The sequence below is a fragment of the Fringilla coelebs genome (assembly GCF_963513975.1).
Source record: "Fringilla coelebs genome assembly, chromosome: 2".
In the NCBI taxonomy this organism is placed as follows: Eukaryota; Metazoa; Chordata; class Aves; order Passeriformes; family Fringillidae; genus Fringilla; species Fringilla coelebs.
The window spans coordinates 63,310,150-63,370,476 of record NC_140029.1 but is presented as its reverse complement, the minus strand read 5'-3'; the positions used below and the strand labels follow the sequence as shown (position 1 = coordinate 63,370,476).

Below are 60,327 nucleotides of genomic sequence, written 5' to 3'. Positions count from 1 at the left end.
GCTTCATCAGTTTCAGACCCTCAGGATTCCCGTCGCCCTTTCTTCCCCACCTCCCACCTTGCTGTTTGCATTTTTAATCGGTGATGTCTGCCAAAGGCTGGTGGTTACCTCTATTTGCTGCCAGAAAAGCCTATTTTTTGTCTTTTCAAAGAGCTTAGAAAATGCTCAGAGGAAAATGGGAAGGTTTCAGTGCCTCTTTTTACTACCAGCAGACAATCCTGTAGAGTCAAATGCAGGCATCAAGGGGCACTTAGGAGTAAGACATCACCACAACAGCCTTTCAGTCTCTGTTGAATTTACCTTGATGCACAATTCTCTGTTTTGTGCCATGTGAAACACAAGACCAAAACACCAGCAAACTCAACTAGGACAATTTTTTTTTGGCATGACAATGCAGCATGGAGCCTTATATGTTGTGCCTCTAGAACTCATGTCCAAAATGGCCAACAGATGTGTTGGAGCCTTGCCTGCTAGAGACAAAAAATTACCACCTGCAACAAGCTGGAGGTAGATCAACCAGCTTATGTCACCTGCAAAGATTTGAAGACGTGATTTTGTCCTCCTCACCATGCACATAGGTCATGGAATTAATTATATGGTTCAGTGCTGTTTAAATACTCTCACAACTGTGATTGCTTAGGCCACATCGTCGCTGCAGCTCTGTTTTATAGCACGTAGTAGTTCTACATTAATGCAGCTAAAACAGTTGGAAGGATTCTTTTATTGAGACTTTCCTATTAATGTCTGATTCTGTTTCTTTGGGACTGTTTGGGGTCTCTATTCCAGCTGCTGCCTTCTATGAAGTGCAGCGAATAACAGCACCTGGAGCAGCTGGACAATTAATTCCTTAACAATTGTAAAATGATCTGGTATGAACAGAGGGGGGTTTTGCTGTGTATTTCTAGGCTGAGAATTCTGTTCCTTGAAAGCAGCTGATTTCTGAATAGAAACAGAAATGGAAAATAGAAATAAAAATGTTGTATCCTATCCCTCCCCTTCCCCCATTCATCTCATAATGAAGCAGGGACCACTTGGAAATATTTTATTTTTAACTCTAGATCACAGAATCTTGGATACACATTTTATAGGTCTTTCCAGTAATGGGTTGAGCAGCGTTGGACAAAGACCATCACTGCCACATGGGACCTGGTCCTGCTGTGAGCTGCCACAGGTGCTTTCATTTGCCCTGAACACAGCTGAGTGTGGGGAGACCTTTGGTCACCAACCTGCCTTTGCCCAGAGGTGCCCATGGTCACCAACCAATGCATGAGGAGTGGTCCTGTACAGTTTCAAAAGTCTGAGAGACAGGGTTTTGTCTTGGCTGTTCAGGCCACCATGAGGATATTTAGTGGCTGACTGGCCATGGCGACATATTTCCAAGCATCTTGAAGTCATGTTTGATTTCTTTATATTTAAACATAATGCAAGGAAAATGAGGGACCATTTCCATGAAATAATTCTTTGATAAAAATGATGAATGGAGAAAGAAAGAACCATTACAAGAAATGCATAAATTAATATACACACATCCTCAAACTGCATTACACCATCAAATCCCAGCTTGCTTCCATGGCTTGAAGATTATTATACCTGGAGATGCTACACTAAAACCAATTAGTTGCTTGGCCATTTGATGTCCTGAGCTTACACTGCTCCCAATTAGCCATTCCTTTCAGTGCTTTCCTGCGTTCCCAGCCATTGAACATGTTATCCATGCTGAAAGAGGAGCAGCATGGGGCACATCCAAGCTCCCCATGTGAGGATCATCCCATCTGGATAGATGTATCGGGGCTGAGAGCTGCAGAATGAAGAAAACTTCTGTTCCTTGCACACACCTCTGTTAAAATTCTTAGATATTAAAAAGCATCCTTGCTGAACCTCTGGACACACAAGTGCAGGGGATGAGTGGAACACGGTGACAGTGGGACAAGCTGCAGCCAGAGATGAGAGTCCAAGAGATGTGGCCAAAACTGCTCCATGATGGGAGTTTTGCTCAGAGATCCTCCTGGTGGGTTTTGGTGGTGAGGAGCTGGGTGTTTCACAGAGCGTGCCAGCTGCAGCTCTGCTCCTTGTAGGGGTGCCTGGAGGCTGGAATCCCCCGTGACAAACCGGCTGGCAGCCGTGAGAGGGAGGAGTCCATGCGAGGGTCAGGTTTGCTCCGGAGCTTGCCTCCTCTCTGCCAGCTCCGTGATGGGCTGCTCCTGGGACAGGGAGCTCTGCCCTAAGCCCCGCAGCAGCATTCCCAGGATGGCCAGCACTTCTTGCAGGCCCTGGCCAGTGTGGGCACTGCACCCCCGGAGCATCCAGCGGTGCCTCGCCAGCCCGCCCAGCCGCAGCATCTCCCCCAGCTCGGCGGGAGCCAGCGCTCCCGGCACGTCCTGCTTGTTGGCCAGGAGGAGCACAGGGATGCCAGCCATGCCGGGGTGGCTCAGGGCCTCCTCCAGTGCTGCCATCGCTTCGGCCAGCCGGGCCGTGTCTGTGCTGTCAAGCACGAAGATGAGGGTGTTGATGTCCTCCAGGTAGTTAGGCCAGCTGGCCCGCAGGCTGTCTTGTCCGCCAACATCCCAGAGGGTGAAGGATATGCCACAGGGTGTTCTCAGGGACTCCACGTTGAATCCCACCGTGGGGCAGGTCTCCACAGCCTGGCCGCTCTTCAGTTTGTACAGAAGGGTGGATTTGCCAGCAAAGTCGAGCCCCAGCATGATAACTCGAGCATCTCTTTTCCTCCAGCCTTTGGAGATCAGCTTCCCCATCAAGATACTGCCGGTGTGGGGGGAAATGCAGCCAAAAAAAACCCCAGCAAGCAAACGGATTTCCTCGATGCGGTCAGTCATTAACAGAGGGCTCGGTCCTGCCTCTCCGAAAGAGCACACCGCAGGTTTGCTGAAGTAAGATGTGGGCAGCCGCCTCTTGCTTCTCTCCGCAGCTCTAATGAGGTGAGAGCGATTCTTTATGAGGTGTGCAGCAGAGCCAGGGAGCGATGTTCACGAGAGCAGCTTCTGCACCCCGGCTCCGCTGCCGCTCCTTTTCATTCAGGACCCGAAGTCATTGGTGCGAAAGAGAGCGAACATTTTGCAGGAAGAGGTGGGGAGAGCGTGGAGTAAGTTTCCTCCTCACCACATACATAAATAAATGAGCTTCTGTTCATTGGTTCGTCCAGGAGAAATCCACCCCCGGCAGAACAGGACAAGGAGGAACCCGGGCTTCAGACCAGGGTTACTCCCGGAATTTGCTGAATCACAGCTCAAGGGTGGGGATTTCAAGCCTCTTGAGCAACGAGACGATTTTTCTGCCAGTCTTATGTTAAAAAGTAGAAAACAAATCACTGTATCATCAGCTTTTACTACCTTTTGTGCAAATGGTAACAACAGCAATTTTAAAAATGCGCACAAGCATGTTTTTTAAAAGTCTTACTGAAATACAATGAGTCAAAATGCCATTCGTGGGGCAGAAATCCATAATATTCTTTACATCAAAGTATTTACAACATTTTAACTTTTTCAAGTGGAGCAAAGCCATGTGGCTGAGGGGGTACAAAAATCCCCTGAAAGAACAGAAAACTGTTTAACAGGACAGCACTCCTTGCACTTTACATGCCAGAGGCAAAAATGTGCTGCCGCAACAACTCCCAGCCTCGCTTGGGCAAGAGCAGCTGATGGCAGCCAGCAGAGTCCCGGCAAAGCCAGTATTTATTTCCCTTCTTTATTGGTTGGTTTGGCTCCTAAGAGGCTGCTCAGAGGTCTGCAGAGCTCACCTCACAGCAGTAAGGCAGAGCTGCTCTCTAGCCGCCTTTATTTGAGAAAGAAATGGGATTCACTCCTGCTTCTCTGGGCCCACAGGGGAATTTTTAACACATCTGTGGGAGATGCAGTTTCCTCAGCAATAATCTCCACATGACAGCTCCACGTCACAAGCATTGCTGGGGACGAAGTTCAGCACATCATGTGGAAGGGACTGTCTGGTCAGCTGCTCACTGAAAGGCATATTTCTTCCTCTGGGGGCAAGATACTTCAGTTTTCCCTCTTTTACAGAAAGGAAGATGCATGAGAGAAAAAAGAATACAAGGAGTCCAACCCACTTAGGCTGCATGAGATTGCAAGGGGTGCAAAACAGAACACGTTTTGCAAGATGGCTCTGTGATAAATGTCTCTCCCATTGTTAACCCACAGAGCTGGTTGGCACCAGAGCCTCCACAAGATTTATGCAGCTTGTGGATGTGTAAGATGGGTTTTAACAACTGTGGAATACCAAGTTGGAAGGACCTCGAGGATTATCTGGTCCAACCAACCCTTCAAGGCAAAAGCATGGTCTAAAAGAAGCTCAGCACCCTCTCCAGTCAAATCTTAAGTGTCCCCAGGTGCTGGGGAATACACTACTTCCCTGGGGAGATTATTCCAATGGTGGATTGTTTTTATTGTGAAAAGTTATCCTCTTGAGTGCAATCAGAATCTCCCCAGGAGTAAATTGTACCCATAAGTGCTAATTTTTTTCCATAGACACCTTGTAAAAAGGGATTCTCTATCTTCTTTGTAACCACCTTTTGAACAGTGGAACACAGCGATCAGAACATTCATAAGCCTTTTTTCTCGAGATTCAACAAGAAAATTGTGCAGTTCACATGTGATCTTTTCTGAAACCAGTCTGTAAGTGCAAAATTGGCAGAAAGCCCCCTAGACGTGGATAAGGAAAGAGAACTGTAATGCACAGTGGAGTCTGGCCCTTCAGGGAACTGCATGCACACCCTGAAGTGTGTGTTGCTGCCTGAGCGTTATCCTTTTGTCCATGTTCTTCACTTTTTAAAATAAATCCTTCATCTGCTTCTTCACCATTTTGGAATAACCTTCCCATATTTCATTGTCCTTTAAGGTCAGTATGGTTGGCATTTTTAGACATAACAGTGGGTCAAGTGAATTGTGTCTTGATCTTTTCATGTTTGTCCTGTCTTTGCTGCTGCTCATCCTCTCTGAGACTTGGCAGGCAGTGGTGACACACATCTCTTTCGCCACCTGACCAGACTTTCATAGTACCATAATTTCTTTCAAGTAAATTAAAATACTGGAAGAAGGTACTGGAAGAAGCAGGGGTGGCGATTCTACCATTCAGTGAATAATGGAGCATTTGAAATATGATGTGATGGAGTCTTTGATTGCATCACTCCTTCACACGCTACAGAAGAAGGCTGCTTCCAAAAAAAAAAAAAAAAAAAAAGGAAAGGGAAAGGAGAAAAAGAAGAGATAAAGCCAGAATAAAGGATGCCACTAAGCACAGTTTTACTGATGATTCAGTAAAATTCTAAAAACTCTTCAGGTTTTCTATGGCACAGAATACAGTAATTCATGGACAAATAGAGGAAACTCTATGTTATTTTTCTTTTTTTCTTTACATGCTTATACCCTGTGTATTGAACCTATTTTCTTTCTTCCTGACAATCATTCCAAATACAGGGTGCAAGCTGTGCCTACAGAGCCTGTTCCACCCACAGCTATGTTACAAAAGCATAGTATTTCCAATAAATAATACATAGGAGCAATTACAAGTCTGTTTAAGAAAGAATGAAAGGAAAGAAAGTAAAAGGAGACAAGATGAGTTCTGAGTGCATCTATTGCTGGAACAGAAAGGCCAGGTACTAAATAATTCAGACATTGTGTTCAGAGACAAGGACAGCCCCTATTCAAGCTGTGTCTTCTGTGGACAGAATAAATGTCCTTGTCTTGTGTGTCATGTCCTTGAATTCTCAGAGGCAATGCTAATTCCATTTATAGTTTCACAGAATTTCAGTCTATTTATTTGTTTACTGTTTTTTAGGCATGCATTTCTCTGCTTCCTAAATATTCATCCCAAAACCCACAATAATCATTACTAGCAATACAGGAGAGAATCCCCACTCCTTCCCATGCTCCAGATATTCCAATCACAGGGATTTTGTCCTGATCACTATATTAACTCACATTTGTTCCAACCTGTGCCACCTCTTTGGAAGGCAGCTCCAGGGAGACAACCCTTCACAGAGCCAGGAATAGCAGCTGTAGTTCTGGTCCTTGTTGTGAGTGTGCATCCAAATGGCATCTGCTTGGAACAAGAAGCACATCTCAGTCCAGCAAAGGCAGAGTGTGCTTCCCCATCCAGACGTGCTTGTGTCCCTGAGAAAGGCCACCAAAGCCACCGTGCCCCAGCCCTGCCTGCGTTTCCTGCAGGATCTCCTCACTAGACCATACATGGAAGGACCACCCATGGAGGGCATGTTGAGAGCAGCAGCTGGTGAGAAAGCCTGCTGGGAGCTGAAGGAGGCCCTGGACACAGGTGGATGTCTTGACCTGCAGAGCCCACCTGTCCACTGCTGCCACTCACCTTGAAGGGGACTTCTCTGTGTTTGGTCTGTGAGAGTTCCTTGTGGAGCTGCTGGGATCACTGGATTTGAGCTAGCCAGGGCCCCAGGCTAAAACCACAGCAAAGCCAAATGCGACAGTTCAGACAGAGAAGTTTGGCCTTTTTCTTTCCTGCATCCTGCTCCATTCCTCTTGCTGTGCCCCTGATTTCTGGCGTGCCCGCAGGAAACTCACTCCTGCTAACAGACTCGTGCCAGTTCACTTGGCACGTGCCCAGGAAGCTGCCTGTTCCATCAGGGTCAGTGGGTAGCTGTGAGAGCTGGCAGCTGAAGGCAAGCTGCTTCCTCCCGAGACAAATTCCCAGAGGCTTGAAACATGGCTTAGCATAGTCTGAAAGTTACACAAGAGAGCCACAGGCTACAACATGCCCTAGAAAAGCCTGCCTGCAGTGATGTCTCTTGACAAGACCTGATTGCTTGAAGTTGAATCAACACCCTGAAGTTCAGAATGACAAGACTCGCACAACAAAAGACACAGCAGATGTTAAGCACTTGTCCTTTGGGTCCATCAAGGACTCTGAGAGGTGTTGGTATCTCCAGGGCCTTCCTGCTGGGGTTGGAAATAGGGCATTGTTGTCACGTCCAACACATCTTGTGGTCCCTGTTTTCCCCTCGTTTCCTGGGACAAACATTTGGTGAAGGAAAATGGCTTTTGGTAGCATAACTGGCAGCAGATAGGCTATCAGCTTTGTGCTTTCCAGTTAACTCTTTCTAGCAGGAAATGACTCTAGCTGCAAAGCACAAAAACTCACCTGCTACACCCTCGCTGATGCCATGTCACAGCTCCCAGGAGGGCCTCTTGGTCTCTTCTCAGTCCCCACCTGTCTCTGGCCTGCTGGGACTCACCCCTGTCCTGGAGGATGGCAGCCACTAGGACGCAAACAAGCCCACAGGTGTGAGATCCCACTCAACACAGATGTCTGATGGCCAGGGCTGGTGGTGCCCCTGCATGTTCCCCAATCCTGTCTGCTCCCTGGCTGAGGACAGTGGGACAGGTCCTGACCATCAGACCCTGCCTTAACTACCTGCATTGCACCCTGACAAGGTGAATGGGGAGAAATATGGCACAGAGCAAAGACTTTTTTCCCTCATGTTCTCATCCCTTAGCTGGCAGGTGCTTCAACAGCAGGACGATGTGGAAAGGAAAATTATTTGCCTTGCTTTGATTTCTGTTTGAATTACTATGTCCTTTGTATATGTCTGTAAAATATTTTTCATAAATATTATTACTCTAGTCTCTGAAATCATAATTTCCAAAGCTGTTTGGAATTTTATCAGGATGTAGAATTTTATCAATCCTGAGAGAACTCTCTAGCCATACTTATTCAAGTGCTACCCAAACTGCTTAAATTTTTCCCACATAAATTGGCAGTGCTCTGTATTCTTTTATGTCACTGAAACTCTCATTCCAGGTCCTTCTTTGTAGGTCTGAAATTCACAGATCTCTTCCTCCTTGACCCCTAACATCTTAGCTTTGTCTCCTCAGGACAACTTAAAACTAAGCTTCTTTGGCACCCTTACCTACAGTATGTGCCACATACTGCATACAAGCCATTTTCACCTTAGAAACTAATTAAACTACAGCTCTGACTATTATGAGAAGCCTTTAGCTCAATTATTTGTTATTATTAATGTTTCAAGTTGAAGAGAAAAAAAAAAGAGAAAAAAAATATGTATGCTTACAAAAACATTGGTGTTACATGTGCCAAAAAAAGAGGCTCGCACATCCTAGTATTTGCTTCTCCATCTGTTGAATGTAAAAGCCAGGAAACAAGGACTGGTTTTTTGGGGGCTTTTTTTTTAGTATTCCTTTGTTTTCTATTGAGAAGAAGCCCCAAAGAGACTATCTAGTGATGCTTAACCCTACTCCCTACCTGTACTAAATATAATATTGGTAATATCATACCTGTTACTTCTATGGGAAGTAAAAATTTATACTTTGGAGGTATGCTTTCCAGATTAGTCTGGAGGAAATCCTTCTTTGCAATACACAAATTCAGTTCCCTTTTAGGTGGCCTTCCCTTGTTCCAGTTCCAGAGGAAGAAAATGGGATTAAAATGACAGTGCAGGCATGGACCTGAAAATGTACTCTGTGCAACTTGACAGTCTCCAGAGCAACAGCAGTCTCACTGTCAGTGCTCCTAGATTCAGGGAGTCTGGATGCAAAGTTTTGTTTAATTGTTTGTTTTTAATATTTGTCTTAGCTTGCCTGTTTATGCCATTTTATACCAAAAAACAAAATTCACTGAAAAGATACTGGAAATTATCAACAAGGAAAAAAACCCTACAAACTGTTCTTTACTACATTTCTGTTTGGTAAAATGGAAGAAAGTGACAAAACCCCGTGAAATTTCACAAGTTGCATTTTATCTGTCTGGCCACAGAGTGTCAATGTTTTCCCACGCATTTCTCAATGGAGAGCCTCCCTCCAGCGGAATCAGCTGCTGCCAAACAGCAGATGTCAGAGTTCCTGCTTTGATTTAGAGGGAGGCTCGACACCCTTTTGCAGGTGGATCACTTTGAAACGGGTTTCGCTGAGCAGCAGCTGTAGGTTTGTTTTGTGTGCCACAGGAAGCTGATGGTGAGCACTGCAGAACAGAACTGGAGGGAGATGCCAGCTCCAGGCAGGTCACATTTAGCTCCAGATTGTTTTCACATCAGATTTAGCTGGCATCATATCCTAGGACTCCGCAGTCTGAGTGAAAACAGTTAACTTACTTATGGCAAAAAATGATGCTTAATGACGAGAAAAACAAGAAACACTTTGAAGAGTTTTCTTCCTTTAATATCCTTTAACAGGTCACTGACAGTTGCCATCACAACTCTTCACTGTTAGTGGTCACTTACAGAGCTGCAGATACAGAACAAGCATTTAAATCCACAACTAACAAGAGCATAAATTCCTGTAAACTTGGGTTTATCTATGACTCTGCACACCTTTCTGATCTCCAGGTTTGACAACACATCATTAGGAATGGAGCTACAGAATCAGGTTGCTTTAGGGCTTGGGGTATAATTCCATGCCAAGCTATTACCCATTCTGAATTTCTAGTGTCCCCACTTTGGTCACTTGAGGAAAGCCCTTCACAGTCACCTGCTACTGCTACCACGAGATGCAAACTGAGGCTGTTGGTGTAAGAGAGAGAGAGAGCAGCACCTGAGCTGACCCACCAAGGCCAGCAACAGACATTATCTGTGTGGTGTCTTGGGAAACAATTCCTTTTGTTCTACAAAACTTGTCTCTGAATAGCATTGCTTTGCCTGGTTGGCCTATTTAATGCTTTCATAACACTTCCAGTCGGTCATAACTTTTCCAAGACAGATATCAGGTTTCATAACACTTTTCCTCGTAGAAAAAGAAATGTTAGAGGAAGGGTGCTTTTTGTTATTGCTGGCTTTTGCAAAAAGCCACACTGAGAGACAAAGAACTGAAACTAGTTGTTTGCAAGATAATAAAATTATTGCTGCTCCACACAGAGCAGTTTTGTAGCTGTTCCAGCTGCTCGTAGAGCTCAGACACAATATAAACTGCCTGCAACTGCTGTTTAAAAACTTATTGAATTATATAATTAGTGTGAAAACTGACTAGTGATAACTAACAAGAAGAAAAATAAACCCATGTGAATAAAAAAAACCCTGACTTGGAGCTTGTGTGCTGGTGCTTGTTAAAACAACTGGGTTTCTGCATATGGTAACTAAGCAGGGCTGTCCTGCAGAACTAAAATCACAGTTTTGCTTATGCAGCTCCACCTTTGCACCATTTCCCAGCAATGTCAGGAAAGGCAGCTGTTCTTGACAGGCAATTCCTTTGCGAAGCCACAAGCACAACCTGAAAACAAATGTTGTGTATGTTCCCTTTCTGGTTCTTCTGGGCCTCCCATGGAGGCACTGATGACACTCCTCCATGTATCTTATTTATGCCTTTTCTTTCTGTTGCTCCAGAATTCCCACAATGTATTCAGCAGTACTTTCCTGATGCTGGCAGCGCAGTAAGCAGCAACTTGGCAGGAAAATTCTCTTTCTACCTGGGACCTACCACTGCGCTTTCCTTGCCTCATATTCCAGAGCAGAATTTCTTCAGCGTCACTGCTTCCCTTTTAGAGCAACCCATCCACGCATGATCCCTGGGTTACTGAAATTGAGTTTTCTTTTCTTTTCTTTTTTTAATTATAATTTCTTCTTTGAATTTAGCTTTTTCCTTAATTGACCACCCTCAAAAAGAGACTGCTACCTCCAGTGGGGTTGACCTTACTGCTTTATGTTTCAGGTCCATCAGCTCTCCACTCCCTGCAACCCCAGCTGCCTTCTGACCCACTGTCAGGAAAAAAAAAGTAAATTTTGAGAAAGGAGGAAACCATTTCCTGGTAGCAACTTTGTGTTAACAAAAGACTTCTCTTGGGAATGTAGGTTTCCACTCTTCCCTTTCCTGGATTGTCCCTACTTGATGTGCAGGTGTTGGAACAGTGAAGGGACAAGACTGTGCACACGCTAAGGTCCAGCAGGGGTTTATAGGCTGCCTAAATACTTTTGAATGAAGAGAAGTCGCTGAGTGACTGTGTCAGAAGACCCTTAGCCCTGTCTCTGGGATCCACCTGGACTTACAGGCACCAGCCTGCAGCAGAACCAGCAGCGATCCAGCCACAGACGGGCTCTGCTCCCCGGCCGGGGCAGGGAGCCTGGGCCGAGCCGCTGAGGATGCGGGGGGAAACAGGGCCATCGGCCCAGGAAGGGCAGCACTCTGAGGGGCTGCAGTGGCTCCAGAGAAGGGCAACAGGGTTGGGGAAGGGTTTGGAGCAAAGCCTTACCAAGAGCGTCTGAGGGAGTTTGGTGTTGAGGGGATCGCTCAGCCTGGAGAAGAGGCGGCTCAGGGGGAACCTCGTCGATCCCTGCGGCTCCCTGACAGGAGGGTGCAGCCAGGTGGGGATCGGCCTCTTCTCCCAGGTAATTCAGCGGCAGGACAAAGCCTCAAGCTGTGCCAGGGAATTCCTTCTCAGAAAGTGACTGGGCATTGGAATGGAGCCCTGGGAGGTGGCAGAGTCAGTGTCCCCGGAGGTGCGCGAGGAAAGGCTGCACGTGGCACTCAGTGCCATGGCCCGGTTGACACGGTAGCGTTTGGCCGGAGGGTGGGCTCGGGACGCTGCCGGGGTCGCTGCCGGCCGCCCTATCCCCGCCATCCGCGCCGGGCCGGGCGGGGGCGAATAGCGGACAAGGGGACGCGTCACGCGCCCCGCACACCCGCGGCGCCCAATAGGGAGCGAGGAGCCGCGCACGTGACGGAGCGCGCGCGAACGGTCAAGAGGGAGGGGGGGCTCCCCCCCCGCCCCGCGTCCCTCCGGCGAGTCACGTGATGCGGCGCAACTCTGCCCCCCCCGCTCCCCTCCCGCCCTGGTCACGTGCGCTGGCGCCGGCGGCGCGCGCGGCCCCGACGGCCGTGAGGGGCAGCGCGAGCGGCGGCGGCGGGCGGGGCGCGCGGGGGCTGCGCCGGGCGGAGCGGGCGCGGGGAGCCCGCCGGGAGCCCGCAGGGAGCCGCCGCGGGCACCGGGTGAGGAGCGGCGCCCGCCCCGCGCCATCCCGTTAGCGCGCCGCGGGCAGCGGGCGGGTACCGCGGCTGTGCGGGGCTGCGAGGGTGGCGGTGCCCGTGCGGAGCGGGAGAGAGGAGGAGGAGGGAGGGAGCGGGTCCTCGTCGCCGCAGCAGGCTTGGGTGGGGATCCTCACCCGCGCTGTGTCTCGCCGCCAGCCAGTTTCCCCCACAGCCCTCTGGAAGGCTCCTACTGCGCGTCCTCAACACTGTGTGCTCTTACTGATTTTTTTCTCTTTTATTTTCCTGGTTCGTGGTGTTGCGGTTTATCCTTCCCTTTTGTCGCCGGCTTCCTGGAGCCTGATTGAGGTACCCGGCTGGTCGGAAAAAAAAAAACAAACCAAAAAAAACAGAGGCAGGAAAACTCAACGCTCTTTGTTTTTCCTCGCCCGGCTTTCTATGAATATTTACAGCGTTTTTTTGGGTATTTAATGCGCTTCTTCTAAGCTGAAGGGATATTTGTTTTGTTTCGTTTTTAAAGGAACTTGCAGAGTTCCAGTTTAGAAAACTCTTGTAAATTAACGCTAAAGGAATATTTACCTGTTTTATAAGGAACTTGCAGGGTTCTGATTTAGAAAGTTCAAGTGACCCGTTTGTGCTGTCCTCTACTGACGGAAGGTAAAATGGGCTTAAATCGTTCCGACGAGGGGTGGGGATTAAGAGAAAGGGGTACAAGGTATCATAAATGGAAATATGCTTGGCACAGAGTATTATAGGAAAAACTTTAGAAGCTGTTTGGAAAGATGCGTTCATTCTTTAGTGCCTTGATATGAATGTTTCCCCTTGAATGCTTATCTCGCTATACGTCAGATTGGAGGACAGGCATTGCTTTAGAAAATGTCTTGTCCTCAGTGAATGGATTTGCTAAGTTGCACTAATGGTTTAGCCTAGGGGAAAAAAAAAGAAAATAAGGCAAAGCGTGGTTGTAATTACAGTTTTGTAATTGGAGGTTTGTTATGGTGGGTGAATGACAGCCATCCTCATAAAGGTGGTTTCTTGTGGCTAAACCAGTCGTGTTCAGTAGCGTTCACGTGTATGATGGTGCTTTTTGCTTGCTTATCTCTCAGCTGGTTGCTCAAAGTAAACACGAGGTCTGGTTGTCAGCCCTTGGATCACTAGTTCTTTCCTCCCCTGTGTGGCTCGTTAAGGGCATCTGAAAATAAATTGTGTAGTGGTTTGGAACACGAGTTTTGCCATAGAAATTTTGCTTCATGTAAGGTCCAAGGAAAGTAAGTTAAGGCACACTTTTTCAGGGAGTGCAAATCTCTTCATTGGCAAGGAGAATGCCTCAGTAACATCCCTTGGTTCATACATCTACTTAACATCAATAGTATTGTTATTATAATGATACCATATGGTTTCTCTATTCCTTCTTAGTGCCAAGATATTAAATCAAAAAAGCAGATGTAGACTGGGGGAAGATCGGCGTGACGTGAAGGATTTGATTCTTCCTTGGTTAAGGTGTACTTCAAATTAAAAAGGGATTAAGTGTGCCAGTCACTCTGTGTTGTTCTAAAGCCAGATATCCCAGCTATTGTGTTCTCACTGCTGTTCATAATTCCCAAAGACAGTTAGGAGAAATGAAGGCCTGAGCCTGCAGTTTTTCTGTGCAGGAGTAGGTCTGTCTAGCTGGAATAAGCTGCAGCATTGGAGCCTAAGGAGGGAATGAAACAAACAAACGTGCGATTGTGTTCCAACAGCCTTGCAAGTAAGGGGATAATCTTTGAGGAGTTAACTGTAGTTTTTATGTTGCGAGGACAATTGGTACTGTTTTCCCGGTAGGATGTTGTGTTAGGCTATTGTTCTATCCAGAGAGGATTTATTTAGCTCAACTATAAACTCTGTAGAACAGTGTCTAAAATAATTTTGACAAAGCATTTTATAAACGCTGCCTTTTTTTTTTTTTTTTAAGGCAGAATTCATGTTTGCCTTTCATGTGCCACTGTGAATCGGCTTCCAGGCTTTTTATTTAGTAAGCAAATTACTGAGGAGATGAATGTGTAGGCAGCAGATTAACACAGAATTTTTGAGGTGCCTATGACTCCAAAAGTGTGTGGCTTTTTAAAATTGTGAGCAGATGTAGATACTTTTCCCCTAATGTTGGTGCCTACCCTGAGGTCAATTTCTTTCATCACAATATGTGGCCAGTTCAGTTTCCTTTCTTTTGCAAGTCGTCTTTTCTTGCTTATTTTTAGCCTAAGTGAAATTCAAGGAGTGATCTCTGTTTCTGTTTCAGTTTGGATACTGAGGTTGTTGGATCATTTTGGAGATGTCAGAGCTGTGAGAAGAGGTGTTGTTGATGTAAACTCCCTCTGCTGGTTCATTTTGCAGCAGAAGTAAAGCTTTGTGTTGGATAATTGTTTATCTCTGCATCATGCAGCAGAAATTAACAGTTGAGAGGTAGCATGTGGTGTTTCTAAAAGCAACTCGGGCAACCAATTTAAGCTCAGAGGTTTTGTACTCATAGGGTTTTTAATTGCAATTAACTTAAGATCTGGGTGTTGATGTATGACGGATACTCCTCAGAGCTGCTGCTGCCTCGTTGCAAACAGAATTTGAGCAATAGCCAGAAGCTGATATATTGAGAGAGCTCTTAGCATGTGGATTAAAATACCTTGACTGCTTGGGGCTCCATCTGGTACATTTGCTCCTTCAAACTTCTCAGCTGAGGTGCAGCCCTTGCACAGTGTGTGATGTAGCAGAGTCCGATCAAGAGAAGCAAATCACCTTAGGTGTGTGGGACTGACACACTGCAGGAAGGGTGAGGGAAGGACTCTGGGTTTCTTTGTGCTCCTGCTTGCGGTGCCATGTCTAGAGTCTCCTGGATCATCAGCCTTTCATGGCTAGGATTTGCCCAGAAGAAACTTCCCACGCCACTGTCCCCCCCAGATTCAGGCAGATGTTGCTCAGGGATGAAGCATGAGTGTGGTTAGTGTGAGCAGTCAGTCATAGTACCGTGAGATACAGAGAGCATCTGCTCTTTTGGGAAGTGTGAGTATGTCTCACAGGACCCTAGAATCAATTTGGTTTCAATTTTGATAACACTGAGTAACTTTACTGATAGCTCTATTTACAGTCCTACATTTAAAAAATAGATTTCTCATATACTTTTGTCCTCAGTTGTAGATTTTTTTTTTCCTTCCTGTGACTGCCAGAACTTTTATTGGACAACTAGGAAATTGGTTGGGGTTGTTAAGGAATCTAAGAGAGAAAAAGGTGGTGCTTCTTCCTAGGTGGAGCATTTGTTTTCTGTGGAAAATGAAGAATAAATAGTTAAATCAGCTTTCTATGCACAATTACAGTTAAGAAACAGTAGTCAGTGTATAAGGCCCAGAGCTTTTAGGTTTGTATGTAATTTCTCTCTCTTAGACAAAATGATAAAGGAAAACAGCTGCTGTTGCTGCCATAGAAATGTTGAAAGCCAGTGATGATAGGTACTCCAGCAAATAGCAGAATCTAAGGACAGTAGTTATTATTTGAAGAGTAGGGAGAACTGCGTCTTTGAGGAGAAGCAGTACATATTACATAAAAGGCAAGAGAATGTTTTTTTGTTTAAGGATTTTTGTAAACCTTCATTTGTTGCTAAATCCTGGATAGAGTTTAGGATTGAGATTTATTAAAGAAACAAACTTGCCAGTGGCAGATGAGTTGTCCTTAAGAACCTTTTGAGGAAAACCCCTAAAATAACTGTAGAATTGTAGTAACAGTTGAAATGGCTGAAAATGTACAGCGTGGTTTTGTGAAAAGCAATGTTAATACCTGTTAACAATTATAAGGATCTTCACCTGTGGATGGAGTTAATTGCGTCTATCTCCAATTGGGGAAGTCTTGTGTGCTTGAAAGCTTTTATCTATCAGTATCAGTTTGACAAGATGTCAGCTTGAGCTGTGAGGTGTGGGAAGTGCAGCATAACTTGCATAAGTTTTGGAAGTTCTTGGAAAGGTTTTGTCAAAGAGCAGTGATTAACTGAGTCATACAGAGCCGAAGAGAAAGAAGTCAAATGGATTAGAGACCTAGTGCACAGATCAGGAAGGGAGAGAAAAGGCAGCGCATATTACACTTACTACTTTTAGAGTAGAATAGGTTCTCTGGGTGCTGTAAAGCTTGTCAATTGGCTAGGATATTCTCTGGCAAAATAACACGTTGTCTTCCTGTCTTCACGGTTATGTTGAAAATTACTTCAGCGAAGAAAATAGTTTCCTTAAAATCCAGGTTGACACGTTTGTGCTTTGGCAGTTGTATATTACACGAGGCAAGTTAAATAGGTGAAGTCAGAAGGGACACTTCCTTGTTCTGCTCAAAAGAACAAGTAATTGCTGCCTTGTTTTAATTGATTGATAGTGTCATACGTTAAAAGACTTGCCAAGGTGAGGTGACAAATATTACTAGCTAACTAGCCTGTGCTTGTAACTGGACTAGAAATTAAGAAGGCTTAAATGCATCCAAACCTGTTTAGCTGTGTAGAATGTGCTATGCCTTGGCATCCGCTAGACTTCCAAAAAAAAACCCAAAAACTATTCTACAAATAAATCTATTATGCATTTGCTCTCTGGAGATTTCAGGTGTTTTCAAGACCTGTTTCAAATGTGAAATGGAGAGTCAAGTCAGGCTCTTAGTGAGAGAGGTGCCTGTAGAGCAGAGAGGGGTTTATTGGATCAAAGTTAGGAAATCTGATAAGGAAGCAACACTGCCTGGGTTTTGTGTTAGGTTTTTTTTTTTTAAATGGACATAATTCAACAATGACCTCTGTATTTTTCAAACTTCATTTTTTAATTATTATTATTTCTACTCTTTTTAAACTCCCTTCTTCCAAGAAACATCTGCACTGAATAACAGTTGACTGCTGTTGTTAAATGGCTTTCTGAAGCCAGGTCTTGGTTGTCAGCACAGTTTTGAGAACCAGGCATCAGAAGAAGAGCGAAGAGGCTGTCTTGTGTTCTCGCTGTTATCCATATCTGGTACCCAGGCACCATCAAGAGGTAGCCTGACTTGAAAGCAGCACAGCAAAGAATAGGGGGATTGGGTTGCACTGAAACAAACAAATGAAAAGGAAAGAACTAAGTGTTGATGTGAGGATGGCATCTGGGTAGAGACTGCAAATCTTACCCATGGAATGATTCCCTGCCTTCTTGGTTTTGACTGTTTTATGGTGATTTGTCTTGTCACTGACATTCTGTGGAGTTCTTCACCTAATGCTCTCCACGTTTCACAAACTTGCTGATAGCCCTGAGCATGGATCATAGATTGTAAGAGGCAGAGTCCCTTCAGGGTGTGAGCGATGTTATGTGCAGGGTTGAATGCCTCAATAAGCTCTGGATGTTTGTGCTGTCAGCTTTGCTCCTGAGCTGCTGCAGTCGTCCTGAGGAAACTGGGAAGTGGGAGCACTGGAGAAGAATGGGTTTTATACATTTGTGTTCATTGGCAAACATCTCTATACCCTGTCATGTTTCCAGCTGTTAATGGGATCCACCTGGTTTCTAAGTAACAGATTATGGCAATTTTACTTAATTGCTGTTCTCAGATATGTTTCACTGCCTAATTGCACAAGCTCATGCTTTCCTGCTCTCACAAATATTTTTTGACCATAACAGCTTTTGATTACACAAGAGATGGCAGATTTGGGTCATGTTCACAACAGCTCCAGCCTTATTTTTATTTGCATGTTTCACATATATATCAACTGCTTGCTTACATGGCATTTGTAACTTGTAAGATTACCAAAAAAAATCAGAAGTGAAAATTTTATAAGTTGGAATTGCAGCTGAAATCCCCTTTGAAAATTCCCCCAGAATTCCACTCTGCCACCAGTGGATATTTGCTAAATCACAAATTTTTAATAAGTTTGCTTGTTAAAGAGCAGATGTTTAGCTGCATTGAATATAGTTTACTTAAATACCCTGTTAAAGAAACAATTTATTTTTCCAGTGAAAATAGCTTTTTGTTCACCTAAATACATGGAAATACAATTACGTATTTCATATAGAATAGAAGATTTACTTTCAGAGCTATGTGTGTTTTCTCCACGTAAAGGAATTTACCTTATTGTCTGTTAATGAAAGTGCAAAATTCTCTTTTTAATAAGCTTTTTTTTTGTTTTTTGTTTTTTTTGTGGCAGCAATGTCCTCTTGCTTGTAGAGGCGTCATGACACACAGCAGCATCATGGTGGACGTAGGCAAGTGGCCAATATTTACCTTACTTTCCCCCCAAGAAATTGCTTCCATTCGGAAAGCGTGCGTGTTCGGGACGTCGGCCAATGAAGCCATTTACATCACGCACAACGACGAGGTGAGCTGCCATCAAGCTGGGCTGCTGCCCCACAATTAGCTGGTTTCAGAATGGTTGTAGATTAATAGCTCAAAAGCAGTATGTGAAATCTAAAATCTGGATATAACATTTGATTTTTTTTTTTATTTTAAAGTTTTGCGTGGGGACGATATAAATGGGCTGTTTAGAAAACTTTCACGTGTAAAGGCCAGGATGGATTATATACACTTTGGAAGACAGGCAGAATTTAAAAGAAGGTGTGGTAGCTTGAAGTTAAGTGCGAACAGGTATGAAGATAGAGAATGAGATTATGGCTTGCTAAGTAAAAAATACTGTGAAAGATTATCTGTAGATTTTAATGATTCCGAAACTCATTGTGAGTTAGCATAGTGCTGCTGAAAGAAAACGAGACAGATGTTCTGGAATGTATTAATGGGAAGGTTTCTTATAAGACTGGGTAGAAAGGATTTTTTTCCTCAAAGTCCTATCAATAGTGCCTGTAGGATGAGCCTCCCATGGTATAGCTCCTTACATGCTTATGCTTTATTTGCTATTTACAAACTGCTTTTAAAAGAAGGTGGTGTCTTCCACTTTTCACAATTTCAGACTTCTTATGGTGTAGTTCCTGAAAATAAAAAGCCTAAATTCCAGGACTGTACGAATCTGAATAATTCAGTTAATATCCAGAGTGCCCTTGTGCAGCCTCTTGAGGTTGTTAATTTCCATGTGGGGTACCTCTGGCCCCTGGAGGTCCAAGAGGAAGCACTGTCCCCAGTTTATGAAAACCTGAGTATTACACATCTGTGCATACCTGAGTATAAGACATTTGAAGTGAGCATTCTTTTGTGTTTCAGGTATTTGTTTTTGGACTGAATTGCAGTAATTGTTTGGGAACTGGAGATAATCAGAGCACAATAGTACCAAAGAAGTTGGAAGCCTTATGTGGAAAGAAGATCTCCAGTCTCAGTTATGGAAGTGGACCCCATGTTGTTCTTTGTACTGAAGGTAGAAAATTAACATTTAGTATGAAACATAAGTTAGAGATTTTAAGATAAACTTGCATTTAACAGGAATGGATTATAGTGTAATTGTATTAACTTGTTAACTGGCTAACATACACTAAGAGGTTCTTGTTGGTCTTAAGTGGAAGTAAATGGATTTTGTAATTGCTAAAGTTTCCATTTCCACTATGTTGAGGTTTTAGCACTTTACACTGTCACTTATGATGTACTTTGTCTTACCTGTGCACTTCCATGTATTTCCACAATCTAGAGGTTATGCTGTGACAGATAAATATAAAACAAAGTATATAATTTTCTAGCATACAGATGATTCTTATAGTAGTTTCATTTTTGTTAATATCCTTTCAATTTCCTGTTGGTATTTGCTAATTTCTTAAAATTCTGTCTTAACCTCCCTGGAATTTTTAGTGGTTTTCATTGCAAATATTTTTGCAGATGGTGAAGTGTATGCTTGGGGACATAATGGTTACAGCCAACTTGGAAATGGCACAACCAATCAGGGCATTACTCCTGTTCAAGTTTGCACAAATCTCTTAATAAAGAAAGTGGTGGAAGTAGCTTGTGGCTCTCATCATTCCATGGCGCTCTCATTGGATGGGGATGTAAGTTGAAACCTGTTCAAATCTCTTAATCTCCTTGTTGAAGTGAATAGTGGAGGTGACCTTGCAGTTTGAACTTCTGTCTGTTTCTACAGTGTAATTACAAATATAACCTTTTATCTTGCTATCTCAAAATAGGGTTTCCCTTTCTTCAGAGCAGACTTGAAAACAACAACAACAACAACAAAACAAAACAAAAAAAAAAAAAAAAAAAAAAAAACACACAAAAAAAAAAAAACCCCAAAAAAACCCAAGCCCCCTGCCGAAAAAAAAAAGGCAACCCCAGAACCTTGTTCCCAGAACAAGGGAAATACGACTTAAACTTAGTAAACTTTGGTGTCTCCCACAGGGGTGAGACTAGAAAGATGTGCCCCTCAGAGGTGAAATAATGGCTTGTGAGGTGCAAAATATAATTTATTTGCTTGCAGTTCTCTCAGGGAGTATGTTGAATTTGTATTTGCTGGGTTAGAATTTAGTTTTTTTTCTTGTAGAAATGTCTTGCACTGGTACTGCAGACAAATGTTGCTCTGCACACCTCTGAATACCTTGTTGTGTGGCTAATGAAAGAGCACTTGGTTTATATCCAAGTCTGCTTCATGCTGTTGTTTCAGGCTTCAGGCTATGTGTTGTGGGAAACACATCCAATTAGTTTCCAGTTATGCAGATTTGACCAATGTATGCACAGTGGAAAATCTGGTTTCAGCTGTGCACTAACAAAAGAAAAGCTCTAATTTTAAAACCTTTTGACAGTGAAAAGGGAAACTACAGCTCTTCTTATCCTGGTAATCTGAGCATGTCTGTTTTGTGGCCCAGTATGGATTAATCATGCAACAGTAATACCAAGTATTTTAAGGGTAGGAAAGAGACATTGGGTTAAGTGGTCTGTGTTTTATCTGAAAGAAGAGCCTACACTTAGGAAAGATTTCTGGAAAAGAAGGAAAGTGCTGTTAAGTTTGACTTGGTTAAACTGTAGAACTTGGTGAGCATGCAGGAAGGAGAGGACATTCATGCAGTACTTACACTAGAGGTACCAACTGCTGTGTGGTAGCTGCCTGTGCAGGCCATGCTGTTTCTTGTCATAAATGTGACATGCTAGAAATCTCAGTGGAAGCAGGGAAATTTCTTTATGTTGACCATGGAGTTGGTGTTTGCAGCTGGCTTGCCAGTGTGGCTTTTTAATGTACTTTAAATCCATCCCTGGTGTACCTTGCAGTACTTGGTTTGTGCTCTGAGCTTTTACCAGAACTCAGTGCAGTGAAAGCAGCAAAATGTGTTAAGCGGCTTTATAGAAAGATTTGGCTGCCAGCCCCCTTGTGTCCTAATAAACCTGAAGCCTTAGGGAGACATTGAAGTTGGAAGTATTTGTGGAAATACCTGACATAATTGGTTGGTATGGTTCAGTGCAGTTTTGATGCAGTGTAAATTTAAAAAAAGAAGTGTTTTAATGATAGAATTAAAGGAATGCAGACATTCATGCTTCTCTGGCATGTCCTTTGGCATTTTAATCTACCTTCTGAGATTTTGTACCTAAATACTTGCTGTTATTGAAATTAAAGTATTTTATAAGGCATGCTCAAATATTCAGTAGGAATCAAAGATCCAGCATTTAGAAGTAACAAAAAGCAAAGGACTGATTCTTTCTTTTGTTCCTGTTATTCATTGTAAATGTGTTGTGTTGGTGGGGGGTCTTTTGTTCTTGTCTTTGGTGGGTTGGGGGTTTTTTTGGTGCTGATGGAGGTGTTAGTTTTTAATGACTTTTAATGACTCTTGGTGTTGCAGTAGCTTCTGGCACCAAAGGATGTGTAGGCTTCTCACGAGGGTACCTGTCAGTGTGCTTGTAGTGCCAAGCCTGTCTGTGGAAGGTGTTTCCCAGAGGCCAAACTTTTGAACTGGATGAGACACCAGAGAATGAACCCTCAGAAACAGTTTTACTCCATGCCGTGGGCATGTATACATGTAATAAAAATTGGAGGCACCAAAACCACAGAGTTATAATTTTTTTATCCCAAACTACTTCCCTGTCTTCCTGACTTTCAGATAAAAGGAACTCATATTTTGCTGGTATTAGTACTAGTTTGCCACAAGAAACTTTAAACTGACAGAAATTGTGGATTTTTTTTTGTTAATGCTACTATGAAACACGAACTGACAAAACCCTGTTCTTTCACAGCTCTTGAAAGATGCAGGAGAGGTATGATGAGTGTCGAGCAATAAACCGGTTTAGAGTTCTTTGAAGAAAACTACTTAGCTCTAAACTGGGGACTTAAAGTGTGCCTGGGAAACAAATTATGTTCTGGCTTGCATTCCTTTTTCAACATAATGAAATTATAAAGACAATCACTATGCTCTTTGGCTTACAGTCTGACTTGTATTTAATACGGAAAGATGTTCCTTTTGTTTTCTGTTTTAGTCAGATGCTATCATTCTTTTGCAATAAGCTGGAAAAAGTGCTATATTCCTATTTGGTAAATGAGTCCTGATGCTGTTTATAATTTTCATTCATGAAAATGAACTTAAAGCATTTTAGCTTGTTAAGTAGGATAGTTTACCCAATCTGGTGCTGCCTGTGGGAAGATTATCTATTGCTATCATTACTATTGTTAAGCTTTAAACTGTGTGGCTTTGTTTGTTTTTATGGACAGCTGTACGCTTGGGGCTACAATAACTGTGGTCAAGTTGGATCTGGATCTACAGCCAACCAGCCAACTCCTCGCAGAGTTTCCAACTGCTTGCAGGGTAAAATTGTAGTTGGCATCGCTTGTGGCCAGACCTCCTCCATGGCTGTAGTAAACAATGGTGAGGTAAGTGCTGCTGCTGCATTCCCTCCTCCTCTGTCACTTGAATCCACCAAGCTGGTGTCTGAATATGGAGAAATGCTGACAGGGAGTGCTCAGGTTAGGGCTGTTGTTGACAGAGTTATCCTGACAACGTCTGTGAGTCAGCTGCAGGAAAACACTGCAAGTAACTGGAGATGCAGTCTTTCAATATTCCTTCTTATGGCAAAGACTGCATTGGAACAGTTCTTACTGGGTCTGCAACTGCAAGAATTTGAACAGTTGTAGTAACCGTGTCTGTCTTCATGTTGCAAGAGATTACTTAACATAAATTATGTTAAATTCTTTTAATTCATTAAAGCATGCACAATTAAACAGTTAATTTTTCTGCAAGGATACATTGGCTGATCCTGTTTTTTAAACACATTGCTTAATTACCAGCAACAAACCCAAAGCATTATTTTGAACATTGCCCTCCCACTGTGCAACTGTTCCATTTGACATAAGTTTATGGTGTTGTCTTGCTTTTAGGTATGAACTGTGACCTCTGTTTTACCTCATTTCACCAAACAGAGGGTAGTATCTCCTTGTGAATGGAAGGACTGCAAAGTCCCTGAGGCTGAGATAGATTTTCATTGTCCTTCTGTATGTCATGGTGTGTCCACTGTAACAAAATGAAAGGAAAAATTAGAGATAAACTGGGGACTTCCATATAAACTGATTAGTTCAGCAGAATAACGAATCTAATGTTCTCCTTAGGGAAAAAAAAAAGGGAAAGGATGGCGTAAAAGTCAGTGTTGATGCTAAGGCAGAGATTTTGGTGTAGTGTAAGTTTATTGCCAATTCCTAGTACTTCAAGGGCATGTTTTTTAGCTTTTTGAAAAGGTAAATGCAGGGTGGAGAAGTTGAGTGCAGTAAGTCATTGCAGTTTACTTAATATCTTTCAACCTTCTCTGTATTGCCCTTCAAATAGCCCGCAGTTTTTTAGTAATAAGTACTTTTCTTGGCTTGTGCTTGATACTAAGTATTAAGTGCTCCGTACTCCTGGGGAAGAGTGGCTTAATTTTGTTTTCCTTGTGCACTCAGGTTTATGGCTGGGGTTACAATGGTAATGGGCAGCTTGGCCTGGGGAACAACGGGAACCAGCTGACACCGTGCAGAGTGGCGGCGCTGCACAGCGTCTGTGTGCTCCAGGTATGCCCAACGTGGAAGTGAAAGTGCATTCCTGCTGCTAGCTTCTGCTGGAAGCCTCTCTTTGGAGTATTACACCTGCTTCTAGATTTCATTACTTGCAATGCTAAATTTTTTTAAGCTACAATAAATTATATTTTGCTTGTACAACATGCAAGTAAGCCTTGAAATACTTGCTTTGGCAAATGCTTGGAAATGTTTAAAGTTAGCTACTGTAAATTATGCAGAAGATACAAGTTGCATATTTGTTACAAAGTGAAATGAAATGTGCCAGTCAAAGACAAGGCGAATCAGATGTTCAAATTTATTCGAAGTATTTTATTTAGAAGCAAGGGGAGAAGAAGGACTAGACATGGGAGTGGATTTGACTGTTTGGTGATTGGGTTTCATTTAGTTTGTTTGGATTTGGGTTGGATTTTTTTCCTAGCTAGAGAATCAAACTAGAATTTGGGATTTCCTGAGTTTTTGGGGGGGGGGTTCTGTAGAGTTGAATGTGATAAGTTGAGTTGAAGGGTTGTTGGCTGTTGAACTGCAGCTCTCCTCATTACAGAATACTCATACTGTATGGTATTCAGAATAATCCAGCTCTGAAATATTTTCAGAGCATTGCAAGATGTGATGAAGAAGTTCTGAGTTCCTCATGTGAAAAGAAAGCAGGTAGCATCTAGGGAGACTTGTCTAGTGTGCAGTAAGTTACTTTGGAGCAGCCAATGAAATTAATGAAGCTGCGACTTTTGCACTAGCTGCGGCCAGCATACCTTGTGTTAGCTGCAAGTAGTGAGAAGTATCACATTGTGGTGCTGAGTGCAGAGTGCCTGAGATACTTAGTAAGAGCTAGCCGAAGGGAATGTGTGCGATATTTTGTTTCTCATCTGTGTCTGGTTCAGGAGTAACGCTGTATACATTTACTTACAGATTGCCTGTGGCTATGCGCACACTCTAGCACTAACCGATGAGGGCTTGCTCTATGCCTGGGGAGCTAACACTTACGGGCAGCTGGGGACTGGCAATAAAAGTAACCAGCTCAGCCCCGTGCAGATCATGATGGAAAAAGAAAGGTAATCTTGCTCAAGCTGTTTCTGGATTGATAAAGTCTGAGCATGTGTTATGCAGTCTCTAGCAATGGAATCATGCATGTGTAGGGCTTGGTGGATTGTTTTTCTGTTGCTGATGTTAAAAATATGGGAAAGGATGGTAACTTATTGTTTACAATGAGCACTGAGTGCTTTTTGCTATCTGTAATGGTTATTGAACACAAACACACTTTGCATTTATCTGATACTGAAAGATAATGAATGAATAAGTGTTATGCTATTCTATATATATTCTGTATATCCTTTACTTAAAACTGGAGCTGTGAAATCAATAAGCCAAGCCATGAATTGAGGCCTACATTAAAAAAGAAAAAGTGAGGAGAAAGGAAACACCACCTTTGCAAGAAGTGACATGTGAAAAAACCCAATTTTTGAAAGGTTAAAAATGGTCCACCATGAAAACAGAGCTCAATTTGCAAGGTTGCTCGAGCTAAGGGGACAGTTAGCACCCATTTTTATTACTTGTACCGGTCAGTAGTTTGTAGTTTTTTAGTTTCCTGGACTCAGAAAAGAATTAAATTAACCTTTGTCAATCCTCTTTCATCACCCTTTCATCATCCTCATGTTTGCGGATAGCTCATTTGCTGCTCACCTACAAATGTGGACCTCAGTCCCGTTCTCTGGGCCCTTGTGTGTTCTCTGGGCACATTAATGTACCTTGTCTTGGTCTATAGATCTCTTAATTTGCAGTCTCCTCTCAACTAGGAAACACTTCTGCTTTGTTTTTCTCCTCCATTTGGGAAGTCATTCCTATTTTTTGTTGTTTCTCCCACTTAGCACTAAATTTAAAGCTTCACAGTATTGAGAATGTTTAGGAGCTTAAAAAATGGGGGTCAGAGAAAGAAGAAAGGAACTATCACAATAAAAACCACTGATGTGGAGCTGGTTTGTCTGCAAAGGAACTGACTCTAGTGAAGGAAAATGAAATATTCTTTAAAAAGCAGTGAAAGAAATGTGTACATTTGCAGATAGATCAACTTTGTTTTGTTAGTGATTTATTTAATGAGTAAACTAAGGGGAACTATTGCATTTAGAACTGTATGTGAACTCGAGCATGGGGTTATAATAAAGCTGGCATTTGTTCAATGGATGAAGGAGGGGAAAAATACTGTAGAACTTCTGCTTGGGATCTAAGGGAGAGATTAGTCATTTGAACTTACTCATCGTGCTTGACTTGGCTCCCTTGGAAACAGTGCTGAAAGTGGGTGAGCTGTCATTTCCCATGAAGTACATTACTGCTACTCCTGATCTTTAAATTTATGTAATTCTTTTGTCATTTATATTTAATGCTGGCAGCAGTTACTTAGGAGGTTTCATTTGGTGCTGTCTTGAAAAATATTGTGCATACAGCTTGTAAGGAATATTTAGATTTCATTTTGTGTTAGCTCAGAGGAACAGCTGTGAAGGTCATCTTCCTGAATTTTGGCGTTAAATGCATGTTTAACATGTTACCCTGTACACATATTCTAAGTATGTGTACCGTAGGTGTGCTATAGTACATGTTCTGCTGTACTGCTGAAGTGTAGTATAGTCTGTATAAAGAAGAATCTATTCTGCTAAGAAAAGAAGGTTTGGAGGGGGAAGTAGTTTAGCTTGATAGCTGTGGTAAAAAGTAAGTTGTCCCAAAAGAAATACTCTATGATGTATCTTGCAGAGATGTTGCATAGAGGTTCATAAGTTGGCAGTAGTGTAAAACAGCCAATCAATTTTCTTTCTGCCAGAAATTATTGATATGTATACTGAAAGTGATGTAGCTTCTTTGCGTTTCGTCTTGAAATAATTTTTGCAATTAAAATATGAATGTTGCGCTAAATTTTGTTTTTGCCTAGAAATCTAACTCTTCAGGGGCATTGTTCTGTAAAAGAACACACATTTTTGTGTGTGTATTCTTAGATTGCTTGGAAAGATATTTGTTTGTCCTGATTGATGCGTTTCTGGCACAAAAGCATGAAATCCTCTGATGTGTTTTTTACCACAGAGAAAAAACAGGAAAGCGTAGCTTTTATTTTGAACTTGGGAACCCTCCCTGTTTTACTTATCACATGCACAGAAACTCTGGCAATGTCTTTGTGGTGTTTTAATTGGAATTGTGTTCCTTCTCAGTTCTTGCAACGTTTCAGATAAGAATCTAGGGATTGTCTGAGCAATGAGAGAACAGGATAGATAAGTGAGCATCAGCAGCTGTAGTATTTTAAAAAACTGTGAGGTGGGTGAAAAGACTATGTAGACTTTATTTAAAAACAACCATAGCTCTTAAAGAATTCATTCCCCTCAAATGAAGCACTGTGTTTCATGTTGAGTTCGGTGTTGAGGAAAGTAAGCTTAACAGCAAAATAAGAAGTCTGAAGTACAGGCAGTGGGTCGGATCTCTGTCAACCTACAAAAATCAAATTAAAAGGAGGTAAAGAAATTTCTTCATGAGAATAAATTTCTGATGTGTGTTGGTTTTAAGGGGGAAAAACAAAACTTGTTTCTTCTTCATCCCCTTTTCCATGGTTATGAAAAAATAGGAGGAAAGTCGGTTGATAAGAATGACATAGTTAAAGCAGTATCTGATTACAATAAAATATACAAGCAATCTGAAAATGTAATTGTGGGATTTTTTTAATACCCGTTCAAGCAGTATCACATTTCTGCAGAACAAAAACCCAAGTACAGGAATGTTGCTGCACAGTTTGATTGGCCGTGTTTTTGGTGAGGCCTTTGGGAAGCCTCTGCATTCCGTACCTGCGAGTGCCTCACGGTGTTCCTTGTGCCCGCAGGGTGGTGGAGATCGCCGCCTGCCACTCGGCGCACACGTCGGCGGCCAAGACGCAGAGCGGCCAGGTGTACATGTGGGGGCAGTGCCGGGGGCAGTCCGTCACCTTCCCCCACCTCACCCACTTCGCCTGCACGGACGACGTGTTCGCCTGCTTCGCCACGCCCGCGGTCATGTGGCGCCTGCTCTCCGTAGGTGAGCTCCAGCTCCCGCAGTCCCTGTGTCCCTTCGTGATTGGGACAGCATACTGCTTCCCTGGCAGGCTCCTGTTTCCAGGAGGGAAGCTTGGCAACTCTGTGGCTAGTTGTTTCTTCCTTCTGCTTCCTTCTGCCATTTCAGCAGCTGGGGATCCAGGGTAAGGGTAACAAGATTGTTTGCCAGTGTACCTCCAAAGCCAGCCCTGTTTTACCATTGCGTGATGAATATTGTGTATTTCTTACATTTGTGTTGCTTGAACTCCAGTTCAGGTCCAGGAAGGAATCCTGAGTCATTAACAAAACTCTGGGAATTTTTTCCTCCTAAAACTATTCCTGCTTGGAAGACTACTGCTGAGGCTTGTTTTTTTGATATCTAACAACTTTGGAATTTATGTGTTGTCTGTAGCTTTCCCCTCATTAGTATTTGCCCTTCTAGGAGCAAATATCTCCCCTGTGTTTTCTTGTTTTGAAAGTAACAGAATTCCAAGTTTTCATGAGATGGTTTGTTTTGAGTATATTTAGTTTGACTATCCTTAAAGATGGTCAGACTTGTAAATAATAGTCCCTGTGAAACATGACTCATATAATTGCTTTTTCTGTTGGAACTCTCTTCTTTTACTGCCTTGGATTACTCTGTGGGCTTCCGTCTCTTGTGTCCAACAAATAAGCTCAAACCTTTTTTAAAAAATTTTCTTCCATCCACATGCTGCTAATTCTTATTTGACCCCAATTAGGATATAAAGGGCTTATCTTGCACTTCCTGGCAAACTTGAATGTGTTTTCATGTTCAAAAAAAATAAGGATGTTTCATGTTACATCTGCTGCCTCAGTTCTCAAGATCTCTTAGGACATCTAATCTATTTTCATATTGACGACCGACCCTAATTTTGTTAGTCCCTGTATGGAATTGTTAAGTCTCTCAGACTTTACTGTTGCATTTGGCTTGTCCTAACCCAGCTTCTCTGTGGTAACTTCTCATTTAGCACGTTACCACATTTGTAGAGGTCCAGGTAACAGCAGTAACCTGTAGGGGAGAACTGAGTAGAGTTAATAAAGAGAGAGAAGATTACCTTTGAGCAGTCTGCTCCTGAGTAAATCTAAGTCTGCTTTTATCCCATTTGTCACTTTCTCCATTCTCTAATCCTCTGCAACATGTGCTGGTCTTGCTCTCTCTTACCTCCACGCTTGGGGAGGTCTCATGGTTGTCCAGTCTGTTGCCTTTTCCTAATAGTGAGAGCTATTTAAATGGCATCTCTCCCTGGTTTCAAGTCTCTTGTTTTTATGAGGTATTCCCCGACTGAGTATAGCCAGGTGTCTGACCTCTATTACCTGCACTTTAATTCCTCTTTGGGGATTTTTCCCCACTTACTCTGGCAATCTCACTGAATATTTAAATCAAAATAATTAATTCTGTGAGCATTTTTAAATCTCCATTTCCCATATGTGTTTTCCTTTCCCACCTGTTTTAATCACATAGGAGTAAACCCTTCTTTTTTATTTTTTTTTTGTTTGTTTGTTCGGGCTTTTTGGTGTCGTTTTGTTTTCTTAGGGAGAGCTAACACTGTGCAAAGGTTATTGTTCTACTTACAGTTACAGTGTCCCTGCCAAAAAATGAATCAGCCGCTCAGGATTGGCTGTGGTGAAATACAAATTTGCAGGACTGAAAGTATTTGGAGTGAAAGTTGATCTGCATAGCTTAAGCTAAGCTCATGACCTAGCAAAAAAAGGTCACATGAGCAAATGGAGAGGGATTGGAGCATGGTTTAGTTAGGCCAGAGGAGATGCAGTTTCTGTGGGTGAATTATGTAAGTCAGAGGAGTGCAAGGTCTTCTGTGGCACAGGCATGGCTTGCCAGTTCTGAGTAGTTTGTTTCTGCAGTATTTCTTCTTAAATGCATAATAATTTAGTGTCCCTAATGGTGAAGAGTGGTGTGCAGATTGTATGTGGATGAGCACTATACAGTCCTGTGGGGACACAGGAAACAGATTGCATTCCATTTAGTAGAAATCCATTTGTTTTTCTTTTCCATGCTTCACTTCTTAGAAGCCATGTGCTTTGAAACACACTTCTAAGATGCATCAAAATAATGGGTTAAATTAGGTTTTCTGAAATTTCAGAGGCCTTGCTTTACCAAAAGCCTCAGACAACTTGTGCTGCAACCTCCTGTATGATTTCTAGAGACACACAGAGTGGGACCTCTGTGGGACCAGTGCCACGGGCCTCAATAGAGGAAACTCTGGTATCTCTGCTTTAATCCCCTTCCAGAGTTGCTGAGGTTCTGTGTCCTTGGTTGTACCTTCAGCAGCACTGCTGCTGGATTTTGTATTGTTATAACTGACTAATAAACTGAGTAATTGGTGTCAGTGATAGTTCATGTTAATGAGCCCTGGCAAAGACCTCATCAGCCTGCAGGCTATATCCAATCTGCCAGCACAGAAAGGTGACCATGTGGTGACCTGTTTTCTTTTTAGGCCCAGCCCACACCGTGTCAGTGTGGCTGGAGTGCTGCAGGTCCCTTCCCCAGGAATTTGAGGGGTGTTTCAGACTCCCATTAGCAGCACTCTGCAGGTCAGGGGGTAGAGCTGAGCCAGCACCAGCACTGAGCTGCCTGGAGGCTGGGAATCTTGTGGGTAGTGCCCACATGGAGACAGAGTTCTCCAGGTACTTCCCTTAGTGCTGCGCTGCCTCTCTGTAATGGGATGAAATGGGAATTGCTGACCACTGTTGCCTGTAGCTGTTGTGGAGCAGCCCTTCCCAACAGGAAATGCTATTGGATTAATTAGTCCTTCCCATTTTGTTGCTTAAGCCAGTGGATTCCTGACACAGATCTGTTTTCGTTGGTAACTCTTAGTTGAGTTGCTAGCTTTAGTTAGTGATGTGTATGTTCCATTTAAGATGCTCTTAACATCTCGTTTTGTTTGTTTGTTTTGAAATTGTTTCTGTAGAACATGAAGACTTTTTAACAGTAGCAGAATCTCTGAAGAAAGAATTTGACAGCCCGGAAACCTCAGACCTGAAGTTCCGTGTGGATGGAAAGTACATCCATGTCCACAAAGCTGTTCTGAAAATCAGGTAGTGGCTGTGTTTTACAGCTCTTATTTGTACAGAACAAACTTAGGATATCACCAAAGGGGCAAAAAAAGTAAGAGGGAAGGAGGGACCCAAAAACTTGTAGTAGGTAGTATTCATGTATCAATAATAGCTTTAAATGAAGTGATTGTAAAATGGAGGTCCACATTAATTTTTCACTGAGCCTGCTTTTCCTGGGATAATAAATTCTGTTAAGTAGGTCTGATTGCAGTGTTTACACAGATGTTTCTGTAGCATGGGCAAAATGAGAGTTTTAATCAAATGCATAATGAAGTCTACAGTGTTAGGAACCAAAATGTGGACTGCTGGCCCTGATGGGGCATGGTATAATATTTGTGAGTATTGCAGAGTGCCCCAAATATGTGTTTCAAGGGGGGCTGTAATGTAACATTTGTGTGTATGTGTATAATAGTGTTCCAGATGATGTCTCTGTCTCCTAGGTGTGAACACTTCAGAACCATGTTCCAGTCATACTGGAACGAGGATATGAAGGAGGTGATAGAAATAGACCAGTTTTCCTACCCTGTGTATCGTGCCTTCCTCGAGTACTTGTACACGGACAGTGTTGACCTCCCGCCTGAAGATGCAATAGGTACTGCTGATGGCTCAGAAAGCCACATCCAGAAAAACTGGGGCAGGGCTTGCAGTATAAGTGACTAAAACCAGGCTTCTAGTCTAGCCTAGAATGTGTTTTACTGGTGATTAATTAAGCTGTCTTTAAAATGCTGTTGTAGCAAACTTAACTACAGCAAAAGTGGTGAGTATTTAGAAATAAACTATAAGCAGTTTGGTCAAGGTTGGGAGGGAAACTATTTCTCTGGGTGAAAACACTTGCATGTTTTACTAATTTGAGTCAGTTACTGTTTGGCATACTATCAAAGAATCTCAGTAGATCTAATGGGGAGGAAACTTGGACAGCAGAGCAATTACAGCAAGCTGTAATTCAAGCCCATTTATTGATAATAGCAGTTTTTTGTTCATGTTGTGGTGCCTGCCACTAGATATGCAAGTTAGTAGGACAGCCTTCGTATTTACAGAGTGCAGAATGAGGTAATAAAAAGCCCTTCTTTGCCTTTGAGCTGCATTTTCTGAAAAGTAAGCTTCTTGGAAAAAGCACATTATAGAGATACAGAGCTTTGCAGGAGCAGAAACAGATGTTGAAAGAGCAGAGATAATTTTACAACTGACTGATACGATGATGTTTTCATTGCAGGGCTCTTGGATTTGGCTACTTCATACTGTGAAAACAGACTGAAAAAACTGTGTCAGCACATTATCAAGAGAGGAATTACTGTGGAAAATGCTTTTTCATTGCTCTCTGCTGCTGTCAGATATGATGCAGAGGTAAACTTCTAAAGTTCAATCTCTTAAATGGGTGGCTGCTTCCTGACTTAAACTACGGAGAAAAGCAGCTGGTTACATTTTCATATAAGCTCTCTCTTAGTTTCATTTCATTCTATTTGCCATTTTCAGAATTTAAGAATGTTGGACTTACATCTCATGGCAAATACAGTTTTTCTATCTAATTTTTTTATTTTAGTTTTTCCCCATAAACCAGTACTGGGAAGGTGAACTAGTACACAGATATTTCTGAGGATGGAAACACTGACTCTGAAACAAGGGGAGGGTTTAAACAAAATGAAGTAATGAAAAGCAGGCCTTTAAGCCTTAAGTTACTTATTTGTAAGGCTGTGTATTGTGTGTGATGACATGGTGGTAGGTTGGCGATTGAGTGCATTTGGGATTTTTTTTTTGGTTGGTGGGGTGGGGTATTTTTGGCTTTTTTGGTTTTGTTTGGTACAAATACACTTCCAGTTTTCAGAGTATGCTAATGAAGTGTCAGGATAGGAACTGCTTCAGGGGCCTTATAAACATTGAAGACAGAGCAACAGTATGTGAAGAGGGGAGTGAAACCTCCTCACTGTGGAATGTCTGATTTCACTACTAGATCCCTAACATGCTGCTTTAGGAACTAATCAGGAAGTATTCCTGGGCTTGCATTGGCTGCTTGTGTTCAATAGTGTCTGTGCATTGTGTTGGCAACTTTACAAATGGTTGGTTTTGAACTTGCTGCTTATGCTTAGAGAGCAGGTTTTTGGTACTCAGTAAATCAACTTATTGCTTTTTCTTGTACTTAATTTCCAGCAGCTGGCATGCAGGTTGCCCTAACTTATTTCAGAGCCTTGAGGTGTGATGCTTGTTTCATAGACCTTACCCAAAGGCTGTGTTAGTCAGTCATGGCTTCTGATCTACTGTGAATAGTGATGTCTTTGATAGAAGTTCATCAAAAATAGGAAGATTCCCATATTTTAGCCTCCAGAGATGGTTTGCAGGATGGGTCTTTGGTGTGTGATAGATTCTGCTTGTAAGGGCTGTAAGAAATCCAAGTTCTCTGCCACTCCTGTAGCTCCCTAGCTAAGTAAAGTTAGAACTATAAGCTTCAGTGCTGCTTCCAGGAGATAATGGGTGATGCTGAGGGGTTGGGCTTTAACAAAAATTGGGTTTACGTGCTGCAGTGCTGGCAGGGGCCTTGGAATTGCTTGGCTGATGTAGTTCTTTAGGGGGGTGTGTGCCTGGAAGACAACACTTTGATGAAGCTGCTTCACTAATTTAAAATACCTCCATGACATGAAACTCCTGCAGTTTCTTTTGGTGACTGACTGAAGTGGCTAAAATTAGGTCAGGGCTAGCTTCTCATTGTAGCTTTTAAAATAACCCTTAGCTGTACCTTGTGCCTTTATTCACCCAAGTCTGTATTAAGTACAGTTTGCTGGGAGCTCATCCATCTGCAAATGAAACTCAGCCTTTCTTTTTACACAGAACTTCAGATTTTCCAGAGTTACTAATACTACAATAATTCTGTTTATTGTATGCTTCTGTTGCATTGACTTGGAATATGAAGTTTTTAATAAAGCAGTGCAAAATATTGTAATGCGTATGATGTAATTTTCTTTAAAATGCTAGTTAATTCTGTTATTTAAAAATATCACAACTGTCAGTGTTCAGTTCTAATAAGCTTGTCTTTTTTTGTTGCACAGATGCCACACAAGTCAAGATCTGCAGCTTCAGAATGCCTGGTTTTAGGCCAGGATATATTTTTATATTACTGTTGTGTCAAGAACTGGCACTGGCACACACAGTTGCTCTAGTTTCAGTATTGACCTTAAGAGAAAACATGAATATTATTCAGTCTTTCCTACCTCATGGGGCTTAGAGAGTTTGTTATGCTTTCCTGCAGCGCCCAGTCTGCTGAGCAGCCAAGGAAGGGTGTGTTCTCACATGCAGACAGTCCTACAAACATCTAATAAAGAAACTAGAGCAGTGTGAGCAGTTGTCCTTTTGTCAGGGCTGCAGCATCCTCCTTAGAGCAGCTTAGATCTGCACCACAGAGTAGATTTCCTCCTCAAAGGAGGAGTTGGAAATAATCTGAGTGGGAAGTGTTCTGTGGGGAGCTTTACACTGACAAGGATTGTGCCCTTTTTTTGGTGCTCTTTAAGGCATTCTCTCTGTCTGACATCACCTGCGTGCAGTGAGGGTTGTGAGGCTTTTCTAATTATTACATGGGAGGCACTTCAAGTAAAGTCAAATATCCGGAGCCCACTTTCTGCTAGGATTGCTGTCTGCAGTGTGCTCCAGTGCTGCATTTGAATCACATTCAGGAGCCCTGTGAAGTACTTTGTAGCAGAGTCTGTTTCTAATGCACATTAAGACCTTCTCCCTAATCTTTGCTGTACAAACTATCCAGTCAGGATACACTGAGCCTGGGGACATGGAACTTGAAGGCTCTAGCTAAGCCCTTCAAGAAGCAGGAAGGAAGTCAAGCAACCTTACAAATAGATTTGTTCATGTTGTTAAAGGAAAGAGCTGAATTTTCTTTATCCAGTCTTGGTTATACATCACTACCCGAAGATCTCCTATTTACACTGGAATTTCAAAGTTGTCAGAGAATGCAGATGAAACAGTGTGAGAACTTAAAATATATATTGCTCAGAACGGCTGTTTTTTGTGACTGTTTCTCACTATATAGCATCAAATTTTGGTTACTTCCCCTTGTAACTGCATTTACATAGTGACATATGTGGGTAGAATCATTATTTTCTGTTGCATTTACATAGTGACTGTTGGGGGGGAAACACTGAGAGCCACTGGGTGTGTTTGTCCAATTCGCTGCAAAAACAAAGCATAAACAGGCATTTGTGCCTCAATGATATTTTCTGTGATTGAAAGCAAAGATAACATTTTTTCTTTTTGTTTTTTTCCCACCTCTTTAGGACTTAGAGGAATTCTGCTTTAAGTTTTGTGTCAATCATTTGACAGAAGTGACACAAACTACAGCATTTTGGCAAATGGATGGTCCCCTGCTAAAGGAATTTATTGCTAAAGCCAGTAAATGTGGAGCCTTTAAGAACTGAAAAAATGAGGCCGTAAGTCACGGTGTCTGTGGGGGTTCTTTTTCCAGCTACAATGTAACTGTGTGGGTCCAGGCAAGTGTTATGTGGTCTCTTCTACCACAGAACCTGAAAGGCCACGGTGAAAACAAATGTTTTCAGTGCTCAAGAGAGAACTGTTGTAAAAATGTCAAGCAAAATACTCACTTGCATTTAACAAACCTGGATGGTGGATGCAGCTCAAGATTTCAGGCAGAGAGGAGACGCTGCAGTGTGCAAAGGATTCCGGCTGGTGTTCCGGACTTGCCTTGCCAGCCTAGGAAATCTCTGTTCTAGCACCGCCTGCTCGTATCTCAAATTTACTGTTTGGGGTTGGAAAAGAGTCTGACCTGAGCCACTGAATGATGTCGCTTAAATCATTAACTCCCTGGGATTATAGAGAAGCAAATGGCATGGTTATCTCTTGCTGCATTTGCATGATTGTGAATGAATTGGCCATTTGCTGTGTGTAATTAACCAAGTGTATCCAGTGCTTCAAGTGTGCAAAAATAACGTATCTTCAAAGCCTACGCAAGTGACTTCGAAGAAAGGAGTTGCTAGGAAAACTAATTTGAAGTAAATCTCTATATTTGGGTATATTTTAATATAAGTTGTAATGTGTACTTTGTGGAATCTGTTCAAGCAATATTTATAATGCTTAATGGAAATAATTCCACTCTTCAGTGACTTCAGATTATGTTGGTTCCCTCAGCGGGGCAAGGGAAAGCTGGGTGGGATTTTGCTTTTAATTATTGTCTAAATTTAAACGACATGTAATAAAATTACTTTTTTGTACCTCTTCAGTAGCAAACTTTGGATTTTGAAGAACATTGCAAGCTTTTTGTGTTACATACAGCATCTAAGTTGCTTCATTTAAAAAACTTCATCAAAACAACAAAGGAAAACCCAAATAAATGACAAATAAAGCCAAAACCCAACTTACCCTATACAATGAATCTTGCTCATTTCACTGTGCCTGACAAAATACCTGTGATCTTGATTTCAGAAGCTCACAAATTTCTTTGTAGGCCCTAATTTTAGACCTCTGTGGTTCGCTCTAGGCATCTGACTTTTTATACTAAATCATCCTTAAGTGGCTGTAACCCTTCAGAAGGTATGTATGAACCATCCTTATCATTCTTGCTGTGTTTAATAACAGAGCTTGTTACTGCACGTTTGGTTTAGGTGGTTTTTTTTTCAGGCTGAATGGCCCTCAAGTTCTGGCCTGGGGCAGTAAACTGGTGATGTTTCTAGGCCCAGAAGGCCAGCAGACTTGAACTCTGTAAGCAATTAAAATTACTATTTTGTTGAATCAGGCACACCTTAGAGTTCAAGAGCTCATTTTGAATGCTGTTATTCTGTGCTTATCAATCCCCACCTTCCCACAGAACAAGCTCAAATGAGGAATTCCAAGTGGTCGTGGAGATAGTACAGCTGTTGTAACAGGATGTCACCTGTGTCACACCAAGTGGTGTTTGCCAGTGCTCTGCTTGTCCCTCAGCTAAAGCATGGTCTGACAGCATTTCCCCATCTTGGATGGGTCCTGTGCAGCAACGTAGTGATGGGGAGCACAACTCCACACACAGCTCCTTTAAAAAATGTTTTATTAACTTAGCCTGTTGTGGCTAAACAATGCTTTTCTGTATTCAAACAATATTTTAAAGACAGAACACATGAAAGTTGAGCTCTTTCTTAATAGAGAAAGGAAGATCCCATCACTGTTTTGCTCCGTTTGACATTGTACTTGTTCTGAGTGTAATGCCCAACCCTTTCTGGTCTGCCTGCAATCACTGCTTTACCACTGCCACAGCAGAAACAGTGCACCTTGACCAGTCAATAAAGAATAATTTGGCTTTTTAAATTAAACTCCTGTTTGTAATCCAGAAGGCTTCTTTGAGTGTGAGTCCTGCTCATTTATCTTTTTTGGGAAAGCCAAAGCAGCACTATGATCCTTCAAACATCACTGTCTAGACACAGACAGCGAGGCAGCAACTGCCCAGCCAGGAGAGGGCTCCCACAGTTCAAGTGAATTTAGCAAGTGTTCTATGGCAGCTGAACACTCCCCTGGCTTTGAGGAAAAAGTCTTCCCTGGAGGGTTCTGTTGAGTTTTTGCAAAAGCTAAATTTAGTTAATAAGACTCATTTATATTCCATTGTGCAATATAAGTGGAAATTTATAGTGGAACCAGGGAAAATTTTGAAAACTTGAAGGACTTTAAATTGTTGCAACAGTGAGGTATAAAAATGAGTATAACACCACATTCTTGCACCCATTCAGCCCTCATCTTGGGGCTGGGCAATTGGATGCTGACCAGACTGGTCTATGGTTTTCATCATTTAAAATCCTAACAATTGCACCATCACAGACAGGGGTTATTCAGACACTGTACTGGATGTACTGGCCATGTTCCCTGGAGTAGGAAGGATGACTTCTTTAAAGTCCTGCAGTAGCTTAATTTTGTGATCCAGTCTTTTTCTGTTTTCCAAAAGTTTCTGGATTTTTTCTTCTGTTCCTATTATGAAAAAGGGATGAAAAGCTTTTATTATTAAGGAGTAAAAATATTTTATTATTATAAATATTACTAATATAAAACACATTACATATTTATTAACTCTGCAGAGCTACCACTGCTTGGTTTAACCTACAATAAAACCTTTGCCTTTGCCTTTCTGCAGCAATGCCTGTAACCCACCACCCTGCACACCTGGTGTCTTCACAAAGAGCTGAACTCTGTGTCTGCTGAGAGCCTGGCTGGAGTGTCAGAGAAAGCACAGAGCAAGAGTCAAGTCCTCTGCCCTCCATCTATAACAGAGCTAGTTTTGAGATTAAATTTAAAACATCTCAGCATATGTAAAAATTACTAGTTTAGCTACTACTCCCCTGTGTTGACTGGCAGATGAGTTTAAAGGTTGTTTTCAGAGCTTGTTTGTGTGAGAACTCCCCCAAAAATGATGTATTTTAAATCTTTAAAGATACAATCTCTAAATTACACTCCTAAAGCAAATTTACAAGGCTAATGGATTTTAGCCAACAACAAAATTAAACCTAAAAACAGATGGTTTGGACAACTGCATTCAACAACTCAATTCTCAAAACCACAACTCAATAGCATTTATTCTCCCGCTTCTGGCAAAATCATTATTGACAGTATCCTGATGGGATTACCCAAGTTGTTTACCTTATTTGCAAAGCCCTGCTTGACTGCATTTCTGTTTCCCTCTGCTGCTTCTATTTCCCTAATGTTAAAGATTATTGAAGTCAGTGAGAGCTCAGTGAAGAACCTGGCCAGTATTCAGAAGCATTACCACAACTTTACAGGGTTAATTCAACGTTTTAAATGAAGCACCTCCTTTTTTTGGTTAGCAGGATACACAGAGGTGTTGGTGACCTCTGAGCAGCAAGGTGGTCTGCGAACAACAAATTAGTTTCTCAGTGTGTGAGAATGTTGAGAGTTCGGATCCTAGTAAGAAGAAGACATTTTGTACAAATGGAATGTATTTTTCTTCTTTTGGGGGAGAAGATGTTGAGGAATGTCTTCAAAGTTCCAGGGAGTAGAGTGCAGAAATTCTCTCCAGATGTTTATCCTATGCCATTCAAAATAAAAAAGCCTTAACTCATTTGGGAAAAAAGCCAAAAAAACAAAAAGGAAATGAAAGCACTTTGGCCTTTTGCCTCCCTGCTGCTTCTTCCTCTGTAGTGAGAAAACACAGCCCCTGCTGCCTGCGGGTGGATGTGGAAGGTGATGGACACGGACACGTTTTTAAATACATTATCCAAAATTGGGTGTGGCTGTTGAACATGGGCAGAGAGAGCACTGTTGGTGCCTCCTGCCCATGGAAAATTCTGGTAGCCTTCACTGAAGAGGGACCTGGTGCCCCAGCCTAGCTCTGACTGGAGATAAGGAGATGCCCCTTCCCTCTGCACTCAGGTGCCACATACCTGAAGAAGTTTGGCATGTGCAAGTGAAACCAGGGGAAAAAAAAGCCCTCTTAAGAGAGAATCTGGATATGAATTAATTATCAGAAATGAACAAAGCAGCTCAGCTGGTTAGAACATGGTGCTAATAATGCCAATGGTTATGGGTTCAATCCCCATTATCCCCATATGGGCCACTTAAAGAGCTGGACTCAGTGATCCTTGCGGGTCCCTTCCAACTCAGAGCACTCAGTGAGCCTGTGGATTCAGCATTTGGGAGATCTACAGATGGAACACACACAACTCAGTTTCTCTCCTCTCAAAAGGATGTGGCAGAAATAGAAGTCGCCCAGAGAAAGATGTCAGTGATGGGAATTGCTAGCCTACAGAAATGCTTCCACAGGAAAGGAAGACAGGTAACAGATTAGGAACCTTCCATCTCATAGAGGAAATGAGCTGAAGGGAAAGAAAATGTATTTCTGTAAAATCAGGACTGGTCTGAGGGATGTGGACCTAGAATGACTGCCTCGAGTGCTATGGGGTGAAGGAACTGCAAAACAGTTTTAAAATCTGAATTGCAGAATTTGCTGCTACAAACCCCCTGAAAACAAATGCTGTCAAGGAGCTCAAAAGCTTCTGGCCAGATTGCTGACCAGCACAGAGGAGAGAGAATCTGATGGAGGCATCCTGCCCAAGCAGGATGCACAACAGAACTGAAAACAAAACTAAAAGAAGTCACTTTTCCCTTGGAGGAGAGGAAAAGAACCTCCAACCTAGAAATCTGAAACTACTGCTGAGGCAACAGCATATCCTGTGTGGAAGGTTTTACATGCAGTTGAGTTTGCAGTAAAGCTGCACACTGCAAAAGGAGTGTGGATCCTTATATATAAAAAGGAATTTTAAAAAGCCCTTTCACCAGTTACAGTTCAGAGTAGCCTTGCTGTGCTGGCATGTAAGGCTTTAGAACAGGATTTGCATGATGATTTAGGAAGTGACAAAAAGATTGAATTTAAAGCATGGCAGATGACCCCAAAATCATCAGCCTTGAAACACAGAATTTATACCAGTCCTACTTTATGTAGTCCTTGACTTAATATGTCACCACAAAGCTAGCTAGAGCTTATAAGAGATTATGGCAACAGTAACAATAAACAAACAAACAAAAAAAAAATAGCAGCTGGTGATTTGCTTTCCGCTCTACAGTTTCACTTGTAATTAGCATGGTTTTCATTTCTTTCTCACTGCTTCATTTTAAGAGCTCCTCTTGGATCACTTGTGGAACCAACCTCATTATTATTGGCCTTGAAATTAAAAGGTCTCAGAAAAGAAGATTGTGTGGTACAGGAAGAATTGAGCTGCTTGAGTTGGGGATTTGGAGAGGGGACAACTAGTACCCATGAGAATCACATGGTTGTGTGCAGGGAGGTGCCAATATCAAGAGATTTTCCTGTAAACTGAGAAGAGGATGAATTAATTGATGCAGCAGTGAAAAAAACAAGTGCAATTCAAGGTTGTGTCACATGAAGAATTCTGAGCAGAGATGTTTTAATGTCCTCAGATGAGGCAGTGGTGGACAACTGCAACACTGGACACCCCAATTGCTGAAAAAGGAATTTAAGTGCAAGAATGGGAGACTGAAGGGAGGAGCCTGGCTTTTTCAGTCAAGTGAAGGGGAAACAGCAAACATCATCTTCACATACCAAACCTCAACATTAGCTAATTAAAACCCTTATTGCCAGAATAAATTAAAGCAAAAGTTAGAACAACTGGTGGAAAGGGAAATGGGAAGCATGAGACTTGCCTGTTGAAAACCAGCTTCAGCCTTGTTGCTTCAAACAGCTGAGAATCCAAGCCCCACAGTTTCCCTCCACACCAGTGCTTCTGAGTAACTGTTCCTGCCTTTGTTTGCATGTCACTCTGAGCATTCTCATCTTGTTTTTCAAAACACAATTGCCTCCCAGTCTAAGTGAGTTCTGCTGGCCTTTGGCTGCTGTGTTTCAGTGGAAAGCACTACTCTGACCAGCACTTGTCAGCCAGCAGCAGAGCTGTAACACTGGCAAACTGTTGAAAGGAGGCTGTGGAGAAGGAACCCAAATAAGCTGCAGGAGAGCAGAGCTCCCCTGGGGCGGAGACCCTTTGGCCTTTTAAAGCTGTGGAACTGTGAGTGGGTCCCTCGTTCAGGTCAGCCAGCTCCATCTGATATACTGTATTTCTAAAGATTCAGCTAGCCATAGCTTTTATTCAACTGTTTATATAACACTGAGAAAAAAAGTTTCTTGGAATTTTCATTTTAAATTATTGTTCTATCAAAATTCTCATTAGAATAACTTCAATCCCAGACCAGCTGCTCCTCTGAAAGCTTTTCTGCACATACCTGAATAAATATTTGTCAGAACATTTTCAAACAGTCCACAGTCAAACAGTGCCATCACTGTCTCTTCATACTCTGGGGAAAGAGATAATTTGATGTAATACTACTGAGTAGAGGTTTACAGAGCCCTACATTAGAAGTACCACAAAACAGTAATTACTTATTTTCCATCATACTGACTGCTCAAGGTTTTACGATATCTTCCTTCTCATATAATCTGTATTGAGAAAAAAGAATCAAGTTGTCAATTCCTTCTTTTTACTTTCATATAGAAGATTATTCCTTTTTTGTGTCTACACCACAAGAATAGTGCATTTAAAGAAGAGCAATATACTTAAGTCATATTTCACTTCAGTGTGGCAGGACTGTGTGATGGTAGAGCTGACTGCACCAACTCCTCCTGACACATCAGGTGTGGGGCTGAGCTATCCCAGCTTGCTGTTAAGAAACATCCAAGAATTGCATCTCAATTTCATACCTGAGGCTTCTGCTGAAGCAAAATACAAAACACTTGCAGAGCTCAACTGACACCCAAGCTGCTCATGAAGGAAGACTTTCCAGGTGGGACATTTCACTTTCCATGAATGTTCTTCAGTTACTTTGCATAAAATAGCCTTCTTTATGCAAAGGTATTACTCCTAACTTTGCAAAACTTGGAGGGCAATTGGAGAGGAAAATACTAAATTTTCTTTAACTGTGTTGTGGACAAAGCAATATTAGATTGGAATTCTTTAAAAACAAAGTACCTCATACAAGGTGATAAACCCATAAAAACCCCAAAGAGACACTAACAGCTGACAGTGCACTTGTAACAAATCATCCAAAGCCTTAAAATGTACATACTTAGGGATTTTCAGAAGAGAGTGCTGATATTAACAGACAGCTGGTACCTCTGTGAAGCTGCAAGAGCAACACAGACCTATGACCTAAATAAAACCTGGCTCTCTTCAGGACCTCTCTGTTCCCCAGTTCCTGGGAGGAGAGGCTGGACTGAACCTTCCTATGCTTATGCCAACATGTAAAAGGTGGCTTCAAAAATTCAAGTCAGAAGGTCTCACTAGAGATGCTGAGCTCTTACGTAACTTTGAGAAATAAGTTTCTTGGAACTTTCACTGTAAGAGGTCATTCAAAAGCGGAGGTCATTTTCAACCTCCTGCACAGCTGTAGAAATAAGGACTGAGTTATTTAGCACCATACCTTCTCAGGAAGGTAGCCCAGGGACAGATGCCCGGGATTCAGATCTGCACCTCTACTCTGATGCAGAGTCCCTGCTATGGGTCCCCTTGAAACACACCTGTTTCTGAAGTGTTGTCATCCATCAGTTTTTCCTGAGCCAGGTGAAGTGTGTCCAGCATTTCTTCAAATATGTCATCGAGAAGCCCAGCTTGTTTGCACTTCTTAACAAAGTCTATCCGAACTGTTAAAACACAAAAGCATTCTCATACAGAAGTGATCTGTAAAGTGGGCTTTGCTCCCTCTCTTCAGAAACTAAAATTTAAGCCAAAGCCCTTCCACCAGTAACAAATAGCTTTGCAGATCTCTGGCTGCTCCAGCCACCCACACAGCCCTTTTCAGTAGGGACAAAAAGCAGCCAGGCAAACATAAGCACTGTGCTGGGTGTAAAATTCCCTAAGCTCTAGATTTGGCTTCGTTCATCACAAGCTAACAGCCCCACAGCTCTAAATGGTCCATTCCTAAAGCTCATGATACCCCCTAGTGATTTGTTTTGCTTGCAGTTTCACCAATCCTTAGGACCACACCATGGACTGAGCAGGCTAAAGCACAGAAAACAGTGCAATAAATGAATCAGTATTAGATTTGGTAAAAATTGAGGATACTTTTACTCCAAGTGATCCAGGCAACTAAGCTTTTTTATTACAGCCCATTTTATATACCTACTTTGTCAGATTTGGATTGATAGAGAAATAACAATTTTTTTTTTTATCTCTGAGCAGCAGGTCAGTGACAAGTTTTAGTAAGATCAATGCAATGGGCTGTTCAAAAGCAAAGAACCACTGGACAGCTCACAAAAGTCTGTCAGTCTCTGTTAAAAACAATGTTACATTTTACTGGAGACATTTGTGAGGAAAGAAATGCCTTCTCACTTACACCAGATGAGTATTCCAGGATTCTTTGTAAGTTTCCTGTTCTTTACAGTGGTAATGAAATTCGGAAAAGACCACTAGCAGCCACTTGCAATCCATACCCATACATTAAGCATATCCATAGTGAGGTGAATAATCACCTCTAGCACATTCCAAACTTCCAAGTGCCAGCAGAATCCCAACAAGCAACTGCAGCAGGAGCTTCAGGGTAACATGAAAACTGCAGCACTGAAGGATAGCTCCTGTGATCCATCTCACTGTTGTAACACCGTATGTATGCAGTGAAAGCCTATAGTGTGTTAAGCACCCTGAGTACATGCAGGCTTCCAAAGGCAAGATGGGCTGCCCCCTCCTCAGAGCACCTCCTCTGCTAATGCCTTCCAGGGTTCCCATTTCAGATTTAACTGTTCTGATACAGAGGAGCAGCATCAGGCAGAGGCACCCCTGTCTGCAGGAGACAGAGCTGAACACAGCAGCCAGCCAGAGTGGGGCATTCCCATCTGAATCAACAGCTCACATCACACAGCAAGTCTAACCACAGGCATTCGTTTGCTGCACAGTTATTCTGCAAATCAGACTTCTGCTGCCACACCAGAGCACAGAGAGCCACTTATCTCAGGAGAATCATAAAAATACATTTGCAGCACAGAATTTGCTACCAGCCATCTCCAAGCTCTGCACTTGAACATAACAGATCACAGTACCTCCTAGTTGCTGCATAAAGTTGTTACCAAATGTCCAAAATATCAGAATAAGGCTCCTTAAGACTGCAGTTAAAGAGAGCATCCTTTCATCAGGCCCAAGGTCCTGCAGGGATTATGGCTAACTTTACATGGACACCGTGGTTCTACGTTAAGTGTGTTGCTTATATACACTCCCTACATACATATTACAGTTTTATCCCTTATCATAAATCCCACTCCAGGTTCCCAGAGGATAAGTCCTTTGTTCCATCTATCACTGCATTCTTGAGCCATACCTTCTCCTTGTCTTCCCACTGTCCTTGCTGGAGGAGCAGTGTTTGCATGCCTTGTTTCTCTGCTAAAAGTTTCACAGGCACAGTAAAAACTGAATTAACCCTTCTGGTATCAAAGTGAGTCTCACCTTTATGCCTATTGTTTTCTCTTTTTAGTATTCGCAAACTGTTTTCTTCTGCTGTCTCTTCTGTACTCTGTAAGAAAATGAAAACAATGTATTTTTACATCATGCTGACATTTACTGCTGTTGTCATTATCATACTTGTGTCTTAGCAGAAAGATAAAAAGCAGTCCACATGTCTGTGAATACAGTCAGCTTCTCTGAATGGCTAACAATACTCCTCTCCAGACATTCTATTTGGAAAATGGAAGCAAAAGCTGCTTCAAAGTAAAAATACTTTAGGAAAAGCCAGACACCTGGGACATCATCTTCCTTAACCACTGCATTTACAAATAGCAGAGAAGTTAACAAATGCCAACTGGGAACTCCCAAGGCTCTTTCTGAACACTGTCAGCATACTTTGATAAACAAGTCCTTTGCTGTAGCAGGTGTGGGTCCCCTGTTTTAGTATGACTGAAATTCAGAATTACCATTTCTTCTGTGATGGTGGGAGATGTCAATGTACGTCTTCTTTTCTTATTAGCTCCATCTAGGAATGAAGAAACAACAAACTAACAAAAGTGACAACCTCAGACTGACCATCACACATCATTTAAATTCCTTCTTTTCCCAAAAAGCTAAGGAAGTAAGGCCCTTTGAGTGGCAAGGCAGAAATATGTTTCAGCTTCCCCAAAACCCCTACATTTCAGCAGAATTCACAGTTTCCATTAAGGAAAATTGCAAGCATCAACCAACCATTAGGAAAAAATGCAAATCATTATAACATTAGGATATCACTTAACCTTTTCAACTCAGTAGATTTTTAATTGTGGCAGAGTGAACTTACTCCTCCTGGCATCAGCACCACCTCTAGGTGGTAAAAACCTGGTTTCTTTTCCAAACAATTCTTACATATGTTAATACACCCTCAGAACTAAGACTACATAAAGAATTACTTAGGTGTGTCAAAGACGTACAAATGGCATTAGTGTTTTCATCAACATAAGGACCCTCCCAGAGAACTTCCAGAAGCCATTTGACTTGTCAGTTTAGTATAATTTATACTACAAAGTGTTCATAGTGATGTGGTATGAGATCTCTGAAAAATTATCTCTGCTTTCACTGCATCCTTTCCATCAGCATGCACCAAACTCTTGCCAACATCATAACTCAAGCAAAGAAGGATAGCTCAAGCAAGGAAGGCATGGCAGGAGCAGAGAAAGGCAGAGAAGAGTGCAACCACCCACCAAAACCTGAATGTTTAGTGTACAGTGGGGTTATACCTCTCCTTCTCTGTTTAATTCCAGAACCTCTGGGCAGTACTAGTAAGGCCCTTCCCGTTAAAAATCATCCTATCAAGAGGAATGAGGAGGCACTGTTGTACATGGAGGCTGTGGAAACAAGTTTGGGCTTTGGGTGCTGTACATTTACATTTCTCATGGGCTGAAAGGAAATTGGTCTCTCACTTCATCCAAACCAAACCTGTAAGGCCAAATTTGGGGCAGTGTGGGAGATACTGCTGTAGGTACAAGTGTTCCTTGCTGTCTAGCATGGTATTTTTGACACATGATGGAATGTTCTGAGCTCTCCCTGATATCTGCTGTAAGGATGCCTTATACAAGAGGAGCACAGTCTGAAGAGCAGCCCAATTCCTCCTGCCCTGCACAGTGCTGGCTGCTCTCTGGCATTTGTCAGCCTTTACTCTGCCCACATCCAGGTCTTCCAGTTAAACAGAGGTTGGAGCCTGTTTCCAAGTCCAAGCTGCTCTCACATCCATGCTGCACAGAGCTGCAAGGAGAGTTCTTAGCCCATAAGGTACCTTATCCCTTTCCAATCACACAGCAGAGCTCTGACATCCCAGCACAAGAATATTGTATGAACCATGAACAAGGGGATTTTCCTTGACCCCCTTTTCTCCAAACTATGAAGCAGGAGACACTGGGCTTGGGAACCAAGTCTCTTCTACTCAACTCTCCCACTTGCTCCCCACTTCCCAGGGTACAGCTACCCTCAGGAGGTGAGAGAAGCTCATTCAGGAGGCAGGGTAGACACCGCTAGCAGAATCCATTTACCCCTCATAAACAGAAGGTCTCTAAATTAAGTGCCTCTGGAAGAATTCCTCTAGGAGAAAACTCTCTTCTCAGGCAGCATTGCATATGCAGCATTTGAAGACACAAACCCCATCCAGGACCTAAAGGGGGCTACAAGAAAGTCAGAAAATGACTTTGTACCAAAGCATGTAGTGACAGGACAAAGGGAGATGGCTTCAGACTGAAAGACAGCAGGCTTAGGTTAGATATAAAGAAATGCCAAACTGTGAGGGTAGTGACACTCTAGAACAGTTTGTCCAGAGAAGTTATGGATGCCCTGTCTCTGGAAATATTCAAGGCCAGGCTGGATGGGGCTTTGAGAGCCTGGTCTAGTGGAAGATGTGCCTGCCCAAGGCAAGCAGTCTGGAAATACATAATCTTCAAACTTCCTTCCAACCCAAATCATTCTGTGGTCCAACCTTGTAAGACTTCAGTACTCCTGATGAATAAGGAGTGGTCTAGAGGGCTGGACCTAATGCCTGCATATTATCTGGTACTGGAAACAAAGCAATCCTGGGCCTGTCCAGTACTTGCACAGGAGATCCCCTGGGAGCCTGGGCAGCCCAACAGACACTGACAACCATTAGACCACAGAAATCAAAATAATTTTGAAAAGGGAAGAAAGGTCAGGATTCAGAACTATGGATGAGTAAAAAGCAAAGCTACTAAGTAAACTAAGAGGATGCATTTGGTTAGTGAAGCACAGCAATATCAGATACTAAACAGACTGTATGTCTGGCTAAGAAGTGAGCCAGGGTGGTTAGAAATTAATTTAGGGTAGAAATTAATTTTGAAGTTAGGATAGCTGTTTTAGATGATGTATGTTGCTTAACCCACTCAGCTTGTAACTTGCTGTGCTGGCAAAGGCCTGTGAACATAAAGGAATGCAGGGATCCTGATAAGAAGAGCTCATTACCCCAAAGAAAATGGAAGGAATGTGAGGCCTGCTGGAGATAAGACAGGCTCCTCAGAGCCTGTAGCTAGCTTCAGAGACATCCCCCACATGTGCCCAGCACTGAATAAATACATACCTACCTTACAGTTGTGGAGTCTTTCTGCAAAGCCCCAGCCCTCATGAATAAAAGCTTAAATAATAATCACCTAACCCGTCTCTTAAGTGTCATCAGGATGGAGCCGGACTCTGTCAGGAAGATTGGCAAAAATTTGCTAGACTTCGGTGGGAGCACACCACTGTCAGCACAAGTGCTTACAGTTCAATGGAGTTCAAATTCAAAGTGAAGGCCAGTTTAGGAGCCACTTCACTGTGAGCAGAATTCTCTGCATTAGGCTAACAAGGTCCAACTTTGGTTGGGATTTTAAATACCTCTGAATCAGGAAGGGCCAGGACTGCCAAATGAAGCTGCATTTCTGCAGCACAGGAAGCAATCGTTAAACAGGGATTGTACAACCCTTTTGTTACACTTAAAAAGCTCTTTGGGATCCTTCAGAATGAAAGGCCCTATTTTAAAAACTACTGCAGTGAATACAGAAGATGCAAATGTGAATGTCTGCATAACCACAGATAAAATCCCAAGGTGACCTCTCCTGTAACAGCCTTTCCCTTGCTAATCTATTGCAAACTTGTGTGTGGCTCTCCTGTCTTACATAGATTTTTACAAGCTGCTTGGGCCTACTTGTCAAAAAAAGAGTAAGAATGATTCCATTAAGGATTGGGTCCATTGTGGTTTAAGTCAGTTTTCAAGGAGATTCGGGGAAGATTAAATTTTAACTTTTCCCACTTAAAAAAAAACTTGATTTTTGTGCATACATGTGGATCTTAACCAAACCACTCTTGCAAGATTAGAAATCCACCACTTGATATGAAGGTGGTAATATTTATCTTGTTATTATGAATTACTCATTGTAGGATGCAAACTTTTAGAACAGATGAAATCAATGAAGTCATTAAAGAAACTCACCATAGCTATTGGTCCTATTCCCTGGGTCATGTTTTGGGCAGAACACTCTAAAATTTAAGTTCAATTTCAAGAAAAAGAGAAGAAAATTAATAAATATGCAAACAGAGTTATGTTAACCTATTTGAACAGGTATTTCCCCTCTTTCCATTGAACATAAAGACAGTTCATAAAAAACAGGACTTTTGTTAAGCATTACCCACCTCAAAACCCACCTGCTTAAAAGTCCCATGCATGCACAACCTTGTATCTGTACTCCTAGAGCCACAGTGGAGTCTCAGCACTGAAGCTCTGAGTGATCAGCTCCATCAGCCCACCCTGTCTGGGCCTGCCCACTGCTCAGGCCCTGAGTCAGACACATTTCATGGATGTGGCAATCACTGTGTCAGAGACACTGAAATGAGATTAACGCTCCCAAGGTGGAACGCCACAGTCCTGACACTGCTCCATCACAGCAGCTCTGCCCCACACAGGCCAGGAGCCTCCTCACACATCTGCCCAGCACCACCTTCCATTCCTCAGCCCTGCAGGGCTGGCAACGCCACACGGCACCATCAGGCACTCACTCACCCGGAGATCTCTGTGCCCCTCTCTCCTGCTGCCCTGTGCTATGGAGTGGCCCCCAAATCCTGAGTACGTGGGGCAACCCTGTGTGAGATCCAGTAGCTTAAAGCTGCTCAGTCCATTTGTTACTTAAAGACTTCAGGAATATGTGCAATGGGAATATTTTCAGTGGTTCTAGGAGAGCAATGTGAATTCCTTGGAAGAAGCAAAATGAAACAAATTTATCTGAAAATATTCCTTATCTTTTGGATACAATAACGTGCAGAGAACATGAACCAACTTTTATAATATGCCTTTCTTCCAGAAGGATCCCAAGTCACTTTTCAAGTAAAAATGCCTTGTCAGAAGCATGGCTTAGTTTATCTCTTCCTTACAAATCTACTTGCCAAGACTGCTGCAATTTTAAAAAGGAACTGCATTTACTAGGACATTTTATAATAATTGTAATTCTTTTAACAAAAACAGAAGCACTGCCCTTAGAAATGCAGACTGCTGGCTTGATGAGGAACTTCTTTTGCATGAAATGCATCTTGAAGCACAACAAATCAGATTTAGGTATGCCTAACAATGCAATCAGAAAGCTATATACTGGACACACCTTATTTACATCCCTGAATTTCTAATACTGCCCTTTGGAGAATGTTTTTTATTCTTCCCCACCCTTCAGTTCTAGTCTTTCACAGTTAAAAAAAACCCATCCTAAGCACAAGAACATCTTACAAAGTACAGACAGCATATTTTACTACTCAGGCCGCTTCATTTAGAAGCACTCCCCTACTAAGATTTTTGCAAGACAGCAGTGCAAATTGCACTTATTTCTCCACCTCTACTCGTACTGGCCACTTCCACAGCACCATATGCTTTCTCTTTTTATTCTGCTCCATTTGTTTTGATGGTCACTACCCATCATCACAACGATGGTAACTCAGAATTTAAAGCCACCAGCTCTGCCTCTCTCGAAGGAATTCTTCTTTTCCGTATATTTCATCATGAAAATGTGCAGGGGCTGTCAATCTACATCCACTGTTTTTCAAGTGTACTCTCCAATAATTTCAGCTAGCTACAATTTTTGTACTTTATTTACGCCACTGCTACTGCGCAAAAGTCTTTTGGTTCAAATCCTTGAAAGCTGTCCTAGTATCCTTCTCTAATCCAGGCCTTTCCCAGCTCCTCAATACAGGTTGCTATAGCCTAGTTTCCTAGGCTATCAGTGTCCCACAGTGACCTAAAATAAAGCATTTTTAAGGGTCCCTCTTCCAAACCTCCAAGGTCATCAGCTCCAAAATGCCACCAAACCAAACTGTTTATGCAAGCACTTCTTTGCTGGTTTGTATCTAGACTGCTACACCAGTTTGTGTCTAGACTGCTGTCAGTCCCACTTGCTTTTCAACATCTTGAGTTCAGTCTTCTTAAGCCTGAGTTATCCTTTCTAAAGCTATAAGATTAAAGCCATTTATACTGTGATCATAGAAAGTTTCCATCTTCCCAGTTACACTCTTCCATGAGCTTTGCAGATTCACAAAGATTTTACAGCTCCCACCCTCCCTGCACAGCCGGGCTTACAGCCTTGCACAGATGCATTCTTTTTAGACAGAGAGTGCTGTAAACCAGCCAGGAGTGCAAGACTTGACACAAAAGGACCCATCTTCCACTGCTACCAAGGACTGCACTAGTCTACCCCTCTCTGAAACAAGCAGTGATTAGATGATCCACAAATTAATCTAAGTCTGACATGACCTGTGACTTCTCTGGCCTTGCATAGAAATGAGCATCAGGGTTTTTATGTACCTCAGACTTTACTATAACTTCAGCATTTCAAAAGGTCCATGAAGCCCCAATTTTTCAACTCCTTCATCTGCATCCTCCAAACAATTTGTTTCATCTGTCAATGGCAATGCAGTGGACACCAGGACTAGCATGATCAGGACAGAAAATTGACTTAGAATGCATTCAATCATGTTATTGCTAGCAACATACTTGACATACAAGGCCTTTGGTGGGAATCAAAGTTCTTTGCTAGCATGGGAAGGTAAAATTACCTGAATTTGACTAATGTGAGCAGACCTAAAAGTTCTATAACCTGCTCTGTGCTCAGATCACGTTTACTGGAGCTTCTGAACCAAGAAAAAATTTAGAATCTGAGTGAGATTAATAAAAGTCTTTGTTCTTGAAGATTGGCTAAGAGTCAGTAAACACTGACTTTCCCAGTTTTTGCCTTGTTATCTTTCAGTGATGTTACAGGCTCAAGCACTAAACAGATTCCCTCCCACTGCAGGAAAGTTTTCCTGTGAAATGAAAACATTCCTCCCACAGTTTGCAACCAGAGGATCAAGCATCGCTTTAGGAGAGTGCAACCTATTTCCTTCCCTAAAAACCCTTTAAGCCCCCCCCAATAAAGTCCCTCTTGCTGACACCCTGGAGGCCGGCAGTGACAGCGGGAGGACACTGGGTGAGGTACCTGTAGATGCCATTGACCTCATCGGTCTCCACGGCTGCGTCGTCGCAGAGCGCGCAGAAGAAGTGGTAGCTCCTGCGGCACGTGCGCTTCTCACAGCCCACCGTGGCCCCCTTCTTGTGGCAGAAGTTGCACACCTGCAACAGGAGGGGGTTCAGCAGGTAAATGTCACAGGCAGCTACTCCAAATCCTGCCAGACAGGGCAAATGCCGTTCACTGTGGGAAAATCCAGTATTCCAAATCCAGTATTCCCTTGCAAGTCACCTCTGCGTAATTCATCAGGCAAATTCACTCTTGCAAACGCCTACCCTGGTCATTACTGCAGCCACCTTTTTGCTATCTTACCTCTATTTCATACTGATAAATTTGTAAAATGATGCAAAGAGCCACGTGAGGGCACCGAGCAATTTTCCCAAGTTATTTCAACATTAATTGGTATTAATGTTTGTATTTATGATTTCTAGGCTAACTTCATAATGAAAAGAGTTCCTCCCAGGACATGGGGGAGGACGGCAGGTGAAGACAAAGGCAACTAAAAACCCCCACATTTAAATAATCATATTTCTGCTAAACTCAGAATGTGTTCCCCTTTAAAATTGTGGATTGCATTCTTTTGTTTCAGGCACTGGCTTAGTTCTTTACCAAAGTCTCAGGAAATTTCGACTAAGGACATAAAGGCCAGGAAAAAACCCACCTGCATTTTAATACAGAATGAACTAAATTTCACCAAACCAAATGTTAAATCAATTACTCCAATACTGAAACATGTAATTTCCCTAATCTTATTAGATCAGAAGGATCAGCTATTTGAATGGGTTTTTTTAAAGCCCAGAACAGGCCAGACAACCTTCAACACTATGAGAAAGGACTAACTGCAGACTCAGAAACATTTCCTTACCAGTCGCTTTCCTCTCCTGAGCTCCTTTAACACTGATGACACATCAAACCTTATTTCCAGATTTTCTGGGTTATTATCTTCAGATTCCACAAATCCTGAGGAAAATAACTAAAGACAAAAGAGACAGTTTTAAGAAATAAGAATGACTCAGTCACCAGCGCTGAAAAGAGACAAGGAGTACATCTTTTCTTCTTGCACTTGCCCTACCTAAGAAGGCTGATTTTTCTCTGTGTTAACAAGAGGTTTCACCTACACTGAGCAAGGAGCTAAGCTTAAACATTTCTGCAATCAAAAGAAGTTCCTCCTTCCACACAGGGGATTTCACATAATCTGAAGGCAAACTAAGAAAAGATAATAAAGTGAGAAAGTTAACTTATTAAAAACATGAACAAAGAAAATGTGAAGTTCCAAGGTGCCCAGAGTAAGGATGAGAACATCTTCAGGCAAGAGACCTCCATGCCTTGGACATCTTATTATGTGCTCAGCTGTTCAGACCTACAGGTGGATGCAACATTTCTCTGTAATAAGATTTCCATACAGCTCAATGGTAACAACAGCTGACTGCAGGAAAAAAGCAGAAACATTGTACACATCCTGGGAGAAACCCACTAAAAATGTGCAGAGGCACACTCAGGCCCCTTTAATTCCCAAAGAATTGAGCCATAACAGTGAGTGAGGAAGGGGAAGTTCTTGGCAAATATTTCCTAAGCATTACATGTAGTTAAGTCCAAACAAAAGGGAGCTACCCTTTCATCAACTGGCAGGCACAATCTGTCTGCTCAGAAGGTGATAGCTGACTACAAAACAACCCAAACAGTGCAAACAGGCCTAAGGCAGAGAAATGAGTAAAGTTGCTGGGAGGAGAAAGAAAGCAGCAAAAAGAAAAAACAGAGAGGGACAGAGAGAGAAGTTTTAACATTGGAGAAACATTAAAGCCATAATAAAACCTGTTTGAAACAAAACATTCAAGTGCCGTAAAAAATGCTGTTGTGAAACATTCTGATAAAAAATAACCAACCAAAAAAGATATCAGAAAAATAACGATGTAGACATAACAATTGTGAGAATAAGAAGGCTGGAACAATGACAGCCAGAAAGCTGCTCTAGCAGCAATCTCCTGCATTAAATGGCCCACAGCTATATTCTCCCTCTGCTGAAGGGAGAATACAGCAGCTGTAATTGATTCTGCAGGGCAAGAACCAGCTCCGTCAACATTCCAGAATAAAGGGGAGGCAAGAAGAGTAGAAGGATCACAACAAACTTAAGAGCTTCACAGATATTTTTATATAATCAGCTTCTGATATTTTTATTCTTTATTTTAAATAAGAGACACACTGGAAAGTTTTTTAACCTTTAAGTGATATGGAAGTTTTCCTGCAAAGGTTTAAGTATACAACTTAGTGTGGTCTGAGAATCCTCATCCAAGAGGATGAGTGTCCACAGTGCCTCAAGAAGACCTATTCCTGTTGCTAGACCATATGTGGTCTTTGTGGTGTTTTCATATGTGTCTGGGACCACTGCTCAGCAACAGACACACATGAAAACACCACAAATCAACAGCTCCAGCTGTGCAGACACATCCTCTCCTGCTCCAAAATTCCAGCCAAGTCCTGTTGCTTTTTAAGCTTTTTTCAGTCTAATATAAACTTGCTAGTTTGAGTAACCAGCCTTTCAATCCAGACATCATTGCAAAACCAAAAACAAATAAGCAGTGGAAGCTTCCCCTTATCCCTTCTCCACGTCTCTGCAGTACTGACCAGCTAAAGGCACTCACCAGGCAATCCTGATGCGCTGCAATATTCCTCTCTGTGGCGATATACATCACAGAGCCAGCCTCCCCTTCTGAACAAAACGCACATGTTCTTCTCACCATCTTCGCCATTATCCAGAAAGCACCTAGAGCAGGATAACTGGGACAAAACACAAAGCAATTGACAACTTCCATAGGCCAAGCAAGACAGAGGAAAGCAGAGCCTGCCAACACCTGCCCTCTAACTGCTCACCTACATCCCTGACCCTGGGTGCTTTGCTCCTCCAGTAACTACCAGTAAAACAGGAAAAGCCTGCACTTGGCACAGCAGTGGGATGGAAACCAGATCCCAGCAGCTCCAGCAATTAGAGCGGGAGAAAGAGTGGTTTATCTCCTCTTGGAAAGTCACTAACAAGTCATAAGGGGTAATACAAGAGTTTTCAAGCTTGCTTGAAATATCTGCTCCAAAAACAGATCCAAGAGCAACCTGGCAAGTCATGCTCTAAGGTGTGAAACTCCTTTTATTTGGAGGCCAATCACTCATAGAGTTTTCTTAACCTGCTGCTGCCATGTGTGGGTCTGCAAGTCAACAAAGGACAGAAAAACAGCTGCCCCTGGTGCAGCTCCGCCAGTGCCTTCCAGGAGTTCACAGAAAACAAAGAAGAAATACTAATTTATTGCTGTAAGAAGGATGTAGCAAAGTAGTGTGGAGAGGTCTACAAGTAAATTGGGGCACAAGAAAAAAAATCTTAAGTGAGAGACTCAAACATTCTCTCTCAACAAGGCAAAATACTAACAGGAGTGACAGAATTTTTCCTGAGCCTGGGAATTGCCCCATGGACACTTGTTATCTTTTCTTGACCATATCCTCTCAAGTCTTAACTGTTCTTCACATAGTCTTTCTCCATCAGCTGCAAAATTCTGAGGCTACCTACATACTTCACAAAAGCAGTCTAAGTGTTTCTTAAGCCTTTATACATCCCCCACCAGCAGGTTAGAGCATCACCCCATAACATTTGCAGCAGAAATTTTACTTTTTCTGTGTTTTTTGTGCAAGTCCACCACAGAAATCTTCAACAACTTCCCACTCCTACAAGGTGTGATACTCCAAACTACCCTCTGCTGGAGACGTCACCTCTGACAGCACAAAATCCTGTATGACAAGGAGGAAGAAAAATCTGTGTTTACTTTCAAAAAATAGGAAGATCTGAAGTTAAATTATTCTAGCAAGAGGTAGTAAGGCCCAAGCACAAAACAGGCAGGAAATCTCATAGTCCAGCAAGTCCTGCAACCTTTTTCTGAGTTTCAACAGACAAACTGTTTTCATTAGCTCCCATTTTCCTAGCATAAAACAGACTGGATAGCCCCAAGTGAAAGCACCACCAGAGTAGAAGAGAATTTTTTATGTTTTTTCCCCTTTGGCTTACACTACTGACAATTTACTTGTAATCACAAGTCACTTCGCCTTTGCACACAGCTGGAATTTTTTTCTCTCTGTCCTTCTATATCTTGTAAGCAAGGCAGGGTAGAAACTGATTTCCAATACCCATCTATACACTGACCATCACGTCACTTTCAGAACCTGAGCAATCAATAAATACAATAGAAACAAACAGAAACACAAGGACATATTAGAACAAGAATAGAACAGAAAGAAATTAAAAAGGAGAATGAGCTAGAGTTTGAATGGCCTAGAGTACAGGAAAAGCTCTCTGCAGCAAACCAATACCTGGAATCAATGCAGACACATAGCGCCTGCTCAGGCCCAGTCAGAGGATCCAGCTCTAGGAATTTTTTAAGGAAGGGGCTAAACATGGACTTTACAATCTCTGGTGTTCTTACAGGCTCCAGAGAAATCCTGATGCTGATGGAGGACAGAAGACACTTGATCATGATCAGCCTTGAGCTTACTCCAGCACCTTTCTAGGAATCCTGAAGCAGTTGAAGTCCAGCTCTTGGCCACACCTCTGTGCAGAAGCAGCCAGCCTGCACCCAGGGCCCTGTTTAGCCCTGTATCCTGTCCCCCCCTGCGGTGGGTTGGCCCTGGCCAGATGCCAGGCACTGCCTTGAGCCACCCTATCTTTCCCCTCCACCCTATCTCTCCCCCTTCTGGGGAGAGAAAATATAACAAAACGTTCATGGGCTAAGGACAGGGAGAGATCCCTCACTAAAGGCCATCACAGGCAAAGTAGACTCAGTGTGGGGATAATTAACTGAATTTATTACTAACAAAATCAGAGCAGGATAATAGAAATAAATAAAAGAAATAAATTTTAAAACCACCTTGCCCTCACCCCTCCCTTCTTTCCAAACTCTACCTCTGTCCCCCAAGAGGCACCAGGAGATGGAGAATGGGGTTTATGGTCAGTCCATCACTTATTGGTCCTGCCACACTCAAGGAGAGTCCTTCCCCTGCTCCAGTGTAGGGTCCCTCTCAATGGAGACAGTCCTCCACAAACACCTCTGTGAGTCCATCCAGTGAAAAACAGTTCTGCATGAACTGCTCCAACACAGGTCACTTTCCTATGGGGTGAAGTCCTTCAGGCACAGCCTGCTCCAATGTTGGTCCCCCCAAGGGTCACAAGTCCTACCAGGAAACCTGCTCCAGTGTGGACTCCCTCTCCGTGGTTCTGCAAGTCCCTGCCAGGACCCTGCTCCAGCATGGGCCTCCCACAGGGTCGCAGCCTCTCTCAGGCACCCACCTCCTCCACAGGCTGTGGGTGGATCTCTGAATCCCCATGGACCTCCCTGGGCTGCAGGGGACATCCTGCATCACCACGGTCTGCACCAGGGGCTGCAGGGGAATCCCAGCTCTGGCACCTGAAGCACCTCCTGCCCCTCCTTCTCCACTGACCTCGGTGTCTGCAGAGTTGCTCCTTTCACATATTCCCACTCCACTCCTCTCCACCCACAGTTACATCTGCCCAGCAACATTTTTTTCTTTCCTCCTTAAATATGTTACCGCAGAGGTGTTACTATCATTCCTGCTGGGCTCAGCCTTGGGAGCAGAAGGCCAGTCCCTGCTGCACAGGCAGGAAACTTTCAGCAGCTTCTCACAGAAGGCACCCCTGTAGCCCTCCTGCTACCCAAACCTGGCCATGCAAACCCGACATACCCCCACAGGAGCCTGTGCTCTTCATGAGCTCTCTGCTACAGAGTACTACCAGGAAGAGGATATGGAGCTAAACGGGGCAATGGAGCTGGCTGGCTGCTCCTACGAAGGAAGGGAGAGGCTTAGGGCAGGTTTCCAATTTCACTGTTTAGTTACATTTCATCTGAACAACGCCTTGCTTTAGCAGGACTTAAGCCTGCAACTCAGGGATTTCAGATAAAACACTTGGATCTGTCTGAAAAGGCAAGAAATCATTGCTCCTTGCTCCACTCTTTCAGCAGCACTCATGACAACATTGCTCTGTTACTATTTCTCCTGCTGTCTCTTTTTAAAGCCAAGAAATCTGAAACTGTTTAGCTCTTCTTTGCACAGAAGCTGGTCTGCAGTTTTTTCCACCTCTGTCACTTCTATACTCTTCTGGCTACACTCAAAGAGGAGCATACCACCTCCAAAAGGATGGGCTACCACTTACACTCCAAAGCCACAACATCACTCTGTATGTTCCATCTTTCCTTAATAATTCTCACTATTTTAATCACATTTTAGCCTGCTTCTGAGCGCAGAACTGACACTTACAGAAAACTACTGCTGGAAGCACAAAGCACTGAAAAAAACACAAGGCTCAACAAGCAAGGGGGCCCACGGTAGTCAGAGCAGATAAAACTGGGTGGAGGGCTGGTGGTTTGTGATGCCACGGATCTGGAGAGGAACGTGAGGCAGTGTGGCCTTGTTCTTTCCCTTGCTTACCAGGAACTGTTCTGCACCCACTGCACCTCCAGGGTATTCTATACAATGTGACCACAAACAATGGAAGGTACAAATACCCTGATTTGTACCTAACTGGATGGGGAGAATTCAAAGCACAAATCAGAGGTTTGTCCTCTTGGCTCTCCCAGAAGGGACACCTTCCAGTGAGAGTCACATACTTGTCCATTGGTTGGATTAAGTTAGGTAAGGAAAGACCTCTTAGATCATCAAGTTCAAACAGTGACCCAACACCAGCCTGTCAACCTCAGACCAGTATTACAGTTCCTCAGATCTCCCTCTTAAGTGGCATCAGATTAAGGAAGGAGGGCATCAGTGTCATGGTTGTTTCTCTGCCACATCCATCATCTTCCACTTATCAATGCTGGATTTTCACCTGCTGTTTTACAGTCCATCCCTTGCTGTCCCAAAGTCTTTCTGCAACCCTTTGCTTCCACTGTCAACACCACAGGGAACCCAGGGGGCCCAATTCAGCTGTAAGATTTGGGGGGCTTCTGCTGCCCACCGCTCATGACAGGACAAATGACATGAGCTGCAATGGCTACAAAACAGAAGGCAGAGCAGCAGCTGAGAGAACAGCGACACTATTACACTCCTCCTGTTCCTGTGCCATTTCCTAGAGGGAGGGCTACTGGTTTCGTTTCCTTGTTTTTTCACAACAGTGACTCAAGGGAAGAAAACGGGAAAGGAAACAGAAAGTAAGAAAGGAGAAGAACAGTGCTGGCAAGAGGCCAGGGCTTGTACCGCTTTCAAACTCAGCAATCCTGCTGAAACATTACCAGTTTGTCTAAGTATTTGCTCTCCAGACCCAGTTCTGAAAGCATCCTTGTATGTAAATATCCATCTTTTACACAGGAGGAGGCTAAGGCACAGAATCTCTTAGTACATCCGTAGGGCAGTAAGGAAAAGAACCCAAGTCCCCTGAATTCCAGCGCGCTATTGAAACCCACTGCCCCAGCTCCTGCTCTGCTCTCCTCTTCCTTCCAGCGCAGTGCAGGATTGGATCTACGGAAGTAGGAAGGAAGAAAGGAATCACACACCCGTTTCCTCACACTCAGTGTCCCTCATTTGTGCTTTGTGGGGAAAGAAGCACGGCTGGAGATTTCATAGCTAAACACGACCGACACTCACCTCCCCATTCTCCCCACGTCAGTACAGAACAAACACACCCAGATTTCGCAAGGAAGAAGAAGGAACAAATAAAGATGTCTTTCTGATCACCTCTCACTGGAGAGCATCTCGTTCCAACCCCCCGCCGTGGGCAGGGCACCTTTCGCTGGACTGGGCAGCCTACAGTCCCATCCAGCCCGGCCCTGAACACGGCCAGCGAGCACATACCCACAGCTTTCCTGAGGAGCCCGTGACGGCGCCTCACCACCCTCACCAGCAAAGAACTCCTTCCCGGTACCTCCCGGGCCGCCCTCACGGAAGTCCCGGTGCCGCCTCGCGGCCCCCCCGCCCAGCCCGAGCCCCGGCAGGGTCCACTCGCTGGCATTGCGGGGAGAGCGGGGCAGCGGGACCGCCGCTGAGGAGACTCCGCGCTCCCCCCGCCCCGCGCGCCCGCGGTGGCACTTACCGCCCGCTCGCGGCCCGGCTCCCACGAGCCGCTACTCCCACCGCCGCCCCCTCCCCCGCCCTCAACTCTCCCGCGCGGAAGTGAGCGCGGCCGGCCGGGGCACGGAGCATGCGCGGTGGCGCCCGCCGATGCTCCACCCCGCACACCTGCGCGGCGCTGATTGGCTACGGCGCTCGCGTGGCTAGCGGGAAGGCGCGGCGCTGTGGCGCCGGTCACGTGATAAGAAAGGCGTGTCCGGAGCACCTGCGGGCGCGCCGGGGTCACGGCCCGGTACCGGGTTCGATACCCGTGCCTGGCACTGCCGCGGGCCGCTGTCGGGCAGCCGTTCCCCGAGGGCCTTCACCGTGGGAAAG

General features: G+C 43.2%; 3 protein-coding genes across 8 annotated transcripts; 1 reads left to right on the top strand and 2 right to left on the bottom strand.

Annotated features, from left to right (window-relative positions):
- Positions 1 to 1,100: 1,100 nt before the first annotated feature.
- Positions 1,101 to 3,019, bottom strand: ARL11 (ARF like GTPase 11). Its single transcript, XM_084226107.1, has one exon. The coding sequence runs from the start codon at positions 2,832 to 2,834 to the stop codon at positions 2,148 to 2,150; it is 687 nt and encodes a 228-aa protein (XP_084082233.1). The 5' UTR covers positions 2,835 to 3,019; the 3' UTR covers positions 1,101 to 2,147.
- Positions 3,020 to 11,799: 8,780 nt separating this feature from the next.
- RCBTB1 (RCC1 and BTB domain containing protein 1) lies at positions 11,800 to 36,313 on the top strand. 2 transcript variants are annotated; one of them, XM_084227056.1, is made up of 12 exons: positions 11,800 to 11,927; positions 18,079 to 18,249; positions 19,083 to 19,233; positions 19,686 to 19,852; positions 22,492 to 22,650; positions 23,710 to 23,817; positions 24,730 to 24,872; positions 27,671 to 27,861; positions 30,809 to 30,935; positions 31,394 to 31,545; positions 32,167 to 32,297; positions 35,225 to 36,313. In XM_084227056.1, exons 2-12 carry the CDS (start codon positions 18,106 to 18,108, stop codon positions 35,363 to 35,365), a joined length of 1,614 nt encoding a protein of 537 aa, XP_084083182.1. In that variant the 5' UTR covers positions 11,800 to 11,927; positions 18,079 to 18,105; the 3' UTR covers positions 35,366 to 36,313. The 2 variants fall into 2 exon arrangements, with proteins under 2 accessions (XP_084083182.1, XP_084083183.1); XM_084227057.1 differs by lacking the exon at positions 11,800 to 11,927 and adding an exon at positions 12,455 to 12,581.
- Positions 36,314 to 36,549: 236 nt separating this feature from the next.
- Positions 36,550 to 60,071, bottom strand: PHF11 (PHD finger protein 11). Of its 5 annotated transcripts, XR_014616993.1 has the most exons (13): positions 59,975 to 60,071; positions 55,556 to 55,674; positions 54,546 to 54,681; positions 52,772 to 52,879; positions 51,877 to 52,010; positions 48,858 to 48,904; positions 45,340 to 45,398; positions 44,876 to 44,942; positions 42,961 to 43,083; positions 42,001 to 42,104; positions 41,827 to 41,883; positions 41,670 to 41,741; positions 37,856 to 37,892 (listed from the first exon to the last, which is right to left on the bottom strand). XR_014616993.1 is itself a non-coding variant. In XM_084226125.1 (11 exons), exons 3-11 carry the CDS (start codon positions 54,651 to 54,653, stop codon positions 37,753 to 37,755), a joined length of 858 nt encoding a protein of 285 aa, XP_084082251.1. In that variant the 5' UTR covers positions 54,654 to 54,681; positions 55,556 to 55,674; positions 59,975 to 60,071; the 3' UTR covers positions 36,550 to 37,752. The 5 variants fall into 5 exon arrangements, 3 of the variants coding, with proteins under 3 accessions (XP_084082251.1, XP_084082252.1, XP_084082253.1); XR_014616992.1 differs by having other exon boundaries at positions 41,827 to 42,104; XM_084226125.1 differs by lacking the exons at positions 41,827 to 41,883; positions 42,001 to 42,104 and having other exon boundaries at positions 36,550 to 37,892.
- Between the last annotated feature and the right edge of the window lie 256 nt (positions 60,072 to 60,327).

Excerpts from the sequence above, each read along its gene's own strand:
- ARL11 (XM_084226107.1), bottom strand. The coding sequence starts at position 2,834 with ATGACTGACCGCATCGAGGAAATCCGTTTGCTTGCTGGGGTTTTTTTT.
- RCBTB1 (XM_084227056.1), top strand. The coding sequence starts at position 18,106 with ATGACACACAGCAGCATCATGGTGGACGTAGGCAAGTGGCCAATATTT. Across the intron at positions 24,873-27,670 it reads ATCATGATGGAAAAAGAAAG|GGTGGTGGAGATCGCCGCCT; the intron begins GTAATCTTGCTC and ends TTGTGCCCGCAG. Across the intron at positions 30,936-31,393 it reads AAAGCTGTTCTGAAAATCAG|GTGTGAACACTTCAGAACCA; the intron begins GTAGTGGCTGTG and ends TCTGTCTCCTAG.
- PHF11 (XM_084226125.1), bottom strand. The coding sequence starts at position 54,653 with ATGGCGAAGATGGTGAGAAGAACATGTGCGTTTTGTTCAGAAGGGGAG. Across the intron at positions 48,905-51,876 it reads GAGGTCAATGGCATCTACAG|AGTGTTCTGCCCAAAACATG; the intron begins GTACCTCACCCA and ends CTTAAATTTTAG. Across the intron at positions 43,084-44,875 it reads AGAAAACAATAGGCATAAAG|TTCGGATAGACTTTGTTAAG; the intron begins GTGAGACTCACT and ends GTGTTTTAACAG.